General features: G+C 39.6%; 1 protein-coding gene across 1 annotated transcript; it reads right to left on the bottom strand.

Annotated features, from left to right (window-relative positions):
• Positions 1–28,347: 28,347 nt before the first annotated feature.
• LOC134851384 (uncharacterized) lies at positions 28,348–59,259 on the bottom strand. Its single transcript, XM_063867441.1, has 3 exons — positions 57,576–59,259; positions 28,778–28,906; positions 28,348–28,505 (listed from the first exon to the last, which is right to left on the bottom strand). The coding sequence occupies exons 1-3, from the start codon at positions 58,999–59,001 to the stop codon at positions 28,348–28,350; spliced, it is 1,713 nt and encodes a 570-aa protein (XP_063723511.1). The 5' UTR covers positions 59,002–59,259.
• Positions 59,260–72,089: the final 12,830 nt, after the last annotated feature.

Here is a 72,089-nt window from a genome sequence, read left to right as displayed (position 1 = left end):
CCTATTCCGGCTGTGAGGAGGAACCAGCGGACACTGACTAGAGGGGTGGATAGTTAGTTGAAACTTTGAAACTTGTACCTTTGTCTACTCTTGCTTATTCCGGCTGTGAGGAGGAACCAGCGGAGACTGACTAGGGGGGTGAACAATTAGTTGAAACTTGGAAACTTGTACTTTTTTCTACTCTTGCCTATTTCGGCTGTGAGGAGGAACCAGCGGAGACTGATTAGGGGGTGGATAGTTGGTTGCAACTTGGAAACTTGTACCTTTGTCTACTCTTGCTTATTCCGGCTGTGAGGAATAACCAGCGGAATCTGACTAGGGGGTTGGACAGTTAGTTGAAACCTGGGAACTTGTATCTTTTTCTACTCTTGCCTGTTCCGGCTGTGAGGAATAACCAGCGGAGTCTGACTAGGGGGGTGGACAGTTAGTTGAAACCTGGGAACTTGTACCTTTTTCTACTCTTGCCTGTTCCGGCTGTGAGGAGGAACCAGCGGAGACTCACTAAGGGGGTGGATAGTTAGTTGAAACTTGGAAACTTGTACCTTTTTCTACTCTTGCCTATTTCGGCTGTGAGGAGGAACCAGCGGAGACTGACTAGGGGGGTGGACAGTTAGTTGAAACTTGGAAACTTGTACCTTTGTCTACTCTTGTTTATTCCGGCTGTGAGGAGGAACCAGCGGAGACTGACTAGGGGGGTGGACAGTTAGTTGAAACTTGGAAACTTGTACCTTTTTCTACTCTTGCCTATTTCGGCTGTGAGGAGGAACCAGCGGAGACTGACTAGGGGGGTGGACAGTTAATTGAAACTTGGAAACTTGTACCTTTTTCTACTCTTGCCTATTTCGGCTGTGAGGAGGAACCATCAGAGACTGATTAGGGGGTGGATAGTTGGTTGCAACTTGGAAACTTGTACCTTTGTCTACTCTTGCTTATTCCGGCTGTGAGGAATAACCAGCGGAGTCTGACTAGGGGGGTGGACAGTTAACTGAAACCTGGGAACTTGTACCTTTTTCTACTCTTGCCTGTTCCGGCTGTGAGGAGGAACCAGCGGAGACTGACTAGGGGGGTGGATAGTTAGTTGCAACTTGGAAACTTGTACCTTTTTCTACTCTTGCCTATTCCGGCTGTGAGGAGGAACCATCGGACACTGACTAGAGGGGTGGATAGTTAGTTGAAACTTGGAAACTTGTACCTTCGTCTACTCTTGCTTATTCCGGCTGTGAGGACGAACCAGCGGAGACTGACTAGGGGGGTGAACAATTAGTTGAAACTTGGAAACTTGTACCTTCGTCTACTCTTGCTTATTCCGGCTGTGAGGACGAACCAGCGGAGACTGACTAGGGGGGTGAACAGTTAGTTGAAACTTGGAAACTTGTACCTTTGTCTACTATTGCTTATTCCGGCTGTGAGGAATAACCAGCGGAGTCTGACTAGGGGGGTGGACAGTTAGTTGAAACCTGGGAACTTGTACCTTTTTCTACTCTTGCCTGTTCCGGCTGTGAGGAGGAACCAGCGGAGACTGACTAGGGGGGTGGATAGTTAGTTGCAACTTGGAAACTTGTACCTTTTTCTACTCTTGCCTATTCCGGCTGTGAGGAGGAACCACCGAACACTGACTAGAGGGGTGGATAGTTAGTTAAAACTTGGAAACTTGTACCTTTGTCTACTCTTGCTTATTCCGGCTGTGAGGAGGAACCAGCGGAGACTGACTAGGGGGGTGGACAGTTAGTTGAAACTTGGAAACTTGTACCTTTTTCTACTCTTGCCTATTTCGGCTGTGAGGAGGAACCAGCGGAGACTGACTAGGGGGTGGATAGTTAGTTGCAACTTGGAAACTTGTACTTTTTTCTACTTTTGCCTATTCCGGCTGTGAGGAGAAACCGGCGGAGACTCACTAAGGGGGTGGATAGTTAGTTGAAACTTGGAAACTTGTACCTTTTTCTACTCTTGCCTATTCCGGCTGTGAGGAGGAACCAGCGGACACTGACTAGAGGGGTGGATAGTTAGTTGAAACTTGGAAACTTGTACTTTCGTCTACTCTTGCTTATTCCGGCTGTGAGGACGAACCAGCGGAGACTGACTAGGGAGGTGAACAGTTAGTTGAAACTTGGAAACTTGTACTTTTTTCTACTCTTGCCTATTTCAACTGTGAGGAGGAACCAGCGGAGACTGATTAGGGGGTGAATAGTTGGTTGCAACTTGGAAACTTGTACCTTTTTCTACTCTTGCCTATTCCGGCTGTGAGGAGGAACCAGCGGACACTGACTAGAGGGGTGGATAGTTAGTTGAAACTTGGAAACTTGTACCTTCGTCTACTCTTGCTTATTCCGGCTGTGAGGACGAACCAGCGGAGACTGACTAGGGGGGGTGAACAGTTAGTTGAAACTTGGTAACTTGTACTTTTTTCTACTCTTGCCTATTTCGTCTGTGAGGAGGAACCAGCGGAGACTGATTAGGGGGTGAATAGTTGGTTGCAACTTGGAAACTTGTACCTTTGTCTACTCTTGCTTATTCCGGCTGTGAGGAGGAACCAGCGGAGACTGACTAGGGGGGTGGACAGTTAGTTGCAACTTGGAAACTTGTACTTTTTTCTACTTTTGCCTATTCCGGCTGTGAGGAGAAACCAGCGGAGACTCACTAAGGGGGTGGATAGTTAGTTGAAACTTGGAAACTTGTACCTTTTTCTACTCTTGCCTATTCCGGCTGTGAGGAGGAACCAGCGGACACTGACTAGAGGGGTGGATAGTTAGTTGAAACTTGGAAACTTGTACTTTCGTCTACTCTTGCTTATTCCGGCTGTGAGGACGAACCAGCGGAGACTGACTAGGGAGGTGAACAGTTAGTTGAAACTTGGAAACTTGTACTTTTTTCTACTCTTGCCTATTTCGGCTGTGAGGAGGAACCAGCGGAGACTGATTAGGGGGTGGGTAGTTAGTTGCAACTTGGAAACTTGTACCTTTTTCTGCTCTTGCCTATTCCGGCTGTAAGGAGGAACCAGCGGACACTGACTAGAGGGGTGGATAGTTAGTTGAAACTTGGAAACTTGTACCTTCGTCTACTCTTGCTTATTCCGGCTGTGAGGACGAACCAGCGGAGACTGACTAGGGGGGTGAACAGTTAGTTGAAACTTGGTAACTTGTACTTTTTTCTACTCTTGCCTATTTCGTCTGTGAGGAGGAACCAGCGGAGACTGATTAGGGGGTGAATAGTTGGTTGCAACTTGGAAACTTGTACCTTTGTCTACTCTTGCTTATTCCGGCTGTGAGGAGGAACCAGCGGAGACTGACTAGGGGGGTGGACAGTTAGTTGAAACTTGGAAACTTGTACCTTTTTCTACTCTTGCCTATTTCGGCTGTGAGGAGGAACCAGCGGAGACTGACTAGGGGGTGGATAGTTAGTTGCAACTTGGAAACTTGTACTTTTTTCTACTTTTGCCTATTCCGGCTGTGAGGAGGAACCAGCGGAGACTCACTAAGGGGGTGGATAGTTAGTTGAAACTTGGAAACTTGTACTTTTTTCTACTCTTGCCTATTTCGGCTGTGAGTAGGAACCAGCGGAAACTGATTAAGGGGTGGATAGTTGGTTGCAACTTGGAAACTTGTACCTTTGTCTACTCTTGCTTATTCCGGCTGTGAGGAATAACCAGCGGAGTCTGACTAGGGGGGTGGACAGTTAGTTGAAACCTGGGAACTTGTACCTTTTTCTACTCTTGCCTGTTCCGGCTGTGAGGAGGAACCAGCGGAGACTGACTAAGGGGGTGGGTAGTTAGTTGCAACTTGGAAACTTGTACCTTTTTCTGCTCTTGCCTATTCCGGCTGTAAGGAGGAACCAGCGGACACTGACTAGAGGGGTGGATAGTTAGTTGAAACTTGGAAACTTGTACCTTCGCCTACTCTTGCTTATTCCGGCTGTGAGGACGAACCAGCGGAGACTGACTAGGGGGGTGAACAGTTAGTTGAAACTTGGATACTTGTACTTTTTTCTACTCTTGCCTATTTCGGCTGTGAGGAGGAACCAGCGGAGACTGATTAGGGGTGAATAGTTGGTTGCAACTTGGAAACTTGTACCTTTGTCTACTCTTGCTTATTCCGGCTGTGAGGAGGAACCAGCGGAGACTGACTAGGGGGGTGGACAGTTAGTTGAAACTTGGAAACTTGTACCTTTTTCTACTCTTGCCTATTTCGGCTGTGAGGAGGAACCAGCGGAGACTGACTAGGGGGCTGGACGGTTAGTTGAAACTTGGAAACTTGTACCTTTTTCTACTCTTGCCTATTTTGGCTGTGAGGAGGAACCAGCGGAGACTGATTAGGGGGTGGATAGTTGGTTGCAACTTGGAAACTTGTACCTTTGTCTACTCTTGCTTATTCCGGCTGTGAGGAATAACCAGCGGAGTCTGACTAGGGGGGTGGACAGTTAGTTGAAACCTGGGAACTTGTACCTTTTTCTACTCTTGCCTGTTCCGGCTGTGAGGAGGAACCAGCGGAGACTGACTAGGGGGGTGGATAGTTAGTTGCAACTTGGAAACTTGTACCTTTTTCTACTCTTGCCTATTCCGGCTGTGAGGAGGAACCAGCGGACACTGACTAGAGGGGTGGATAGTTAGTTGAAACTTGGAAACTTGTACCTTCGTCTACTCTTGCTTATTCCGGCTGTGAGGACGAACCAGCGGAGACTGACTAGGGGGGTGGACAGTTAGTTGAAACTTGGAAACTTGTACCTTTTTCTACTCTTGCCTATTTCGGCTGTGAGGAGGAACCAGCGGAGACTGACTAGGGGGTGGATAGTTAGTTGCAACTTGGAAACTTGTACTTTTTTCTACTTTTGCCTATTCCGGCTGTGAGGAGAAACCAGCGGAGACTCACTAAGGGGGTGGATAGTTAGTTGAAACTTGGAAACTTGTACCTTTTTCTACTCTTGCCTATTCCGGCTGTGAGGAGGAACCAGCGGACACTGACTAGAGGGGTGGATAGTTAGTTGAAACTTGGAAACTTGTACTTTCGTCTACTCTTGCTTATTCCGGCTGTGAGGACGAACCAGCGGAGACTGACTAGGGAGGTGAACAGTTAGTTGAAACTTGGAAACTTGTACTTTTTTCTACTCTTGCCTATTTCGGCTGTGAGGAGGAACCAGCGGAGACTGATTAGGGGGTGAATAGTTGGTTGCAACTTGGAAACTTGTACCTTTTTCTACTCTTGCCTATTCCGGCTGTGAGGAGGAACCAGCGGACACTGACTAGAGGGGTGGATAGTTAGTTGAAACTTGGAAACTTGTACCTTCGTCTACTCTTGCTTATTCCGGCTGTGAGGACGAACCAGCGGATACTGACTAGGGGGGTGAACAGTTAGTTGAAACTTGGTAACTTGTACTTTTTTCTACTCTTGCCTATTTCGTCTGTGAGGAGGAACCAGCGGAGACTGATTAGGGGGTGAATAGTTGGTTGCAACTTGGAAACTTGTACCTTTGTCTACTCTTGCTTATTCCGGCTGTGAGGAGGAACCAGCGGAGACTGACTAGGGGGGTGGACAGTTAGTTGAAACTTGGAAACTTGTACCTTTTTCTACTCTTGCCTATTTCGGCTGTGAGGAGGAACCAGCGGAGACTGACTAGGGGGTGGATAGTTAGTTGCAACTTGGAAACTTGTACTTTTTTCTACTTTTGCCTATTCCGGCTGTGAGGAGGAACCAGCGGAGACTCACTAAGGGGGTGGATAGTTAGTTGAAACTTGGAAACTTGTACTATTTTCTACTCTTGCCTATTTCGGCTGTGAGGAGGAACCAGCGGAGACTGATTAGGGGGTGGATAGTTGGTTGCAACTTGGAAACTTGTACCTTTGTCTACTCTTGCTTATTCCGGCTGTGAGGAATAACCAGCGGAGTCTGACTAGGGGGGTGGACAGTTAGTTGAAACCTGGGAACTTGTACCTTTTTCTACTCTTGCCTGTTCCGGCTGTGAGGAGGAACCAGCGGAGACTGACTAAGGGGGTGGGTAGTTAGTTGCAACTTGGAAACTTGTACCTTTTTCTGCTCTTGCCTATTCCGGCTGTAAGGAGGAACCAGCGGACACTGACTAGAGGGGTGGATAGTTAGTTGAAACTTGGAAACTTGTACCTTCGCCTACTCTTGCTTATTCCGGCTGTGAGGACGAACCAGCGGAGACTGACTAGGGGGGTGAACAGTTAGTTGAAACTTGGATACTTGTACTTTTTTCTACTCTTGCCTATTTCGGCTGTGAGGAGGAACCAGCGGAGACTGATTAGGGGGTGAATAGTTGGTTGCAACTTGGAAACTTGTACCTTTGTCTACTCTTGCTTATTCCGGCTGTGAGGAGGAACCAGCGGAGACTGACTAGGGGGGTGGACAGTTAGTTGAAACTTGGAAACTTGTACCTTTTTCTACTCTTGCCTATTTCGGCTGTGAGGAGGAACCAGCGGAGACTGACTAGGGGTCTGGACAGTTAGTTGAAACTTGGAAACTTGTACTTTTTTCTACTCTTGCCTATTTCGGCTGTGAGGAGGAACCAGCGGAGACTGATTAGGGGGTGGATAGTTGGTTGCAACTTGGAAACTTGTACCTTTGTCTACTCTTGCTTATTCCGGCTGTGAGGAATAACCAGCGGAGTCTGACTAGGGGGGTGGACAGTTAGTTGAAACCTGGGAACTTGTACCTTTTTCTACTCTTGCCTGTTCCGGCTGTGAGGAGGAACCAGCGGAGACTGACTAGGGGGGTGGATAGTTAGTTGCAACTTGGAAACTTGTACCTTTTTCTACTCTTGCCTATTCCGGCTGTGAGGAGGAACCAGCGGACACTGACTAGAGGGGTGGATAGTTAGTTGAAACTTGGAAACTTGTACCTTCGCCTACTCTTGCTTATTCCGGCTGTGAGGACGAACCAGCGGAGACTGACTAGGGGGGTGAACAGTTAGTTGAAACTTGGATACTTGTACTTTTTTCTACTCTTGCCTATTTCGGCTGTGAGGAGGAACCAGCGGAGACTGATTAGGGGGTGAATAGTTGGTTGCAACTTGGAAACTTGTACCTTTGTCTACTCTTGCTTATTCCGGCTGTGAGGAGGAACCAGCGGAGACTGACTAGGGGGGTGGACAGTTAGTTGAAACTTGGAAACTTGTACCTTTTTCTACTCTTGCCTATTTCGGCTGTGAGGAGGAACCAGCGGAGACTGACTAGGGGGCTGGACAGTTAGTTGAAACTTGGAAACTTGTACCTTTTTCTACTCTTGCCTATTTCGGCTGTGAGGAGGAACCAGCGGAGACTGATTAGGGGGTGGATAGTTGGTTGCAACTTGGAAACTTGTACCTTTGTCTACTCTTGCTTATTCCGGCTGTGAGGAATAACCAGCGGAGTCTGACTAGGGGGGTGGACAGTTAGTTGAAACCTGGGAACTTGTACCTTTTTCTACTCTTGCCTGTTCCGGCTGTGAGGAGGAACCAGCGGAGACTGACTAGGGGGGTGGATAGTTAGTTGCAACTTGGAAACTTGTACCTTTTTCTACTCTTGCCTATTCCGGCTGTGAGGAGGAACCAGCGGACACTGACTAGAGGGGTGGATAGTTAGTTGAAACTTGGAAACTTATACCTTCGTCTACTCTTGCTTATTCCGGCTGTGAGGACGAACCAGCGGAGACTGACTAGGGGGGTGAACAGTTAGTTGAAACTTGGAAACTTGTACCTTCGTCTACTCTTGCTTATTCCGGCTGTGAGGACGAACCAGCGGAGACTGACTAGGGGGGTGAACAGTTAGTCGAAACTTGGAAACTTGTATCTTTGTCTACTCTTGCTTATTCCGGCTGTGAGGAGGAACCAGCGGAGACTGACTAGGGGGTGAATAGTTGGTTGCAACTTGGAAACTTGTACCTTCGTCTACTTTTGCTTATTCCGGCTGTGAGGACGAACCAGCGGAGACTGACTAGGGGGGTGAACAGTTAGTTGAAACTTGGAAACTTGTACCTTCGTCTACTCTTGCTTATTCCGGCTGTGAGGACGAACCAGCGGAGACTGACTAGGGGGGTGAACAGTTAGTTGAAACTTGGAAACTTGTACCTTTGTCTACTCTTGCCTATTTCGGCTGTGAGGAGGAACCAGCGGAGACTGATTAGGGGGTGAATAGTTGGTTGCAACTTGGAAACTTGTACCTTTGTCTACTCTTGCTTATTCCGGCTGTGAGGAGGAACCAGCGGAGACTGACTAGGGGGGTGGACAGTTAGTTGAAACTTGGAAACTTGTACCTTTTTCTACTCTTGCCTATTTCGGCTGTGAGGAGGAACCAGCGGAGACTGACTAGGGGGGTGGACAGTTAGTTGAAACCTGGGAACTTGTACCTTTTTCTACTCTTGCCTGTTCCGGCTGTGAGGAGGAACCAGCGGAGACTGACTAGGGGGGTGGATAGTTAGTTGCAACTTGGAAACTTGTACCTTTTTCTACTCTTGCCTATTCCGGCTGTGAGGAGGAACCAGCGGACACTGACTAGAGGGGTGGATAGTTAGTTGAAACTTGGAAACTTGTACCTTCGTCTACTCTTGCTTATTCCGGCTGTGAGGACGAACCAGCGGAGACTGACTAGGGGGGTGAACAGTTGGTTGCAACTTGGAAACTTGTACCTTTGTCTACTCTTGCTTATTCCGGCTGTGAGGAATAACCAGCGGAGTCTGACTAGGGGGGTGGACAGTTAGTTGAAACCTGGGAACTTGTACTTTTTTCTACTCTTGCCTATTTCGGCTGTGAGGAGGAACCAGCGGAGACTGATTAGGGGGTGAATAGTTGGTTGCAACTTGGAAACTTGTACCTTTGTCTACTCTTGCTTATTCCGGCTGTGAGGAGGAACCAGCGGAGACTGACTAGGGGTTGGACAGTTAGTTGAAACTTGGAAACTTGTACCTTTTTCTACTCTTGCCTATTTCGGCTGTGAGGAGGAACCAGCGGAGACTGACTAGGGGGGTGGACAGTTAGTTGAAACTTTGAAACTTGTACCTTTTTCTACTCTTGCCTATTTCGGCTGTGAGGAGGAACCAGCGGAGACTGATTAGGGGGTGGATAGTTGGTTGCAACTTGGAAAATTGTACCTTTGTCTACTCTTGCTTATTCCGGCTGTGAGAAATAACCAGCGGAGTCTGACTAGGGGGTGGACAGTTAGTTGAAACCTGGGAACTTGTACCTTTTTCTACTCTTGCCTGTTCCGGCTGTGAGGAGGAACCAGCGGAGACTGACTAGGGGGGTGGATAGTTAGTTGCAACTTGGAAACGTGTACCTTTTTCTACTCTTGCCTATTCCGGCTGTGAGGAGGAACCAGTGGACACTGACTAGAGGGGTGGATAGTTAGTTGAAACTTGGAAACTTGTACCTTCGTCTACTCTTGCTTATTCCGGCTGTGAGGACGAACCAGCGTAGACTGACTAGGGGGGTGAACAGTTAGTTTAAACTTGGAAACTTGTACCTTCGTCTACTCTTGCCTATTCCGGCTGTGAGGACGAACCAGCGGAGACTGACTAGGGGGGTGGACAGTTAGTTGAAACTTGGAAACTTGTACCTTTTTCTACTCTTGCCTATTTCGGCTGTGAGGAGGAATCAGCGGAGACTGACTAGGGGGTGGATAGTTAGTTGAAACCTGGGAACTTGAATCTTTTTCTACTCTTGCCTGTTCCGGCTGTGAGGAGGAACCAGCGGAGACTGACTAGGGGGGTGGATAGTTAGTTGCAACTTGGAAACATGTACCTTTTTCTACTCTTGCCTATTTCGGCTGTGAGGAGGAATCAGCGGAGACTGACTAGGGGGTGGATAGTTAGTTGAAACCTGGGAACTTGTACCTTTTTCTACTCTTGCCTATTTCGGCTGTGAGGAGGAACCAGCGGAGACTGACTAGGGGGTGGATAGTTAGTTGCAACTTGGAAACTTGTACTTTTTTCTACTTTTGCCTATTCCGGCTGTGAGGAGGAACCAGCGGAGACTCACTAAGGGGGTGGATAATTAGTTGAAACTTGGAAACTTGTACCTTTTTCTACTCTTGCCTATTCCGGCTGTGAGGAGGAACCAGCGGACACTGACTAGAGGGGTGGATAGTTAGTTGAAACTTGGAAACTTGTACATTCGTCTACTTTTGCTTATTCCGGCTGTGAGGACGAACCAGCGGAGACTGACTAGGGGGGTGAACAGTTAGTTGAAACTTGGAAACTTGTACTTTTTTCTACTCTTGCCTATTTCGGCTGTGAGGAGGAACCAGCGGAGACTGATTAGGGGGTGAATAGTTGGTTGCAACTTGGAAACTTGTACCTTTTTCTACTCTTGCCTATTCCGGCTGTGAGGAGGAACCAGCGGACACTGACTTGAGGGGTGGATAGTTAGTTGAAACTTGGAAACTTGTACCTTCGTCTACTCTTGCTTATTCCGGGTGTTAGGACGAACCAGCGGAGACTGACTAGGGGGGTGAACAGTTAGTTGAAACTTGGAAACTTGTACTTTTTTCTACTCTTGCCTATTTCGGCTGTGAGGAGGAACCAGCGGAGACTGATTAGGGGGTGAATAGTTGGTTGCAACTTGGAAACTTGTACCTTTGTCTACTCTTGCTTATTCCGGCTGTGAGGAGGAACCAGCGGAGACTGACTTGGGGGATGGACAGTTAGTTGAAACTTGGAAACTTGTACTTTTTTCTACTCTTGCCTATTTCGGCTGTGAGGAGGAACCAGCGGAGACTGATTAGGGGGTGAATAGTTGGTTGCAACTTGGAAACTTGTACCTTTTTCTACTCTTGCCTATTCCGGCTGTGAGGAGGAACCAGCGGACACTGACTTGAGGGGTGGATAGTTACTTGAAACTTGGAAACTTGTACCTTCGTCTACTCTTGCTTATTCCGGCTGTGAGGACGAACCAGCGGAGACTGACTAGGGGGGTGAACAGTTAGTTGAAACTTGGAAACTTGTACTTTTTTTCTACTCTTGCCTATTTCGGCTGTGAGGAGGAACCAGCGGAGACTGATTAGGGGGTGAACAGTTGGTTGCAACTTGGAAACTTGTACCTTTGTCTACTCTTGCTTATTCCGGCTGTGAGGAGGAACCAGCGGAGACTGACTAGGGGGGTGGACAGTTAGTTGAAACTTGGAAACTTGTACCTTTTTCTACTCTTGCCTATTTCGGCTGTGAGGAGGAACGAGCGGAGACTCACTAAGGGGGTGGATAGTTAGTTGAAACTTGGAAACTTGTACTTTTTTCTACTCTTGCCTATTTCGGCTGTGAGGAGGAACCAGCGGAGACTGATTAGAGGGTGGATAGTTGGTTGCAACTTGGAAACTTGTACCTTTGTCTACTCTTGCTTATTCCGGCTGTGAGGAGGAACCAGCGGAGACTGACTAGGGGGGTGGACAGTTAGTTGAGACTTGGAAACTTGTACCTTTTTCTACTCTTGCCTATTCCGGCTGTGAGGAGGAACCAGCGGACACTGACTAGAGGGGTGGATAGTTAGTTGAAACTTTGAAACTTGTACCTTTGTCTACTCTTGCTTATTCCGGCTGTGAGGAGGAACCAGCGGAGACTGACTAGGGAGGTGAACAATTAGTTGAAACTTGAAAACTTGTACTTTTTTCTACTCTTGCCTATTTCGGCTGTGAAGAGGAACCAGCGGAGACTGATTAGGGGGTGGATAGTTGGTTGCAACTTGGAAACTTGTTCCTTTGTCTACTCTTGCTTATTCCGGCTGTGAGGAATAACCAGCGGAGTCTGACTAGGGGGGTGGACAGTTAGTTGAAACCTGGGAACTTGTACCTTTTTCTACTCTTGCCTGTTCCGGCTGTGAGGAGGAACCAGCGGAGACTGACTAGGGGGGTGGATAGTTAGTTGCAACTTGGAAACTTGTACCTTTTTCTACTTTTGCCTATTCCGGCTGTGAGGAGGAACCAGCGGACACTGACTAGAGGGGTCGATAGTTAGTTGAAACTTGGAAACTTGTACCTTCGTCTACTCTTGCTTATTCCGGATGTGAGGACGAACCAGCGGAGACTGTCTAGGGGGGTGAACAGTTAGTTGAAACTTGGAAACTTGTACCTTTGTCTACTCTTGCTTATTCCGGCTGTGAGGAATAACCAGCGGAGTCTGACTAGGGGGGTGGACAGTTAGTTGAAACCTGGGAACTTATACCTTTGTCTACTCTTGCTTATTCCGGCTGTGAGGGGCAACCAGCGGAGTCTGACTAGGGGGGTGGACAGTTAGTTGAAACCTGGGAACTTTTACCTTTTTCTACTCTTGCCTGTTCCGGCTGTGAGGAGGAACCAGCGGAGACTGACTAGGAGGGTGGATAGTTAGTTTCAACTTGGAAACTTGTACCTTTTTCTACTTTTGCCTATTCCGGCTGTGAGGAGGAACCAGCGGACACTCACTAGAGGGGTGGATAGTTAGTTGAAACTTGGAAACTTGTACCTTTTTCTACTCTTGCCTATTCCGGCTGTGAGGAGGAACCAGCGGACACTGACTAGAAGGGTGGATAGTTAGTTGAAACTTGGAAACTTGTACCTTCGTCTACTCTTTCTTATTCCTGCTGTGAGGACGAACCAGCGGAGACTGACTAGGGGGTGAACAGTTAGTTGAAACTTGGAAACTTGTACCTTTGTCTACTCTTGCTTATTCCGGCTGTGAGGAATAACCAGCGGAGTCTGATTAGGGGGATGGACAGTTAGTTGAAACCTGGGAACTTTTACCTTTTTCTACTCTTGCCTGTTCCGCCTGTGAGGAGGAACCAGCGGAGACTGACTAGGGGGGTGGATAGTTAGTTGCAACTTGGAAACTTGTACCTTTTTCTACTCTTGCCTATTCCGGCTGTGAGGAGGAACCAGCGGACACTGACTAGAGGGGTGGATAGTTAGTTGAAACTTGGAAACTTGTACCTTCGTCTACTCTTGCTTATTCCGGCTGTGAGGACGAACCAGCGGAGACTGACTAGGGGGGTGAACAGTTAGTTGAAACTTGGAAACTTGTACTTTTTTCTACTCTTGCCTATTTCGGCTGTGAGGAGGAACCAGCAGAGACTGATTAGGGGGTGAATAGTTGGTTGCAACTTGGAAACTTGTACCTTTGTCTACTCTTGCTTATTCCGGCTGTGAGGAGGAACCAGCGGACACTGACTAGAGGGGTGGATAGTTAGTTGAAACTTGGAAACTTGTACCTTCGTCTACTCTTGCTTATTCCGGCTGTGAGGACGAACCAGCGGAGACTGACTAGGGGGGTGAACAGTTAGTTGAAACTTGGAAACTTGTACTTTTTTCTACTCTTGCCTATTTCGGCTGTGAGGAGGAACCAGCAGAGACTGATTAGGGGGATGGACAGTTAGTTGAAACCTGGGAACTTTTACCTTTTTCTACTCTTGCCTGTTCCGGCTGTGAGGAGGAACCAGCGGAGACTGACTAGGGGGGTGGATAGTTAGTTGCAACTTGGAAACTTGTACCTTTTTCTACTCTTGCCTATTCCGGCTGTGAGGAGGAACCAGCGGACACTGACTAGAGGGGTGGATAGTTAGTTGAAACTTGGAAACTTGTACCTTCGTCTACTCTTGCTTATTCCGGCTGTGAGGACGAACCAGCGGAGACTGACTAGGGGGGTGAACAGTTAGTTGAAACTTGGAAACTTGTACTTTTTTCTACTCTTGCCTATTTCGGCTGTGAGGAGGAACCAGCAGAGACTGATTAGGGGGTGAATAGTTGGTTGAAACTTGGAAACTTGTACCTTTTTCTACTCTTGCCTATTTCGGCTGTGAGGAGGAACCAGCGGAGACTGACTAGGGGGTGGATAGTTAGCTGCAACTTGGAAACTTGTACTTTTTTCTACTTTTGCCTATTCCGGCTGTGAGGAGGAACCAGCGGAGACTCACTAAGGGGGTGGATAGTTAGTTGAAACTTGGAAACTTGTACTTTTTTGTACTCTTGCCTATTTCGGCTGTGAGGAGGAACCAGCGGAGACTGATTAGAGGGTGGATAGTTGGTTGCAACTTGGAAACTTGTACCTTTGTCTACTCTTGCTTATTCCGGCTGTGAGGAGGAACCAGCGGAGACTGACTAGGGGGGTGGACAGTTAGTTGAAACTTGGAAACTTGTACCTTTTTCTACTCTTGCCTATTCCGGCTGTGAGGAGGAACCAGCGGACACTGACTAGAGGGGTGGATAGTTAGTTGAAACTTTTAAAACTTGTACCTTTGTCTACTCTTGCTTATTCCGGCTGTGAGGAGGAACCAGCGGAGACTGACTAGGGGGGTGAACAATTAGTTGAAACTTGGAAACTTGTACTTTTTTCTACTCTTGCCTATTTCGGCTGTGAGGAGGAACCAGCGGAGACTGATTAGGGGGTGGATAGTTGGTTGCAACTTGGAAACTTGTACCTTTGTCTACTCTTGCTTATTCCGGCTGTGAGGAATAACCAGCGGAGTCTGACTAGGGGGGTGGACAGTTAGTTGAAACCTGGGAACTTGTACCTTTTTCTACTCTTGCCTGTTCCGGCTGTGAGGAATAACCAGCGGAGTCTGACTAGGGGGGTGGACAGTTAGTTGAAGTCTGGGAACTTGTACCTTTTTCTACTCTTGCCTGTTCCGGCTGTGAGGAGGAACCAGCGGAGACTCACTAAGGGGGTGGATAGTTAGTTGAAACTTGGAAACTTGTACCTTTTTCTACTCTTGCCTATTTCGGCTGTGAGGAGGAACCAGCGGAGACTGACTAGGGGGGTGGACAGTTAGTTGAAACTTGGAAACTTGTACCTTTGTCTACTCTTGCTTATTCCGGCTGTGAGGAGGAACCAGCGGAGACTGACTAGGGGGGTGGACAGTTAGTTGAAACTTGGAAACTTGTACCTTTTTCTACTCTTGCCTATTTCGGCTGTGAGGAGGAACCAGCGGAGACTGACTAGGGGGGTGGACAGTTAGTTGAAACTTGGAAACTTGTACCTTTTTCTACTCTTGCCTATTTCGGCTGTGAGGAGGAACCAGCGGAGACTGATTAGGGGGTGGATAGTTGGTTGCAACTTGGAAACTTGTACCTTTGTCTACTCTTGCTTATTCCGGCTGTGAGGAATAACCAGCGGAGTCTGACTAGGGGGGTGGACAGTTAGTTGAAACCTGGGAACTTGTACCTTTTTCTACTCTTGCCTGTTCCGGCTGTGAGGAGGAACCAGCGGAGACTGACTAGGGGGGTGGATAGTTAGTTGCAACTTGGAAACTTGTACTTTTTTCTACTCTTGCCTATAACGGCTGTGAGGAGGAACCAGCGGACACTGACTAGAGGGGTGGATAGTTAGTTGAAACTTGGAAACTTGTACCTTTGTCTACTCTTGCTTATTCCGGCTGTGAGGAGGAACCAGCGGAGACTGACTAGGGGGGTGGACAGTTAGTTGAAACTTGGAAACTTGTACCTTTTTCTACTCTTGCCTATTTCGGCTGTGAGGAGGAACCAGCGGAGACTGACTAGGGGTGGATAGTTAGTTGCAACTTGGAAACTTGTACTTTTTTCTACTTTTGCCTATTCCGGCTGTGAGGAGGAACCAGCGGAGACTCACTAAGGGGGTGGATAGTTAGTTGAAACTTGGAAACTTGTACCTTTGTCTACTCTTGCTTATTCCGGCTGTGAGGAATAACCAGCGGAGTCTGACTAGGGGGGCGGACAGTTAGTTGAAACCTGGGAACTTGTACCTTTGTCTACTCTTGCTTATTCCGGCTGTGAGGGGCAACCAGCGGAGACTGATTAGGGGGTGAATAGTTGGTTGCAACTTGGAAACTTGTACCTTTGTCTACTCTTGCTTATTCCGGCTGTGAGGAGGAACCAGCGGAGACTGACTAGGGGGGTGGACAGTTAGTTGAAACTTGGAAACTTGTACCTTTTTCTACTCTTGCCTATTTCGGCTGTGAGGAGGAACCAGCGGAGACTGACTAGGGGGTGGATAGTTAGTTGCAACTTGGAAACTTGTACTTTTTTCTACTTTTGCCTATTCCGGCTGTGAGGAGGAACCAGCGGAGACTCACTAAGGGGGTGGATAGTTAGTTGAAACTTGGAAACTTGTACTTTTTTCTACTCTTGCCTATTTCGGCTGTGAGGAGGAACCAGCGGAGACTGATTAGGGGGTGGATAGTTGGTTGCAACTTGGAAACTTGTACCTTTGTCTCTTCTTGCTTATTCCGGCTGTGAGGAGGAACCAGCGGAGACTGACTAGGGGGGTGGACAGTTAGTTGAAACTTGGAAACTTGTACCTTTTTCTACTCTTGCCTATTTCGGCTGTGAGGAGGAACCAGCGGAGACTGACTAGGGGGTGGATTGTTAGTTGCAACTTGGAAACTTGTACTTTTTTCTACTTTTGCCTATTCCGGCTGTGAGGAGGAACCAGCGGAGACTGACTAGGGGGGTGGACAGTTAGTTGAAACTTGGAAACTTGTACCTTTTTCTACTCTTGCCTATTTCGGCTGTGAGGAGGAACCAGCGGAGACTGACTAGGGGGTGGATAGTTAGTTGCAACTTGGAAACTTGTACTTTTTTCTACTTTTGCCTATTCCGGCTGTGAGGAGGAACCAGCGGAGACTCACTAAGGGGGTGGATAGTTAGTTGAAACTTGGAAACTTGTACTTTTTTCTACTCTTGCCTATTTCGGCTGTGAGGAGGAACCAGCGGAGACTGATTAGGGGGTGGATAGTTGGTTGCAACTTGGAAACTTGTACCTTTGTCTCTTCTTGCTTATTCCGGCTGTGAGGAGGAACCAGCGGAGACTGACTAGGGGGGTGGACAGTTAGTTGAAACTTGGAAACTTGTACCTTTTTCTACTCTTGCCTATTTCGGCTGTGAGGAGGAACCAGCGGAGACTGACTAGGGGGTGGATTGTTAGTTGCAACTTGGAAACTTGTACTTTTTTCTACTTTTGCCTATTCCGGCTGTGAGGAGGAACCAGCGGAGACTCACTAAGGGGGTGGATAGTTAGTTGAAACTTGGAAACTTGTACTTTTTTCTACTCTTGCCTATTTCGGCTGTGAGGAGGAACCAGCGGAGACTGATTAGGGGGTGGATAGTTGGTTGCAACTTGGAAACTTGTACCTTTGTCTACTCTTGCTTATTCCGGCTGTGAGGAGGAACCAGCGGAGACTGACTAGGGGGGTGGACAGTTAGTTGAAACTTGGAAACTTGTACCTTTTTCTACTCTTGCCTATTTCGGCTGTGAGGAGGAACCAGCGGAGACTGACTAGGGGGGTGGACAGTTAGTTGAAACTTGGAAACTTGTACCTTTTTCTACTCTTGACTATTTCGGCTGTGAGGAGGAACCAGCGGAGACTGACTAGGGGGTGGATAGTTAGTTGCAACTTGGAAACTTGTACTTTTTTCTACTTTTGCCTATTCCGGCTGTGAGGAGGAACCAGCGGAGACTCACTAAGGGGGTGGATAGTTAGTTGAAACTTGGAAACTTATACTTTTTTCTACTCTTGCCTATTTCGGCTGTGAGGAGGAACCAGCGGAGACTGATTAGGGGGTGGATAGTTGGTTGCAACTTGGAAACTTGTACCTTTGTCTACTCTTGCTTATTCCGGCTGTGAGGGGCAACCAGCGGAGACTGATTAGAGGGTGGATAGTTAGTTGAAACTTGGAAACTTATACTTTTTTCTACTCTTGCTATTCCGGCTGTGAGGAGGAACCAGCGGAGACTGACTAGGGGGTGGATAGTTAGTTGAAACTTGGAAACTTGTACTTTTTTCTACTCTTGCCTATTGCGGCTGTGAGGAGGAACCAGCGGAGACTGACTATGGGGGTGGATAGTTAGTTGAAACTTGGAAATTTGTACCTTTTTCTACTCTTGCCTATTCCGGCTGCAGGGGGAACCAGCGGAGACTGACTAGGGGGGTGGATAGTTAGTTTCGACTCGATAAAATGTACCTTTTTCTACTCTTGCCTATTCAGGATGTTAAGAGGAACCAGCGGAGACTGACTAGGGGGATGGATAAGTAGTTGCAACGTGGAAACTTGTACCTTTTTCTACTCTTGCCTATTCCGGAGGAACCAGCGGAGACTGACTAGGGGGGTGATTAGTTAGTTGAAACTCGGAAACTTGTGCCTTTTTCTACTCTTGCCTATTCCGGCTGTGAGGAGGAACCAGCGGAGACTGACTAGGGCGGTGGTTAGTTAGTTGCAATTTGATAAAATGTACCTTTTTCTACACTTGCCTATTCCGGCTGTGAGGAGGAACCAGCGGAGACTGACTAGGGGGGTAGACAGATAGTTGCAACTTGATAAAATGTACTTTTTTACACTTTTGCCTATTCCGGCTGTGAGGAGGAACCAGCGGATACTGACTAGGGGGTGGATAGTTAGTTGAAACTTGGAAACTTGTACCTTTTTCTATTCTTGCCTATTCCGGCTCTGTGGAGGAACCAGCGGATACTGACTCGGAGGGTGGATAGTTAGTTGCAACTTGGAAACTTGTACTTTTTTCTACTTTTGCCTATTCCAGCTGTGAGGAGGAACCAGCGGAAACTGACTATGAGGGTGGATAGTTAGTTGCAACTTGGAAACTTGTACCTTTTTGCACTCTTGCCTATTCCGGCTTTGAGGAGGAACCAGCGGAGACTGACTAGGGGGTGGATAGTTAGTTGAAACTTGGAAACGTGTACTTTTTTCTACTCTTGCCTATTCCGGCTGTGAAGAGGAACCAGCGGAGACTGACTAGGGGGAGGATAGTTAGTTGCAATTTGGAAACTTGTACCTTTTTCTACTCTTGCCTATTCCGGCTGTGAGGAGGAACCAGCGGAGACTGACTAGGGGGGTGGATAGTTAGTTGAAACTTGGAAACTTGTACCTTTTTCAACTCTTGCTATTCCGGCTGTGAGGAGGAACCAGCGGAGACTGACTAGGGGGTGGATAGTTAGTTGAAACTTGATAAAATGTACCTTTTTCTACACTTGCCTATTCCGGCTGTGAGGAGGAACCAGCGGAGACTGACTAGAGGGGTAGACAGATAGTTGCAACTTGATAAAATGTACTTTTTTCTACTTTTACTTATTCCGGCTGTGAGGAGGAACCAGCGGATACTGACTAGGGGGGTGGATAGTTAGTTGAAACTTGGAAACTTGTACCTTTTTCTATTCTTGCCTATTCCGGCTCTGAGGAGGAACCAGCGGATACTGACTCGGAGGGTGGATAGTTAGTTGCAACTTGGAAACTTGTACTTTTTTCTACTTTTGCCTATTCCAGCTGTGAGGAGGAACCAGCGGAAACTGACTATGAGGGTGGATAATTAGTTGCAACTTGGAAACTTGTACCTTTTTGCACTCTTGCCTATTCCGGCTTTGAGGAGGAACCAGCGGAGACTGACTAGGGGGTGGATACTTAGTTGAAACTTGTAAACTTGTACCTTTTTCTACTCTTTCTATTCCGGCTGTGAGGAGGAACCAGCGGAGACTGACTAGGGGGTGGATAGTTAGTTGAAACTTGGAAACGTGTACTTTTTTCTACTCTTGCCTATTCCGGCTGTGAAGAGGAACCAGCGGAGACTGACTAGGGGGAGGATAGTTAGTTGCAATTTGGAAACTTGTACCTTTTTCTACTCTTGCCTATTCCGGCTGTGAGGAGGAACCAGCGGAGACTGACTAGGGGGGTGGATAGTTAGTTGAAACTTGGAAACTTGTACCTTTTTCAACTCTTGCTATTCCGGCTGTGAGGAGGAACCAGCGGAGACTGACTAGGGGGTGGATAGTTAGTTGAAACTTTGAAACTTGTACCTTTTTCTACTCTTGCCTATTCCGGCTGTGAGGAGGAACCAGCGGAGACTGACTAGGGGGGTGGATAGTTAGTTGCAACTTTATAAAATGTACCTTTTTCTACACTTGCCTATTCCGGCTGTGAGGAGGAACCAGCGGAGACTGACTAGGGGGGTGGATAGTTAGTTGCAACTTGATAAAATGTACCTTTTTCTACACTTGCCTATTCCGGCTGTGAGGAGGAACCAGCGGAGACTGACTAGAGGGGTAGACAGATAGTTGCAACTTGATAAAATGTACTTTTTTCTACTTTTACTTATTCCGGCTGTGAGGAGGAACCAGCGGATACTGACTAGGGGGGTGGATAGTTAGTTGAAACTTGGAAACTTGTACCTTTTTCTATTCTTGCCTATTCCGGCTCTGAGGAGGAACCAGCGGATACTGACTAGGACAGTTAATTGCAACTTGGAAACTTGTACTTTTTTCTACTTTTGCCTATTCCAGCTGTGAGGAGGAACCAGCGGAAACTGACTATGAGGGTGGATAGTTAGTTGCAACTTGGAAACTTGTACCTTTTTGCACTCTTGCCTATTCCGGCTGTGAGGAGGAACCAGCGGAGACTGACTAGGGGGGTTGATACTTAGTTGAAACTTGGAAACTTGTACTTTTTTCTACTCTTGCTATTCCGGCCGTGAGGAGGAACCAGCGGAGACTGACTAAGGGGTGGATAGTTAGTTGAAACTTGGAAACGTGTACTTTATTCTACTCTTGCCTATTCCGGCTGTGAGGAGGAACCATAGGAGACTGACTAGGGGGAGGATAGTTAGTTGCAATTTGGAAACTTGTACCTTTTTCTACTCTTGCCTATTCTGGCTGTGAGGAGGAACCAGCGGAGACTGACTAGGGGGGTGGATAGTTAGTTGAAACTTGGAAAATTGTACCTTTTACTACTTTTGCCTATTCCGGCTGTGAGGAGGAACCAGCGGAGACTGACTAGGGGGGTTGATAGTTAGTTGAAACTTGGAAACTTGTACCTTTTTCTACTCTTGCCTAATCCGGCTGTGAGGAGGAACCAGCGGAGACTCACTAGGGGGTGGATAGTTAGTTGCAACTTGATAAAGTATACCTTTTTCTATTTTTGCCTATTCCGGCTGTGAGGATGAACCAGTGGAGACTGACTAGGGGGGTAGATAGTTAGTTTCAACTTGATAAAATGTAATTTTTTCTACTCTTGCCTATTCATGATGTGAGGAGGAACCAGTGGAGACTGACTAGGGGGATGGATAGTTAGTTGCATCTTGGAAGATTGTACATTTTTCTACTCTTGCCTATTCCGGCTGTGAGGAGGAACCAGCGGAGACTGACTAGGGGGGTTGATAGTTAGTTGAAACTTGGAAACTTGTACCTTTTTCTACTCTTGCCTAATCCGGCTGTGAGGAGGAACCAGCGGAGACTGACTAGGGGGGTGGATAGTTAGTTGCAACTTGATAAAATATACTTTTTTCTACTTTTGCCTATTCCGGCTGTGAGGATGAACCAGCGGAGACTGATTAGGGGGGTGGATAGTTAGTTGCATCTTGGAAACTTGTACCTTTTTCTACTCTTGCCTGTTCCGGCTGTGAGGAGGAACCAGCGGAGACTGACTAGGGGGATGGATAGTTAGTTGAAACTTGGAAAGTTGTACCTTTTTAAACTCTTGCCTAATCCGGCTGTGAGGAGGAACCAGCGGAGACTGACTAGGGGGGTGGATAGTTAGTTGCAACTTGATAAAATATACCTTTTTCTACTTTTGCCTTTTCCGGCTGTGAGGATGAACCAGCGGAGACTGACTAGGGGGGTGGATAGTTAGTTGCATCTTGGAAACTTGTACCTTTTTCTACTCTTGCCTATTCCTGCTGTGAGGAGGAACCAGCGGAGACTGACTAGGGGGATGGATAGTTTGTTGAAACTTGGAAAGTTGTACCTTTTTATACTCTTGCCTAATCCGGCTGTGAGGAGGAACCAACGGAGACTGACTAGGGGGGTGGATAGTTAATTGCAACTTGATAAAAAGTACCTTTTTCTATTTTTGCCTATTCCGGCTGTGAGGATGAACCAGTGGAGACTGACTAGGGGGGTAGATAGTTAGTTTCAACTTGATAAAATGTAATTTTTTCTACTCTTGCCTATTCATGATGTGAGGAGGAACCAGTGGAGACTGACTAGGGGGATGGATAGTTAGTTGCATCTTGGAAGATTGTACATTTTTCTACTCTTGCCTATTCCGGCTGTGAGGAGGAACCAGCGGAAACTGACTAGGGGGGTTGATAGTTAGTTGAAACTTGGAAACTTGTACCTTTTTCTACTCTTGCCTAATCCGGCTGTGAGGAGGAACCAGCGGAGACTGACTAGGGGGGTGGATAGTTAGTTGCAACTTGATAAAATATACTTTTTTCTACTTTTGCCTATTCCGGCTGTGAGGATGAACCAGCGGAGACTGACTAGGGGGGTGGATAGTTAGTTGCATCTTGGAAACTTGTACCTTTTTCTACTCTTGCCTGTTCCGGCTGTGAGGAGGAACCAGCGGAGACTGACTAGGGGGATGGATAGTTAGTTGAAACTTGGAAAGTTGTACCTTTTTAAACTCTTGCCTAATCCGGCTGTGAGGAGGAACCAGCGGAGACTGACTAGGGGGGTGGATAGTTAGTTGCAACTTGATAAAATATACCTTTTTCTACTTTTGCCTTTTCCGGCTGTGAGGATGAACCAGCGGAGACTGACTAGGGGGGTGGATAGTTAATTGCAACTTGATAAAAAGTACCTTTTTCTATTTTTGCCTATTCCGGCTGTGAGGATGAACCAGTGGAGACTGACTAGGGGGGTAGATAGTTAGTTTCAACTTGATAAAATGTAATTTTTTCTACTCTTGCCTATTCATGATGTGAGGAGGAACCAGTGGAGACTGACTAGGGGGATGGATAGTTAGTTGCATCTTGGAAGATTGTACATTTTTCTACTCTTGCCTATTCCGGCTGTGAGGAGGAACCAGCGGAGACTGACTAGGGGGGTTGATAGTTAGTTGAAACTTGGAAACTTGTACCTTTTTCTACTCTTGCCTAATCCGGCTGTGAGGAGGAACCAGCGGAGACTGACTAGGGGGGTGGATAGTTAGTTGCAACTTGATAAAATATACTTTTTTCTACTTTTGCCTATTCCGGCTGTGAGGATGAACCAGCGGAGACTGATTAGGGGGGTGGATAGTTAGTTGCATCTTGGAAACTTGTACCTTTTTCTACTCTTGCCTGTTCCGGCTGTGAGGAGGAACCAGCGGAGACTGACTAGGGGGATGGATAGTTAGTTGAAACTTGGAAAGTTGTACCTTTTTAAACTCTTGCCTAATCCGGCTGTGAGGAGGAACCAGCGGAGACTGACTAGGGGGGTGGATAGTTAGTTGCAACTTGATAAAATATACCTTTTTCTACTTTTGCCTTTTCCGGCTGTGAGGATGAACCAGCGGAAACTGACTAGGGGGGTGGATAGTTAGTTGCATCTTGGAAACTTGTACCTTTTTCTACTCTTGCCTATTCCTGCTGTGAGGAGGAACCAGCGGAGACTGACTAGGGGGATGGATAGTTAGTTGAAACTTGGAAAGTTGTACCTTTTTAAACTCTTGCCTAATCCGGCTGTGAGGAGGAACCAGCGGAGACTGACTAGGGGGGTGGATAGTTAGTTGCAACTTGATAAAATATACCTTTTTCTACTTTTGCCTTTTCCGGCTGTGAGGATGAACCAGCGGAGACTGACTAGGGGGGTGGATAGTTAATTGCAACTTGATAAAAAGTACCTTTTTCTATTTTTGCCTATTCCGGCTGTGAGGATGAACCAGTGGAGACTGACTAGGGGGGTAGATAGTTAGTTTCAACTTGATAAAATGTAATTTTTTCTACTCTTGCCTATTCATGATGTGAGGAGGAACCAGTGGAGACTGACTAGGGGGATGGATAGTTAGTTGCATCTTGGAAGATTGTACATTTTTCTACTCTTGCCTATTCCGGCTGTGAGGAGGAACCAGCGGAGACTGACTAGGGGGGTTGATAGTTAGTTGAAACTTGGAAACTTGTACCTTTTTCTACTCTTGCCTAATCCGGCTGTGAGGAGGAACCAGCGGAGACTGACTAGGGGGGTGGATAGTTAGTTGCAACTTGATAAAATACACTTTTTTCTACTTTTGCCTATTCCGGCTGTGAGGATGAACCAGCGGAGACTGATTAGGGGGGTGGATAGTTAGTTGCATCTTGGAAACTTGTACCTTTTTCTACTCTTGCCTGTTCCGGCTGTGAGGAGGAACCAGCGGAGACTGACTAGGGGGATGGATAGTTAGTTGAAACTTGGAAAGTTGTACCTTTTTAAACTCTTGCCTAATCCGGCTGTGAGGAGGAACCAGCGGAGACTGACTAGGGGGGTGGATAGTTAGTTGCAACTTGATAAAATATACCTTTTTCTACTTTTGCCTTTTCCGGCTGTGAGGATGAACCAGCGGAAACTGACTAGGGGGGTGGATAGTTAGTTGCATCTTGGAAACTTGTACCTTTTTCTACTCTTGCCTATTCCTGCTGTGAGGAGGAACCAGCGGAGACTGACTAGGGGGATGGATAGTTTGTTGAAACTTGGAAAGTTGTACCTTTTTATACCCTTGCCTAATCCGGCTGTGAGGAGGAACCAACGGAGACTGACTAGGGGGGTGGATAGTTAATTGCAACTTGATAAAAAGTACCTTTTTCTATTTTTGCCTATTCCGGCTGTGAGGATGAACCAGTGGAGACTGACTAGGGGGGTAGATAGTTAGTTTCAACTTGATAAAATGTAATTTTTTCTACTCTTGCCTATTCATGATGTGAGGAGGAACCAGTGGAGACTGACTAGGGGGATGGATAGTTAGTTGCATCTTGGAAGATTGTACATTTTTCTACTCTTGCCTATTCCGGCTGTGAGGAGGAACCAGCGGAGACTGACTAGGGGGGTTGATAGTTAGTTGAAACTTGGAAACTTGTACCTTTTTCTACTCTTGCCTAATCCGGCTGTGAGGAGGAACCAGCGGAGACTGACTAGGGGGGTGGATAGTTAGTTGCAACTTGATAAAATATACTTTTTTCTACTTTTGCCTATTCCGGCTGTGAGGATGAACCAGCGGAGACTGACTAGGGGGGTGGATAGTTAGTTGCATCTTGGAAACTTGTACCTTTTTCTACTCTTGCCTGTTCCGGCTGTGAGGAGGAACCAGCGGAGACTGACTAGGGGGATGGATAGTTAGTTGAAACTTGGAAAGTTGTACCTTTTTATACTCTTGCCTAATCCGGCTGTGAGGAGGAACCAGCGGAGATTGACTAGGGGGGTGGATAGTTAGTTGCAACTTGATAAAATATACCTTTTTCTACTTTTGCCTATTCCGGCTGTGAGGATGAACCATCGGAGACTGACTAGGGGGGTGGATAGTTAGTTGCATCTTGGAAACTTGTACCTTTTTCTACTCTTGCCTATTCCTGCTGTGAGGAGGAACCAGCGGAGACTGACTAGGGGGATGGATAGTTTGTTGAAACTTGGAAAGTTGTACCTTTTTATACTCTTGCCGAATCCGGCTGTGAGGAGGAACCAACGGAGACTGACTAGGGGGGTGGATAGTTAGTTGCAACTTGATAAAAAGTACCTTTTTCTACACTTGCCTATTCCGGCTGTGAGGAGGAACCAGCGGAGACTGACTAGGGGGGTGGATAGTTAGTTGCAACTTTATAAAATGTACCTTTTTCTACACTTGCCTATTCCGGCTGTGAGGAGGAACCAGCGGAGACTGACTAGGGGGGTGGATAGTTAGTTGCAACTTGATAAAATGTACCTTTTTCTACACTTGCCTATTCCGGCTGTGAGGAGGAACCAGAGGAGACTGACTAGGGGGGTAGATAGTTAGTTTCAACTTGATAAAATGTACCTTTTTCTACTCTTGCCTATTCAGGATGTGAGGAGGAAGCAGCGGAGACTGACTAGGGGGGTGGATAGTTAGTTGCATCTTGGAAACTTGTACCTTTTTCTACTCTTGCCTATTCCGGCTGTGAGGAGGAACCAGCGGAGACTGACCAGGGGGGGGGGGGTTGGAAAATTAGTTGCAACTTAGAAACTTGTACCTTTTCTACTCTTGCCTATTCCGGCTGTGAGGAGGAACCAGTGGAGACTGACTAGGGGGTAGATAGTTAGTTGCAACTTTATAAAATGTACCTTTTTCTACACTTGCCTATTCCGGCTGTGAGGAGGAACCAGCGGAGACTGACTAGGGGGGTTGGATAGTTAGTTGCATCTTGGAAACTTGTACTTTTTTCTACTCTTGCCTATTCCGGCTGTGAGGAGGAACCAGCGGAGACTGACCAGGGGGTGGGGTTGGAAAGTTAGTTGCAACTTAGAAACTTGTACCTTTTTCTACACTTGCCTATTCCGGCTGTGAGGAGGAAACAGCGGAGACTGACTAGGGGGGTGGATAGTTAGTTGCAACTTGATAAAAAGTACCTTTTTCTATTTTTGCCTATTCCGGCTGTGAGGATGAACCAGTGGAGACTGACTAGGGGGGTAGATAGTTAGTTTCAACTTGATAAAATGTAATTTTTTCTACTCTTGCCTATTCATGATGTGAGGAGGAACCAGTGGAGACTGACTAGGGGGATGGATAGTTAGTTGCATCTTGGAAGATTGTACATTTTTCTACTCTTGCCTATTCCGGCTGTGAGGAGGAACCAGCGGAGACTGACTAGGGGGGTTGATAGTTAGTTGAAACTTGGAAACTTGTACCTTTTTCTACTCTTGCCTAATCCGGCTGTGAGGAGGAACCAGCGGAGACTGACTAGGGGGGTGGATAGTTAGTTGCAACTTGATAAAATATACTTTTTCTACTTTTGCCTATTCCGGCTGTGAGGATGAACCAGCGGAGACTGACTAGGGGGGTGGATAGTTAGTTGCATCTTGGAAACTTGTACCTTTTTCTACTCTTGCCTGTTCCGGCTGTGAGGAGGAACCAGCGGAGACTGACTAGGGGGATGGATAGTTAGTTGAAACTTGGAAAGTTGTACCTTTTTATACTCTTGCCTAATCCGGCTGTGAGGAGGAACCAGCGGAGACTGACTAGGGGGGTGGATAGTTAGTTGCAACTTGATAAAATATACCTTTTTCTACTTTTGCCTATTCCGGCTGTGAGGATGAACCAGCGGAGACTGACTAGGGGGGTGGATAGTTAGTTGCATCTTGGAAACTTGTACCTTTTTCTACTCTTGCCTATTCCTGCTGTGAGGAGGAACCAGCGGAGACTGACTAGGGGGATGTATAGTTTGTTGAAACTTGGAAAGTTGTACCTTTTTATACTCTTGCCTAATCCGGCTGTGAGGAGGAACCAACGGAGACTGACTAGGGGGGTGGATAGTTAGTTGCAAAAAAAAAATACCTTTTTCTACACTTGCCTATTCCGGCTGTGAGGAGGAACCAGCGGAGACTGACTAGGGGGGTGGATAGTTAGTTGCAACTTTATAAAATGAACCTTTTTCTACACTTGCCTATTCCGGCTGTGAGGAGGAACCAGCGGAGACTGACTAGGGGGGTGGATAGTTAGTTGCAACTTGATAAAATGTACCTTTTTCTACACTTGCCTATTCCGGCTGTGAGGAGGAACCAGAGGAGACTGACTAGAGGGGTAGATAGTTAGTTTCAACTTGATAAAATGTACCTTTTTCTACTCTTGCCTATTCAGGATGTGAGGAGGAAGCAGCGGAGACTGACTAGGGGGGTGGATAGTTAGTTGCATCTTGGAAACTTGTACCTTTTTCTACTCTTGCCTATTCCGGCTGTGAGGAGGAACCAGCGGAGACTGACCAGGGGGGGGGGGTTGGAAAGTTAGTTGCAACTTAGAAACTTGTACCTTTTTCTACTCTTGCCTATTCCGGCTGTGAGGAGGAACCAGTGGAGACTGACTAGGGGGTACATAGTTAGTTGCAACTTTATAAAATGTACCTTTTTCTACACTTGCCTATTCCGGCTGTGAGGAGGAACCAGCGGAGACTGACTAGGGGGGTTGGATAGTTAGTTGCATCTTGGAAACTTGTACTTTTTTCTACTCTTGCCTATTCCGGCTGTGAGGAGGAACCAGCGGAGACTGACCAGGGGGTGGGGTTGGAAAGTTAGTTGCAACTTAGAAACTTGTACCTTTTTCTACACTTGCCTATTCCGGCTGTGAGGAGGAACCAGCGGAGACTGACTAGGGGGGTGGATAGTTAGTTGCAACTTTATAAAATGTACCTTTTTCTACACTTGCCTATTCCGGCTGTGAGGAGGAACCAGCGGAGACTGACTAGGGGGGTGGATAGTTAGTTGCAACTTGATAAAATGTACTTTTTTCTACTCTTGCCTATTCCGGCTGTGAGGATTAACCAGCGGAGACTGACTAGGGGGGTGGATAGTTAGTTCCAACTTGATAAAATGTACCTTTTTCTACTCTTGCCTATTCCGGCTGTGAGGATGAACCAGCGGAGACTGACTAGGGGGTGGATAGTTAGTTCCAACTTGATAAAATGTACCTTTTTCTACACTTGCCTATTCCGGCTGTGAGGAGGAACCAGCGGAGACTGACTAGGGGGTGGATAGTTAGTTGCAACTTGATAAAATATACCTTTTTCTACTCTTGCCTATTCCGGCTGTGAGGAGGAACCAGCGGAGACTGACTATGGGGGTGGATAATTCGTGGAGCAACTGGATCGAACTGGCATATGGGATCTGACCGGAGAGGGTGATGTACAGGGTGCCTGGAAAGAAACAGGTCGTATTTAGATGAGTAAAACCAAGTTCAAAATATGAAAATCCCACTATTGAGATTTCTTCATTAAATGAACTTGCGCTAGTGCCGTATAAAAGCCGAAGCTGACTCCCAAGAGGACAAGCAAAATATCCTTTTCCCTGGCCTAATTAATGTGCTTCATCTTAAATTACTTTGGGGAAAAGCATGGCAAAATTATTAGGTAATCTATAAACTTTTTCGAATTATTTTCGTGATCTAACATGATTGGATGGATGGTACCTGTGAGAGAGACTAGATGGTGTGCCATTTCGGACCTTCTGCCGAATGCGTGCCAGTGTCTCATCATCTCCACCAGGTCATGCAGGAAGTAGCCACAGGACATCGCAAAGGTCACACGCACACCCACTCCTGCCATTGCAGAAAACATTCAGGAACATAAGCTTCCAAAAAGGTTATTGTCATTTAGGAAGAACATTGGATTCGGGTAAGTTTTATTTTTTTTAAGTTTTTTTTTTTAAATTGTAAATAATCATTGAAATGGGTCGAGTGATATATCATTTTCAAACTTTTTCAGTCGTGACTCCAACATCAAAAAGTTTCAAATAGTTGTCCAGTATCGAGAAAAAGCTGTTTAAAATTTTTGAGTTTCAGTCTGTTTTTGAGCCAATAAAGCGATTGAGTAACGTTTTCTGGAAATTTTAGACTAAGAAAGTTTAGACTTACTAAAACAAAAAGTATTCAACTCTTCCTAGGCAAAACAAATAGCTGAAATTAACACTGCCTAACCAAAAATACTTCCAAACATAATTTAAAATTTTTGTGAAAAAAAAAACAATTGAAAGTTGCATGATTTTTTTTCCATATTTCATTTGGTATTCATTGTTTTGGACAATTGATGTCGATTCTGCATAACGCACTAACTTTTTACCCGTCTGTGTAGTTTTTTTTATCGACCCGCGTACACACAAAGATTCAATTTAAAAAAAAAGAAAACCTAGAATATTGTCGGAATATTCCGAGGTAGTGGCACAGCCACCGGCTATTCTTGTTCTGAAAAGTTATTACTGATAAACTTAAACTTAATATTTTTTTAAATCAATATCTCTCAGTTTTTTAAGTTTTGCTGAACTTATTGTACGCTAAGACATATTAAAGCAACTATGTCATTTAAATTTTATTATTTTTTCGTGTCCTTTTTTTCAGCTAATCACTGATTGAAAAAAAAAGCATTGGACTTGGATGTTTCTAGGAGGACTTGGATGTTTTTTACTCGCGCTGAGGTACCAAAAATAAAATTACATATGACCGAGTGCTTAATTATTTTGGAGCTCTTTTTAGCCCTTTCAAAAAGCTCAGTGTCTAAAAAAAACGTTATGAAACTTTTTAGCAACAAACTTACAGGGAGTGAAATCAGCGAATAGAGTTCATAAATAAACTATGAAATTGTAAGTTTTCAGCTGTGAAGAATGAATTTGATCCTCTCTGTTGTGGCAAAAGATCTACCCGTTTTCGTTTTAGTTATTCATTTAAAATAATTTTTACTCATTTAGGGCTGGCTGCTCACAATGTTTTCAAACTTACTTTTTGATTTTTTTTCACACTAAAAAAATTTAAAGCTGTTTTTCATCAGTTATAGTGGTTGGCGGATTCTTCTGTGCTTATTGTACAAAAACTACACCAATTCGTTTTTTTCCATGAGTTTGATGCCGCAGTTATAATCATGTATCTTAATTCGAAAAATTTTAGTTGAAAGATTGCACACATAATCCAATAACAGATGTCTTGGCACAAAAAAACGTTGAAGCGTTGAAAAGTTAAATTCTGAAAAACAATTTTTTTAAAAAATTTTTTCTTTGTGTTTGTCTTTTTATCATTTCTGTATAAAAAAAAACACTTACAGACAGAGAAACAACTCAATTTAGTGTTCAATTTATGATGTTTCTAGTTTAAAAAATGTTGCTTAAACAGGTTTATTTTCTACCAATTGTCCAAACGCTATAAAATAATTTGTTGAAAAACGCGGAAAAAAGATCAGTGTTCAGACCAGTGAAAATGAGGAGGAAGTTTGTATTCGGGTGTGTCTAATTTTTTCTTTTTTTTTGTTATTTCCACGCAAAATCAGCTTCCACAAATAATCATTGGAGTGAATTGAGTAATAAATCAAATTAAAGCGCTGATCAAATTTTCCCAGTGTCGAGAAAAACTGGAGTAAAATTATTTAATAGAGCGGTTTTGTCGCCATTTTTGGAATCAAAATTTTCAATTGTTTTTGATACTTTTTTGTTTTTTGTTTGTTTTTCTAATCATTTTTTTCCGTTTTTTTCTAAGACTATAATCCAAACATTTTGGGATATTTGCCCAGTAACCGGCTATCCTTGTTGTTTTTTATAGTGTTATGTAGTTTTATTTTTATGTTTTATGTAGCCAAGCAGCTCAAAACAAATAAAAATTGAAAACCTCAAAAGTTCGGAGGATTAGACTATATTAGTGAAACTAAATATGGACATGCCCACAAATAATGACAACAAATAAGTTATATAAATTGATAAGGCATGTAAAGTTCTTACAGTAGAAAAAAATTTTACGAGCTAGAGCCATTTGAAAGAAAATATCCTCCAAAAACTAATTAACCAAAACTTTATAGAGAAAACAAACAAAAGGATAAAGAAAGTTTTACAAAAAAATTATACAAACCTGACGGCCCGAATGGGTTTTCCTTCGTTTTTTCATCGAAGAACACAAAATAAGCGCCGCAAACAGTAGCTACAGTTGCATGGATAGACGACAACACGTAAGTATTCCAATGCCTTTTTAAGGGTGCCTCTAAACTGTCGTACTTGGGGTAAAATTTCCTGGAAATGGGGGCACAGACAAGTTTGGAAACAATTTTGAAAACAATGGCAAAAGCTATTAAAACAGCAACATAGAACATATACGATTCCTCCATTGCAGATAATGAGATATTGTATTTGGGATACGTTTCGGTAAGTATAATTTACCGTGTGTCAATTTTGAGAAAAGTTACAGGTCAGTCAAATGAAGATACTGTGTTCGTTTGTTTCAGTTATAAGACAGTCATAGTTTAACTTCGGATTATCATGGTATAGACACGTCAAATGTTATGACCGACTATTATTTGTGTTATCATACCCAATATGGTTACAAATATAGTTTATTTATATCATTTAATCACACCAAAATGACAAGATTCGGTCAATATGCAGATAAATATTCAGATCAAAACTAAATGTAAGATAAGCAAAATTTAAAAACAATGTTATTTTACGTGTACAAAACAGCAGAATTTGTCCGCTCTAATGTTGATTGTTTGATGAAAAATGTTTATCTCATTGAAGTTTATCTTCTGTCAAGGGCGGATGTAGGATTTTCTCACAGGTTTTTTTTCAAGCTTTTTTGTTCTTTCGTCTTTTTGTTCCGTGTATATTGGCGCCACAATCTTCGTCTTTCTCCAGTGTGAAACATTAGCGCTGCTTCTTACTGTCAATGCTCCAATTGCACAATGACTCGAAACGAAAAACTCAAATTTGATTGAATGAAGCCAATGAACCGATTCTTTAAAAAATGATAAAATCTTACTCCAGAGCGAGCACGTCGAAACATATTCTAAAGGAGGGATCAAAAAAATTCCAGTTAGGAGAGGTTCAAGAATATTTTTTTCTTGACCGTGGGTTAGATTGATCAACTTTTGCATATTCTATTCAGTCAAGAATGTCGAAATTTCCAAAAATTTCTCAAAACGGTTGTAACCAGTGGATAGATAGCGAGACGAACAGACGGTATACTTTATCTGCAATTACCCCCAAAAATGGAAGTCTTTAAACAGCAAAGTAGGTCAAATCCCTGTGGGAAGGGGCGTCCAAAACATATTCTAAAGGAGGGATCAAAAAAATTCCAGTTAGGAGAGGTTCAAGAATATTTTTTTCTTGACCGTGGGTTAGATTGATCAACTTTTGCATATTCTATTCAGTCAAGAATGTCGAAATTTCCAAAAATTTCTCAAAACGGTTGTAACCAGTGGATAGATAGCGAGACGAACAGACGGTATACTTTATCTGCAATTACCCCCAAAAATGGAAGTCTTTAAACAGCAAAGTAGGTCAAATCCCTGTGGGAAGGGGCGTCCAAAACATATTCTAAAGGAGGGATCAAAAAAATTCCAGTTAGGAGAGGTTCAAGAATATTTTTTTCTTGACCGTGGGTTAGATTGATCAACTTTTGCATATTCTATTCAGTCAAGAATGTCGAAACGTTCCAAAAATTTCTCAAGACGGTTGTAACCAGTGGCGGATCTATAATTTTCTCAACTGGCTGACGGATCTTCAATTTTTTTTTGAAAATTACAATCTGTTTTATAGGTTGACCGAATTGGTTTTCCGAGCTCTCTTGAGACACTATGCAGACCTACTTGAAAGAACTTTCTGCGACAATGGATAATTTTGGAAAAACAGGCCAAAAAAGCGTGCTCCCTCCCCTCAAATTGATTGAATGTTGGCGCCAATTCGCCAATGGAAGTCTTTAAACAGCAAAATAGGTCAAATCCCTGTGGGAAGGGGCGTCCAAAACATAATATTTTGAGTTTTTGTCCGGGGTAGCTCACTCGTAGAGTAATTCCAGATAAAGTATACCGTCAGTTCGTCTCGCTATCTTGATCTTACTCTTATATCTCCGAGTCTCAATAGTGTATACTGGTACTTGCGAGTTAAGTCTGAAGGAGAACGACTGTCTTCTAAATTAGTTTTATTTTGTTCTGTTGCTGAAACTATGAATAGTTTCAGCGTTACAAATAATTGTAAGTGTTAGTTATGAATCATGGTTGGTAAGAAAAAAATGTTTTATAGAAATAATTTAATCAATAATATAATTGGATATAAATACTACTTTTAAACTGGTTTCATCCATCTGGGGCTTAGAGAGTTTTAAGTTTAAATGTTTATTGCGGTGTAGGATGGATGGAGAGGTTTCTTATTTCTTGGAATAATTTCCTTTTGAAGTATTGAGTGCATGAAGGAAGAGAGAGAAACAGTTGTACGTGTTTCTGAGTAGATGTCTTCGTAGAGAGAAGGGGGACAGTTGCTCGTTCTCCAGAAAGCGATTTCGAATATCCAAGATCGTCTTGAGTGATCGTGTCAAGATTTCAGATTTGTGCAATGATATGTTGATTTCGTTAAGCTAGTAAGTAGAGCGAGACTACGGGCAAGGTGGAGTTTGACTTCTCTGTGTGAAGTGCCAAGTGACTAGGATTCGTATGTGAGATCAACATCGAGATGGCCATGGCTTTGTTTCAATGGGTTTTCTTTGCTGCGATGTTGAGTCCATACTTTAAATCCTTTGAGGGTAGTGACTACGGCAATAAACCAAATAGATTTGCCATTTCAGAGTTGGAAAGTAATTGAGTTTTCATCTCCCTTTGCTGCTCGTTCCTTTTGCTCTAAAAAGGTTTTTCGCTGCATAGTTAAATCTACATCATGTTAGTGCGATCAGTTTTACTAATGATAACTATTAGTTGTTTTTGCAAAAGCGTTTTTATTTAGTTTCGGTTATTTCAAAGAGTCGCTCACCCTTGAGTACGTAGTGTGCGTATAGTGTGCGAAAACATAGTGTGCGTCACAACCGTGGTTGTAGCGCGTTGCGTTAGGCCGGCTATGAAGAATGCTCAGGACGTCCCTCTGGTTGATGAGGTCGGGAGTATACTTTGCCGTATCTTTGGGCAGAGTCTCTTTTTGTGTTCAACCTTTTGTTTCATTTTATCAGGTGTTTTTCTCTTTCTTGTTTTGGCTGTGTCCTTTTCTCAAAAGTAGATTTTTGTGTTTTCGGTTTTTCTTTTGACTTTTTAGTAATACTTTTAGTTTCAATTAAACTTGAAAGTGGGTTTCAAAAGAACAAGTTATACAGTTTTAATCTGGGTTTAATCCAGTTTTGGTGCCGTGGGACTTTCTTTTTACTCATTCTGATCGTGGTTTATTGGCGTTAATAAGCTGCGTTAGTTAGCTTAAGCTTACTCTTATACTTCCTTCCAACCGGGTTGAAGGAGAATTTGAAACAAATTAGAGCTGTTATCAGCTAGATTTGAAACTTGAAACTCATTTTTTAAACGGTGGCGAAATATTCGATTTGGCGGAAAGAGAGCGTAAAATGTGTGTGTGTGTGTGTGGGGGGGGGGGGTAAATGAGAAATATTTGTTCATAAAAGAAGTACACATAAAAAAAGTTAGTTTACTGTATTTTATTTGCATTATTAATTTATCACTTCGTTTTTGAATTTTTCTACAAAATTATCAATTTGTTGCATTTGTTTTAAATTTATTTCACTAGGATAACTCAGTAACATTATTAGATTAAAAATTTAAAGGTAAAATCGAGTTTTTGTTTTTATTATTTAGTTGAGTGACTTTTGAAATCTGAAAAATTCTGAAAAACACGTGTAGAAATGGTGAGTGTCTTTTTCATTGTGTTAGTGATAATAGTAAAATTTATAACTACGAGGTTTCAATTTCAGGGAAATTTTCAAAGGAAGCTAGTTTTGATAGTGAATGATGTTTTTAAAACTTAAGCAAGCATGCGTATTACGCTTTGACTGCAAAGCAGTTGCCAAAAAAATTCAATCGCACTGATGATGTTAACTTCCTCTGCAACAGCTGAAAACTCGTGATTTGTATTCTGGACTAGGCTATGAAGCTTGTGGTTAAATTTGATTTCGTGGATGTTTTCAAGTAGAGCTACTTCAAGGTGCTGTATATGATGAATGATGATGGGAAGGGCGTCTTCTAGTGGGAAGATGTTAGCCAATGGGCAAAATATACTCATCTGTCGAACAGGGTCGTAATTACCTAGGGTGCCTGCATGTTGGTAGATTTGATGCAGTGTGTGAAGTTTAAGAAGTAGGGTGATGTGTATTTTTAGTTAATAAATAGAGGGCGATGGTGTGGGTTACGGGATGGTGAACTGTGTACATAGTGTCTTATTATGAACTCATAATAAGGGGACGTGTGGGTTAGTTTTGTATTTAACATAACTTCGTGTGAGCGGAGAATATCTATTTCTTTTGGTAAGGACTTCTTGAAGTTGTTGGGTTCTGTGATGTTGTATGTCGGATTTAGGGTAATTACCTATTGATTGAAAGTCTATGCTTGGGTTACGAGCAATTGCGCGTATACTTTCGTGTGTTAATTTCTTCAGAGGTTGTATTAATTTAGGGTATGGATGGAATAAGAAGATAATGCAAATCATGGAAAAACACGAGCTATACGTCTAACAGGATATAACTTTACACCAAAACACTCAGAAAAGAAAAAGCATTTTTCAAAGTTTCAAACAGCAATAAACACAGACTCAATCATGAATCCTTTCACCAATGTAAAATCGAACGAATCATGGAAATTTTCATCAACATTTCAAATTGATTTCTGAACTGATTTATGACAACATAGATATCCTCTAGGACAGAAAAGTAGTAGCAAAGCTTATACAGAAGGTAAAAAAGAGAAAATTTGCAAACTTGCTGAGTTCAATTTGATGACTTGTACGTAACAGTTTTCAAATGATCAATTTTGACAATTTTTCCGAGTAATCACAAGTTTCAGCTGCGTTTCAGTTGGGTCTCAGCATAGTTTCAGGTAGATAGAGTTCTGTTTTAAAAAGCAAGATCATCTAATGATGTAGTTAAGTGGTCAAATTAATATCAAATCTCATTGAGTTTTCGATTTTTTTTTTCAAAATATTTCAATTTTTTTGATAAAAAGTCTCAGTTTTTGCGCAAAAACTCTTTCTATTGACTGGCCATGAACCAAAAAAACTATTTTATTACCTTCATTCACCATCTATAAGTAATCTTTCAAGATGTTTACCCATTAGATCACACGCTCCAATTTTTTTTTCAAAGAAACTAGAGAGAAACCAAAAAAATGCCGTTTTTCTCACCGTTCTCTTACCATCACACAAACATGAAATCTTCTCAATTCTATCCTCTATCTTGATATATTTTAAACTCTAAATCCGACGGTAAAAGATAGCCTGCAGGCCGGAGGCTCTATTCCTCATCTTAAAACATGGGGGTCTGCAGGGATCACCTGATCACCTCACACCTATACTACTAATAGCATTTCCAAAAACTTTCTTCTTGTAATTCAATTATTTAAAAATTTTTAACAATTGCACAGTTTTTAATTCACTTTAACCCATCAGATTCCATTAGATGGATACAAATGTACTATGATCTAATCAATTCTTTGAAATAAAGAACGGGTTAAAGAGAATTTAAAATCAAATTCGATGTCTTAGGGTAATAATTGGTTATATTGGGGTTATTTTTGCTATGTGAGCTACTATAATAATTTATTTTTCATACTAGTTCGATGCAAGTTCTGTTAACTACAATGAGATTTTCGACTATAAAACCAGAGACAAGAAACTGTGAAACCAACTAATAATTTTTTATCCATGTGATTTTTTCAAGTCGCATAGTTCGCATTGATTTCGAGTTTCTTTAAGTGTTTATGGTTGAAATGCGACAATTTTAATCAAGTGATTATAAAATGAAGAATAAAGAACATCGTCATCCAATAAGACGCATCCTACTTCTTCACTTACTTCGTCGTTAATATCTTCTCTGACTTGGTCGCTTATTTCATTTCTGGGTTTCCCGCTTTCATCGTTGATTTCTGAACCGTCGTTTTGAACCAAACGACTATTTTGGCAAAACGTGTCTTCCCTTATTTGAGTCACAAGTGTTCTGAAAACTGGATCAGAAAACTTAATCAACATAAAGACAAGTAACAAGTCATTGAAATCTCCGTCGTCAACTTTGTCATTTACTTCATCTTTTTTTCGCCGCTCACTTTTTTGCTTAATTCTTTGCCTAATTTGTCGCTCATTTTCCCACTTACGTTTTCTCTTAATTTTTTGGTTGATCCGTCGATTACTTCGTTGTTTTTTTCGTCCTTTAATTTTGTGAATGATTTGCTTGTCTGGGCAGAGTACAGACACTAAAAAGTCACGTTTAATTTTTTTATAGTGAAGCAAAAGTTCAAAAAAAAATTGTCTTGTGGTTTCGTTGTTGCACGTTTTACCGTCCCATTCTTCGCCCCTTTCTTCGTTGTTTTCCGCACTGTCGATTTGAGTACTTCTATCATATTTGCAATCATTCTTCTCTCTCGTTTGAATATCAAAAAAGCTGTTAAATTCTGAATGATTGATAAAATTAAAGGCCATTAAGAAGTGGTTGATTTCTAATTTATCGAATTCTCTGTAATTTATCTCACTGCTTTTTTGTCGTTCACTTCGTCGCTTCATTTTTTGACTAATTCGTCGCTCGATTCGTCGCTGAGATTTTTTATTCATTCTCTGATTGCTTCGTTGCTTAATTCGTCGCTTAAATTTTTGGTTGACTCGTTGATGTGAGAAGCGTTGAGTCGCAAAAAAATTACGTGTCATAAACTTATAGAGGAAGAATAACTCGTCAAGGAAATCATTTTTAGTGTCCACTTCGTTCTGTATATCATCCCATACTTCACTGCGTTCTCCGTCGATTTCTGAACTGTCGCTTTGGATGATCCTATCAATTCTGCAATTTTGTTCTTCTCTCATTTGAGGTGCAACAATTCTTTTAAATTCTAAAAATTTAACCAACATATAGAAGAGTGAAAACCGGTTAGTTTCTTCACGGTCGACGATTTTGTCAATTTCCTCATTACTTTTTCGTCGCTCACTTCGTCGCCTCATTCGTTGCGTAGTTCGTTGCTTAATTCGTCGCTTAATTCGTCGCTTAATTCTTTGCCAAAATCTTCGCCTAATTCGTCGCTCACCTCGTTGCTTTTTTTTTCGCTTAATGTTACGATTGATTCGCCTGTCTGATCTGCGTTGAGCCGCAATAAAATTACTTTTAACAGTTCTATTGAGAAGGAGAAAATTGGAAACGAATTTTCTTTTGGTGTCCACGTCGTCATTCATTTTTTCCCATAGGTCAATATCAATTGTTTTTCTATAATTAGCAAATGATGAAGTTTTCTTGATACCACTGCCACAATGAGATCCAGCGTCTGGACTAAAGGCTGTAATGGGGCTTCGAAGAGACATTAAGTGATTAGAAAAAAAATTTTCTTTGCCAATTTTTTTTGCGATAATTTCAAGTTTGTCTGCTAGAAAAATAAATAGCCTCGATGACTTTTTAAACACTTTTTTGGCCTTTTCATGATCTGGATTCCATTCCAATGCTTCCAGTGCACAGCAAATAGAATATTTTCCGATATCTTCGAGGAATGAAATTAAAACAGACCAATATATATTAAGATCAGATGTATCAATTTCAAACTTTAAGGTCAACGTTTCGTGCGCTACATCAGAGAGACTGTCTGCCAATATCTTGCGATATTCTATCATTTCATCATTCCGGTGCTTCGCGGTCTTAATTTTTTGTGTGTATTCAATCCGTTTTTGTACGATTGCCTGCATTTCTTTCGAATCACCATAAGCGCCCGAAAACTTACCAGGTTGTAGGATTTCGTCAGATTTGCTTGATCGTAATCCCCGTTTTATTTCTCCTTTTTTGACATCCTCTTCTGTCAGTTGATCGAGCAATTTCTTACGTTCATCGTCTAGTGGGAGTTTCATATCTTTTTCAATTGCAGAACTTATACACTTGAGCAAAACCACCGCAACATCTATCAGCCTGTAACCCCCCTTCAAATACGGGTTGAGATAGAGAGCAGTTGTAGCTTGGGAAATTGTGGATAAAACTATGCCATTTAGAAAACATCGTCCCGAGTAAGATGAAGATTCTGCTACAACTGTTAATAAAAACTGTAGCTTCCAAAACTTGCTGAAAACGTCGAAGACTACTGAACCATGAATTGTGTATAAGTAATAGTTCAAATTTAATTTACCAATGATGATCGTTATCTTAGCAATATCTTTTTCGTCTTCTATCGCTGATGTGAACTTTCTCTGTTTTAAGTGCGTAACTCGTTGTCGTGTCAGAAACTTTAATCCAATTTGATAACTAATATTGCCGACAGTTGACTCTGTAATTTGACCTGGACGTGTTAGGATATCTGCCTTCTGTTTCCAGTTCTGCCACCTACTGACTGGCCCTGAAGTTGGCCATTCTTCTGCTTCTTCTGTTTTTTTTCTCCAAAAAGTTTCTGTCGCAGATACTCGCTCCAGCTGTTGTTGTTTTGAACTTGCGCTTGTTTGAATTTGCTCGTGTAAAAACCGGTTCCAACCAAGAAAAGAACGAATTTTGAAGTCAAAAAGATCATGGAAGCCATAAACAAAACATCTACTCCCGAAATTAGAGATCAGAATCGAACTTGTTTCTTGAAAATATTTCACTGAGAAATCATTGAAGTTCTCAACATCACCAAGAATGATCATTCTCTTAATTCCAAATTTGATTAGTTCCTCAATGTCTTCTATTCTGTAGATGTCGTCAATCTGGAAAACGTTCACACCCCCTGGTGTCCTGAGAATTCGAAGGCCTTCTACTTTTGGAAAGTGTATAAAGTTGCAAGAGTAAGTGTCTTCAAAATATTGAGTGGAAATATCTTCGAATTGCATGTAATCGTGAATAACTCCAACTAAAATTTTGTTTTCGTTTGAATCGCAGTTGAGAATTATTCTTTCGATATGCTCCGTAACTTTCAGCTCGTACACGTTCGCCCTAGTTTTCTTGTCGTCCATGATATTACACGAGTCGTGAACGATAACTAACTTGGTACTTGCTCTAGTGATGATAGACAACCAAGAGGAACCTTGATAGTGTAATTATGGATAATTTGAGCCTCTCTAGATCACTATATTTAAGAAATGGAAGTAATTCTTTAAGTATGTTCAGACACGTCGGGGCTGGTCTTCTCAAGAAATTTTTTCTTATGAATGCAACGTTTTACACGTCAAGTTCTTAGTCAATTATTGAGCCCTATTCCCTATTTCATTATTCCGAATCTCATTAAAAGTGACGGAGTATTTTTGCTCGGATGGGTTTTTCTCTAGACAAGTTCGAATTTTTAATCAGCTTTTTTGAAAAAACTATCAATCAAAATAATCGTTGTCTTGAGCTCACATCAAAAAAAAAATATTTCAACTGTGATCATTTTTGAAGTGTTATGGTGGCTGTAAAGATTGCCAATTTCGCAAGTTTGAGGAAAAACTGCACTCAAATAAGTCGTGCAATTAAATAGCATTTTAAGGTGCTATCAAATAGCATGCCTCGGCATGTCAACTAAGTAGTTTGCTCTATGCAAATTATACATCAATTGTATCTTAAAGCGTGAGTGGGAGGATGCTTATCAATTTTTTTCTTCAAAAAATCGATTTTGTTTTCATATCAGCAAACACTTTTTCTAAGCAAACATTCATCCATTGGAGTTCTGTCGGAGCAAGCAGGGATTCACACTGTTACGAGTAGTTTTGTTTTCAAAATATTTATCTAAAATACTGTTGTTGTTAAGATAATTTCAACACTTTCCAATCAGAGAGCAAGTCTGTAAATGGTGAGTAGTTTTGTATTGTGTCCCTGATCCTAAAGGGGGAGGGGTCTTTCCTGAGGTGGGGTGGGGGGGTTAGGTTGTTCAGCACGTAAAGGAAAATACTTAATACCTGGGAAAGGATGTCCTCATTTTATTGAGGACCCCTATCCTAGGATTTTGCAAATCGTTGTAAATTGGCATCCCTAAAGAAAAAGATCCAGTCCTTAGGATCTTGTTACGCTGACCTTAACAACCGGGTCCTAATACAAAAATTACTTCTAATTTCCCAAAAACGGTCCATTCTCCCGCATTTGTTAAAGTCATTCCTCTTAACTCCTGAAATTTTGCTTTTTTCTTCTAGTTTCTTGTGGATATCTTTTATGTCTTTATGTCTTTTCGTCCAGCATTTATCATGTTAATAAAGTTTTTCTATTAAATTTGAACCAAAGGATTTCTCGTATTGGTTTGAAGTAACACTTGGCTTGCGTCAACTCGTTTATTTAGCCGAAGCTACTTATGCTAAAACAGTGATTGAGCCCGAAACGAATTTTTTATTTCTGTGAAACAGGTAAAAACCAAAACAAGTTTAAGCCGAAATATAAAAAGGAAGAACAGTAAAACTCATCTAAAAATATATGTTTTGGAACTTAATGTTTTCGGCTGGTTTTCTATAGGCTGTTTTTGGATGGTCTTTCTTCCGCAGCTTCCAATAAACAAATAGGTTGTCTATAGGGGGAATTTCACTGATTGAGCTATTAAAGCTTCTTTTTCTCTTAGCTATGTTTTTGAGTAGCGCCGTTGTAAGAATTCTCGATCCGGAAAAAAAAATTCGGGTGAACTGTTATCAGCTTCTTTGTATGAGATGGCCCACCAGGTGTCCATATAACTGTCTTTTAGAAATGCCTTTTTTGGCGCCTTTATAGGCAAAGGGAATTGTCAAAATCCAGTCGAAAAGAAGAAAAGGTTTTGAGTCGAAAGGTGATAAAGCAAGCTTGTTTTCGCTTCACTGCCATATTAATGTGATCTTTCGAATCTATATTATAGATATACACTCTCAGTATTCTCCCAGTAAATATTTCATTTATGAGACTATGGTGCACCAATTCTTGCTGGGCAGTCCGTTTTATCTCTTTGGGAGTCAATTTTTGCGGAACTTTTGTTCTTTTCTACAAGGCACGGGATACTTTCCTTTCACTTTAGCAACTCGATTTAAACTAAACAAAATGTTTTTCATTTTAGCAAAGATCAGAAGGCTCTAAATTCCGATTAAAAAAGAGGAAAAGTGAAAAAAAACTGTTTTCAGATAAATCAAAATTTAGGCATATTTGTATAAGGTTGCTTAAAGTAGCTAAAAGCCAGTAGTTTACTGCAGCAAATTAAAGATGGAAGGAAGGGGTTGGTTTGTTGGTGGTGGTTAATTTGTTTGTAAAAATGGAGTAATGTTGGGATTTCTACTCACCATTAGGACCACTACAAACAGTTTCGGTTTTAGAGCATTGATCTCTCTGATCTACTTCCCACAAGTCAAAGTCTCCCCTTTAAATTTGAACACAACTTTCTTGTTGGTATCTTCGAACAGGAAATGGTCCTCAATATAAACTGAGAAGTTGAAGTCAGCTTTTATTTTCGCTAAGTCTTGGTATACATCGTCAGATTTTATGGCACAAATTGAGTGAAATCGACCGATGAAATGCTTGGCGAATCCTAAGTTGGTCTCACCAACTATCTTAGGTTTGTGCCGTAGTTTTTTTGTGATTAAAAAGCTGATTGTGGCTAATTGCTCGTCAATGATTTGGAGCCTCTTCATCGTGCTCGGAGCTATTTTTTGACGAAGTTTTCTCTAATTCCTTACTATCTCGAGTTCTTTCTTTCCTAATTTAGACTCCATTGTTTTACCGAATGCTGAATTAAGAAAAAAATTAAAGTTTCTCCTGGAATTCACTTGCAGCGGTTTTTTGTAGTTGATTGATGAGGTCGACAAATGGTGCCATCCCTTGACTTTGGCGGAATTGAAGACTTTTTCCGAGGTGAATTATTTTCATTTTCAGCTCGTGGTAAAATTCTAGGGTACAATACTGCAAAACATAACTTTCTTTAGGATGCAAGGTCTGCAGAAGCTTTGGCACCTTTGCAAATGTGGTGATTCCCAACTTCCCAACATGAAGACTTGGTCGTTGCTCTTTGCACCGACGACCACTACTTCAGGAGAGGGAGGAGGAGGGTAATCAGCGCCATGAAGCACTTTGGTTATGGTCAAAACAATGTCAAATATAAAACTTTACTCGGAGGTTTCGCTGGTGAGCAATATGTCTTCCAATCTTCTTTCAACTATTGAAAAACTGTTTAGTGGCAAATGGCATGTTTCCATATCCCCCTAAAAAAGTTTTTGCTTCAATTTTGAGGATGTAGCTTGATGCTTCTGACGGCGTAAAATTGTCGCGCTATTTATTGCTTGCTTTGTAAAAGAGTGTGACTTCGGGCTTAAAAATTTTAGAAAAGCAATCCACTATTTGTTTGGCAATTTATTGACATTTTTTGCAAGCGGTGCTTGCATAAATCGAACCGAATTTCAGAGTTTTTTGTTCTTCCACGTTTTTGCCCGTGTAAGTTTTTTTTATAATGAGACTGTCAAGGATATATATTCTTTGTCAGATGCAGGTACTATAGAAAAAATTTTTTCGGAATTGTTTTTTGCCAGTGCTTTGATTATAAAGTTTATTTCTTAAATCGACTTATTATGAGCTACCACTTGAACTAAATTTGATATTTTTCTTTTAATATTACACACATTATGTGACTAAACCAGAAATTTGTTGGTGTAATGGCAATGATCAAGTCCCATTTGATCATTGTCGGAAAAGTTTTTCGCGCATGCCCAAGAAACCGTAGCATCCAACCGTTGCTGGCCTTTTATACCGGTGAAAGTCTAAAATTTCTTTTTTTTTTCTACGTATATTGGTCTCGCTAACGATTCAAGGAATCTAATGAGTTCTTCTATCACATATCATATTCGGTTGGCTTTTATGATCAATCTTCGAAAAGTATTTTTTCCCAACTTTGATTACTTCTAAGTTCCCCCCAACTTTGAATACTTCAGGCTTGGGTATTGTGATGATGGAATCTTTGTCTTGATAGCAGAGTTCTTGATGTCTTCTCAGAGTTTCGAAGGAAGAACATTTGCGGCAATTCTCAAATTGGAATTGGTGCGAATTGTGCAGCACATATTCCTTAGTTTCTTGAGATTGAATATCAACACATAAAGATAATTTGACCCATCTTTCAGCAGCAACAGTTCGACCATCAGATTATTTATGAATCTGCACGTCAATCTTAAGCGCAACAATCTACCATCGTTCAACCTGAACATGAAATTAAAATTTGTATCTTGTTTTGCTGTGAAATATAAAAAAGGAGGATTGAATAGGCGAAGAGTGTTAATGAGGAGGTACTGAGATTTTTCTTTAAATAAGAAGAACTTGCTAACCGAAAAACGTTGATTTGAGAATAGTTCAGCTTTTCAAATCTGTCCATAATCATCAGACCCATTGGCATTACGTTTTACCCCTTGTTTTCCCTCTTTCTTTGTCAAAACCTTAGGTTGATACTTAATTTTTCTCCAGCCACCGTTTAGATGTGGGGCAGAGAGCCGGCTTATTCAAGCTGCAACAAAGCCGCAACAAAGCCGTGTACAAATCAACGTTCATCAACTCTACTGTTGATATTTGTGAGCAGAGTAGAAACAGAACTGAGTGCATCAGGTAGCTCTAGTTAGGATCCTGTTCTTTTTGGTGAGAAGGACGCGAAACTGATTTGCAGTTTTTCAATTCGGTCGATATTCCATCAGCTGCAATGGGAAGAGAAAAAAATGACCTGACTGACTATTTGTTCAATAATTTCCATTTTTTGATCTCCAGCTATTCCCTCAAAATACGCTGTGAACGAAATTTGTTTAGAAATAGCTTGGTGCTGTCGTATTTTCCAGTGTCCCAGTCTTGCATAGTGGGAATTTTGATCAACCCTTCTGACCCTTTCCAGTAGGAGAGCGTCTATTTACTCCTTTTTTGCATCATGACTTGAAGCAAATCCATTATTTATTCATCAATGTTTAGATAGTATCGAAGCAATGAGTGGTTCTTCAGCAGATGTTGTTAAAAGCTCTCCGCAGTGAGAAATATTGAATGGCAATAGATACATTGACTATGTGCCCTTTCAACGTGCCCGTTCAACGTGCCCGTGTATGTCATAAGCCCCCATGTTGTTCAACGTGCCCGTATGTCATGTGCCCGATCAAAGTGCTCCCGTCTCGGTCTTCTAAAAAACTACGGATTTATTTGTGACACTCATAATAAACAGTTTGAGGAGGAGGTGGAGTGAGGATCTTGTGGACTTTTTGCCAATGTCTTCTCAAATTTCTTCTAGAGCGCAGTGTTTTTTCCCACTGCCGGCAAGCAATAGGTGTCGCGATAGAAGTAGAGCTCAGCATTGTTTTTTGAAGTTACTTCGAAAGTAAATCAAGAAAATTTCAAGATTGAAATGAAACTGGTTTCAAAGAATCTACTACGATAATTCACTAGGATTAATAATATAAATTGTTACAAACAAAGACAAGAAAGAAGACATTATTGAAAGTTACATTTCACCGTGCACTTGATAAAAATACCTTCTTTTCCCCCAAATAGGCTTTTATTACAGCTTTAAGATATCTATGTCTCTTCGCCTGGTTCAATTGCAAAGTTTTTGTTTATTAAAAAACTGTTTCAATTACAGCCTTATTTTTTTCTGTTGTTTTTGGGGGCTAGCGATAATTTGTGTAAGGTCAGACAATTTTTAGGGGTCTTGTTTAGACTTTTAATTAACTTTTGAGCACTAAATTACATGCTTTATTGCTTAGAATGATTCAGATGGAGCCTAAAATTTGTCTCATGTTTTTAAAAAGGAAACCATCTTTAATAAAATTTTTAAGCCCACTTCTTGGTTTTTAACTGGGAATCATAAAAACTGGAAACATGAACACTAAAAGTGTTCAGAAAATAAAGCCCTTAATTATATAAATTAGTTGAATTATGAGACAATTATTTTGAAAAATGTTAATAATAGTAAACATAGATAGTAACTTGAATATGATGATAAGATAAAGTTCCACTCATGTGATTCAGTGTTCCGATAACCATTTCATATTATTTCCTTCGAAGTATCAAAGCCTGGCCGTTCGTTTAAGCCGGAAAAAGCTAACCCGGTGCTGCGCGTTGCTACGCTCCTCAGCAACGCCTCCTGTTCGATAAAATTAGGTGGAAAAAAAAATTTCTTACCAAAATATTGGAAAACAACAAATGTTTTGTATTGTTTAAATTAGAAGAGTTGGTTTTTGAAAATTTTCTGGAGGGTTAATTAAATACAAGTCACTAAAATTTACATGAGCTCGAGCTCAGTTCTAATGGTCGTGTTCAAAAAAAAACTTAGTACTTGAAGTTTTTTCCGTCATTTTTAAAGTAAAGTGTTCATTCTCGTTTTAATTTCTTGTAAAAGTATGTTGTTACTTTTTCCGAGCTATCTCAGGCCTAGTTAGTGTAAACACAGAAATAAGAAAAAATTCCGATCATTGAGAGTAGACTTCCGATCTTTTGAGAAAATCTGTTTTTTTTAAACCCAAAAAAAGCGAGAAAAAAGTTTTTTTCTTCAAATCCAATGAAACTACCCTCAATAAATCTATCAAAATTTTCTGAGCAGGATAAAGGGTCATATTCATTTTTTAAAAAAAAAATTCGGTTTTCGTTTTTTATGTTTTTTTACTAGAAAAATTGTCAGTTATACATGTAAAACAATATATAAACGTAACGTAATGGAAAAATATGGCTTAAGCCTTTCTCCGTAACTTTGCCTAAGACCTAGCTTACCCCGAAAAAAGCCAAAAATAAGGTTGGAATATCAATCTGGAAAAGCTGAATCATTCCATACTCATCCCTATTTTAAACAGAAAGCAATAACCTCAAAAAGATATTCCAAATGTTGTTCACTAGTGATCAAATGCGTTTATCTGAATCTCTCCCTCAATTTCTCAAACTACATATAGCAAAAAAAATTCTCGACTGGAGGATTTTTTGTAGTTTTCTTTCAAGTTTTTTTCTAACACTTTGCCTAAAATATTACAGAGCAAACTTTAAGTGATCTATTTTTTCAGATAAACTCTCAGACAATTTTTACACGTACGGTCACCTTGAAGCAATTTAAAAATCACTCAAACAAAAATGAAAACTTGAAACTTGAGGAATAAGAATTGAAATCAGAAAAAAAGTTTTAGGTAATTAAAAGTCTAGAAATGTAGCTTTAGTTTCTTGGTGCTTAGAAAGCTGCGTTTGAAGGGGTTCTTTGGATGAGACTCGGAAATTTTAGGTCAATTGTCCCCGCACTCCGTGTCGATGAAATCCGAGCATTCGAATAGGAACTTAAATGTTCTGGAGTTGAAACTGCTTTCCTAACAAATTAAACGGGAGACATTGCTGTCTGAATAACCCAGTAGGATTCCCGCTCTGCATAATCACGATTGCAGCACTCTTATATTTCATACAATGAGATTGACTCGCAGTCATACGCAGTCATACGCACAAGCAAGGTCTTAAAGTTTATCTCAGTCTTTTCTAATGCCGGATAGCTTTCGTTGTTGTTTTAACTCTCGTACATCCGCTTATGTTTCTGTCGAAGTAGATCGAAATGATCCAGTAGGTTTTGCGTTAGCAATGTGAATTTTTGAAATCCATTCCTCGTTCTTATTGTTTTTTCGGGGAGCCATGTCCTTGAAATTATTGCTCTAGACGGAGAGGCTTTCTCTCTCTGTCGATGGATGACTGCAATCGATTCTAACGTGTGTATTTGGTAAATGATTGTTCTTTCTCGATCAAACACTGGTAATATTTGATAAAATTACTGATAAAATGACTGAATTACTGCAGTGAAATTAAAAAACTGAAAACTATTAACTTATCTCTCTTTACTATTGAGAATGAGATCATGAAAGTTGAACTGAAAACTATTAACTTATCTCCCTTTACTATTGAGAATGAGATCATGAAAGGGGTGGTTTGACTCAATTAGGCTAAAACTAATAAATTCCTAGGATATACTATCAGTTTTTTTTATTCTTTTACGCATGACATCTGAACAAATTACGCATGTTCGAAAAAATGTCTTGCGGCCCAAAATATTGAATATCACGTTATTTGTTTATCAGAAGATAAGATTAGACAAAAATAAACATAAATTTATTTGAGGATCAACAGTGTTTATTATTCAAAGTGCTGCTTCGAAATCAGTTTTTAGTCCTGCTTTAGAACAAACAGACAAAGGTTATAATGAGTGGAAAAAGACCACATTATGCACGACATTATAATCTTACAAGAAAACTTTCATTGATGATCTATAGGGATAGATAAGAATTTGAAAAAGTTGGTGATTCAAAAACTTCTTTAGTTCGTTGTATTCTTTCCATTAACAAAGTTGAAAATCTACAGAACAGTACATCATTTATCAGTTCTTTATGAATCTACAATTTAAAATTTTTAAAAAAATTCTTTCAGTGGCATAAAACTAAATATAAGAGATACTACACACAAAAAATTCCTTAAGTGTTTGTATGAACTACGTGATTTCTTGTCTTGTTATGTGAGATTTCCGATAAATAGTTTTTTGACTTTCATCATACGAAACAGCTGCTTAAAACTCAGTTTGTTTTCAGTTTTTTTGTGGACATTCAAAACAGCGTCGAAGAAGTTTTGGTGCTCTCGCACAAACTCTTGGGAGAGCAGCAATCCCTTTAAGAAAATAATCAAAGCCCCAGCTGCAAAAAGAATCAGAGCAGATTTATTTGAAATCGCAGCTCCAAAGATTAGAAAAGTTGTTAGTGGACAAAAAAAACTCAATGAAATTGCAAGAGATGTTGGAACAGAAGCAGTTCGAAAACAATTAGGACGTGGAAAGAAGAAACCTACGCGTAAAACTAGAGGAACAATTTCTCTAAAAAGAAGGACGAAAAAGGGTAGAATTTGTGAAAACAATTTTTGAGAAAGAAATGAGTATAAGTCAAAGTAGCCATTTTTGGTACGAAGCTTTCCAAACTCTTCTGTGGAGATTTTTGATAAATTCCTATTTTTGGAAACAATTATTTCATCTTACACACAAAAAAGTTTTTCGCAGTACTTCCGTAGGTGAAAGTAGTTCTTAGTTTGAATTTGAGACGGACCGTAATATCTATTTGGATATGGGTGATGAACACCTCAGTCTAAAACTTCAATTAGTCGAAGAAAGAACGTTCGATGCTTTCAAGAGAAAAAAAGCTGAACTTAAAGAAAATCAGAGGAAGACTCACATGAGGAACCGGAACCGGAACCTTACTTAACTTATCTAAGCAATATATTACACTCTCTATTCTCAATTGTGAAGTTTAATTTAAAAATACAATTGCTTAGAACGCCAATGGATTACATCCTCATAAAGCACAATCATCGAACGAGTTCAACTCGTCGGCGGTGAGTAACAAAGGAATACTTGCGTGTCAGGGATATGTTTTTGAAGTTTTTCTGGAAGCAGTTGATGTGCATCCTTTCACTGATAGATCAAACTCCTTGGGAACAGGGATTTTTTTTCACTCTATGGGAGGCTTGCCATTGATTTATTAAAAAGAGAAAAATTATTACTACCAAAAACCAAAGTTCGAATCAATTCAAAAATTCCTTTATTGTTTTCAATGTTTTTCCAGCTTCCCTTAAAGCAAGAAACGGAAGTGATGGTGTTGGGAGAATGACAATTAAATGTTCAATTGACAAACTCGTAAAATTGATAAAAGGTACGTTTTTTTGTCAATTTATAGGTTCCTTAAAACATTTGTAAGGTTTGTGGATTTTTTCATCGTTATTGTTTCTGTACTATATTTATATTTTTAGTATTAGTAGACAACGAAAGCTGTATAATTGAAAACCCAAGAAGCTTCTACAACTTAGACTGTAAAACAGTGTTCAATAGCTTTTGTCCAATAGATAAAACATGTATGTGGGCATTAGTGATTCAGTACCTAAATACATTCATTAAATGTAATTCATTAACCTCACTTTTTATCCTATATTGCACTATCAAACGATTAGTTTCTTTGCTGTTAGATAAAATTGAATAAAAGGGATATAAATTAATTGAAATAAGCATTTAATGGACTTTTCGAAAAAGAAATTCTTTCTATGATATTTTAATTCACATTCACATATTTCTAAACCGAAACTTATTTTAGTGGAAATTTACCAGCGGAAATTATAATTCATTTACTAAGTTGTTTTGGATAAAACCGTATTTTCAAGATGAAAATGTATACGCAAGTAAAGTTATCAAAACTTTTCTGAAACTTACCATCCAAAACTCAAGATGCTAGATTTTTGTAAGAAAAAAATCTTTTCATATCTCGTAGGAGTTACATCGGCAGACTCGAGCGCAAAAAAATTTCGGACGCCAAAAACTTTCTGAAGCCTACCATCCCACTATCTGAAACCTGTCCTAATACATTAGAAAACTTATTCCTTATCTTAAGACATTAAATGTCCATTGTTTATCCTAATGCATGGGGAAATCTATACACTATCTTAATACATGGATAATTCGGGCACAAACAATTTCGTGAAGCTTACCATCTGAAACTTGGGTTAACACATCTTAAAACAATGAGAAACCTATTCCCTATCTTATTACATAGCCTACTGACAGGATGTTTTTTCTCTTTCTTAATACATGGAGGTCAGCAGGAACAACACCCCCTCCCCACCTCTGCTCAATCTTCTAATACTAAAATATCAAATAATGATGCCGAAGACAGCTACTTTTCTTATTCAAATTTTGTTCTGTTTTTTTTTTGAGTTTTTCATTTAATGAACAAGAAATCGCATTGTGTTACTTATCAGTTACTTCACTTGTTGTGGGTATTGAGAACCCACTCTCTACGTCAAGACTGGTTGATACAAGCCAGCCAGGATGAGGTGGGGTTTGTGTGGTAAATGCATTAGTAACTTATGCTTCATTGAAACCACATTTTTAACTTTTAGTTATGAAACTTTAAATATAATTATCATTTTAAGTAGCAATAGTAAAAATTTCACCATTTTAAGGCCAACTTTATCAATTGTGATTTAAAAACTTAAAACTTTGAAAGTTTGCTCCTTCTCGTACCAAATTAATGCTCAACCACAGCAAGTGGTCTATCAAATCCTTTTAACATTTATAAGCAAAAACCTTTGAAAGATCAGAAATTTTCAGAAGTTAAATGTTGAAAAAAGGTTGAACTAATTAACAAAGAACAGTTTAGAGGGGCTCACATTATCTATAAGTAAAAACAAACTTGTGTGTTCTAAATTTTCCAAATTCCAATTAGACGTCAAAACAACTACCGTGGCAAACTCAGCTCCTTCGATTTCATCCATTTGGAAGAAACAAACTGACGGTAAGTCACGACCTTCGCTCAACCCAGGTTGACCAAATATACTAGTCATAAACTTTTCAGTTATAGAAAAATTCTGCACTCATATTTTTCACGCAATTCCATAAATTTACAAAAATGCATTAGAGTCATCGCTTTGTTATTTTTCAAAAGCGGAAATTGTATATCTAGAATTTTTTTGTTTTTAAGATATTGTCAAAATTTTTGGGTTGTGTTCGTAAACATATACAAGTGAAAAACATCTTGGTTCAATCAAAGCCTCAGGTTTGACGCTCTTGCAATAACAATTTATGGGAAACTTCATGAACTGTCTTAGACTTCTCTTATACAAATGATGTAGCGAGAGTATAAATTTTTAATTTTTGATGAAAGCTTTCAAACTTTGAATTTTTAATTAATCAGGCATTGCTTGAGACATACAAAAAAAGTCCAAACAAAAAATAGGCGTTCTGAAAGTTCTTGAAAATTTTTCAGCGAAAAAAAATCTAACTTTTGTGTATCCATGACCACATTATGCACACAAAAGATAATTTTTGCATGCAACAAAAAGTTTTTTGAAAAACATTTTTTGAGTACAAAAGTTGTTTTGCGGTTGATTAAAAAGATACATTTTTTGGCCAGTTTCGCAGCTACCTTAAAACATTATTGTTATCACCAACAAACAAAATGTTAGACAAACATTAAGCGCTTTTTTATGCAATAAACATTTTTCCTTATTATACATGGCGATACAACTACTTTTATGTCAAACAACTTTAAAATTTTTTGATAATTCGACGACATTAATTTACCAAAAATATTAAAACTTGTATAATAGACTTAGCATGTGGAAAAGTATAGTTTGAATATGGAGGTCAACCCGCGAAGTGTGTAGCACTAGAAGCAAGAAAAGCTCTTTGGGTACAAAAGTTTTTTGAAAAGAGGATAGCTTCCAACAGATCTAATGACTCTTTTGGGATATCTATCACTACTGGTAAAATATTGGAATCAACTGACTTGTAGATATATTCTTCTATAGTATACGCGCATTGCTCAACGAAAGCTGTACCAACATCAGAATAGCTACTGTTTTCTTGAGACACAATAAAAATTTCTGGTTTTTCACCATATAAGTTATGCCCTGGTTTTATCTCTAAATCTTGCAAAAGATTTAATTCGAGGGCACGCTTCCGCCAATTATTTGCGAAACATGAAATTTCATAAGTGGACCTTAAAGATGCTGATAGGGTAAGAACATTGGAAAAATTAGAACATCAAATGAATTGAATGCTTTTGGACCAGATACGAATAGAACAACGTGCCGCTTCTGAGTGGATGAAAATTGATCTTTTAAGTACAGACTCTCCACAAGTGTCAAAGTGTCCTTGCTACAAATATGGGTAAAATTTTCCAGTTGAAAAAGAAACAGGTTATTTTATAGTTTTAAAAATCCAATTGGCGCGAAGAACGTGTGTTTTTATACCTACTTTCAGGGGCGGATTTAGGGGGCGGGGGGTTGGGCTGACGCCCCTCTCCCCTCAGGGATTCGAATTCGACCCATGCCATGCCGACCCAAAGGGTCCCCCTCTTTGTACTATTTTGACCCTTTTCAGCTGACTGACCATAAATTTTTTCTAAAAGCGCCTTCGGAGCCAAAGTATTCTAATTTTGAGGGGGGAGCGCACGCCGAAAAAACGCGATTTTTTGGCCAAAATTTTCCAAAACTGCCTAAAAACGCTTTTTTCGGCATTTTTTTCAAAAAATTGCCTGTTGCCTGCGGCGCAGAAAATTTGGTCAAAATGAGGTCTCAGAGTGATTCAGAAGAGCTCAGAAAACCACTTTAGTTCATGTGAAAAAAAAGGTCGACAACATTTTCGGAAAATTTTTCGAAAATCCCTCCCTCGAGAAAATCCTAGATCCACCCCTGCCTACTTTATACAATAAGTTAAATCTATTTTTTTCTAAGACCTATTTTTTTGGTACAGTTGAACACGAGGTCAGGGCAAAAAATCAAACTTTGCATAAAAACCTATCGAGTATAAAAGAATAGTTCTTTGCAAACAGTGACAAAAAAATAAAACTTTTAGAAATCTCGCAAAAAACTCGTATCTCGTAGAAAAAATAGAATAAGTATAGGAAAATGTGAGCCAAAAATGATTGCCTAGGCTGAGAGGCTATTGTACAAATAAAAATTGGCCCGGCACAAGCTGGTGGTGAAAAATTGGTTAATCACGACAATTTAGTGAGATATGATAAATGTTCACAAATGAAGTCGAGACTTTGTGTTTTATGTTTTGACCATTCTAGGCCAAATAAATGTCCCAGTTGGACAAAAAATCAATAGTCGACAAAAGGCTTTATAGTCATGCTCAATCAATAAATTGAGTCAATAGATTAAAGATTGACAATTGAACAGAGACAAAACGAATCAGTTTCAAGCATATTGTCAATCTCTGATAGATTCACTTGACGCGAAAAACTTTAGTTGACGAATCTTTTAAAATCTCTAAGAAAAGTTCGTGTAGGTTTTTGTTTCACTTGATTATTTATTTACACTTGATTTTCAATGAAAGCCGTCAATTTCAACAAGCAAGGTGAAGAGCGGCAAAATTCTAGGAAACTTTTTTATAGTTCTGTATCTATATTTTTTTTTATAAACAACGCCCGGATATTTGGAGACAGTCACACAAAAACTTAATCTTTTCTACAATAAAAAAAATCGAATCAAGACGTTTCGATAGAAAATCCTAATTTCTTACATTCTATGGGTTTATACATAGTTAATTGCATAAAGATTGAGTTCAAACTCCATTTAAATCTTTTTCCGTTTTGAAAAAGTGGTAATTGTAATTTTTCAAATTGGTTTAGAGCAAATTAACCGTCTTTTTAACCTAGAATCAAGTCTTTCTTAACCTAGAGTCGATCATAGCATTTTTCTGTGTTTTTTCTTTGTTTTTTCAAGCTGGTTTTTAAATAGATGTCGTTCTGCTTATTTCATTTAAATATCATCTTAATCATGTTAGGATTCGATCTGGGAATCTAGATCTAAACAGTCTCTTTTCCTTACTTTCAAAATTGGCGGACGAATATCATCGTAGAAATAACGGTGTGTGTCATTACTCGAAGTTTTTAAGTTGTACTCAATTTTTCGTGAAAAAAAAATAAAAATCACCCGGCTGCAAACTTCCACCCTATTTTCAATGGTCGGAACAAAAGTTTCTGATCAAAAGAACCACTGGCGACAGAAAATGGAATTTCAGAACTGCGAAAAGTTTAACAATAGAAGAAAATGTTTCAGATCGCCCTTAAAGAATTTACTCTCAGGACAGTTACTAAACTTTACAGTCAAACTCAAAATCGAAACTTAATATCGAGTCTCTCGAATCACCAGGTCAAACACAAAGTCAAGACATAAAATCGAACACAATTTTGAAATATGAAACCTATAGAAATTTTTCAAACCGTTTTTTCATAAATGGTTCAATTAAATTTTAAGCAAAAATCATGGAAAAGTTCTACCTCTTTGCAATAATTGAATCGAAAAAAGCGGAAAAACGATTGTTCAAAGGACAGCTTGAAAAATATTTTACTATCATTTTTTTTTAAATCTATCTGTCTAAAAAAATCTAGTTCATTGACATAATAGCCGTATTAGAACCCGAATCTGGGACAAAAAAAAAAACAAACAATTATTAAGCAAATTGGTTTTTGAGGTTTTTTAAAAAAATACAAAAAAAATGCTCCAAGCCCATAGGCTTTATTGGACCAGCAAATAAAATTCTACAATTCGACACAGCAGTTTTTTTTGAAAAGACGGATTTTCTAAAGAAAATTTCACGGTTTTCGAAATCTCACTATAGAAAGAGTGCTTCAAAGCTGTAAATAAAAATTATTTCCATCAAGCTAATATGAGTAAATTAGATTTTCAAAACTGTAAAATTAGTAGCTTAACGTTGCTTATGTAAATTCCATATTTGTAGCTATACTCTTTAGTTGATCCGATATCCTCGTCACATAGTACTAACTTTGTGTTCCGCAGAAACCCACGAAGGCCCGCATAAGACTTGGAAACAAGTTTTCTTGGCGTCTGCTGCCCAACATTGTCACAGATAGGGGCTGCTGAAAGCATTGTTAAACAGACATTACTGAGTGAACTGTTTGAATTAAGGTTTTTTAAATTGTGTTATCTGATATTTTTCATTTGTTAGTTATTTCAGATGTGAAAATTTCTTCAATTCCGATGCATTTTTTTCGCAATTTAGGTCCTTCTTAATTTTTAAAAGTGTATAAAATGTTAGAAAATACTGTTTTTGTCGCTATTTGGAAGTTTCTACCACCAATGGATCAGAGTAAAATTGCTTAAAAAAGAAAAATGTTAACCTAATTTTTGGCTCGAATTGCATGGTTTTTTGAGAATGGTTTATCTCAGATTTAAATGCAGATCTGAAATTTAGTTTTCATGGTTATTTCGAACTCTAAAAGTCTACTAACGGTAGAGGATAGTAATAGTTTGGGATCATCCATTTGATTATAACTCACTTTGGTCCAATACTTTTAAGTAGAAAATCAATTGAAATCCTTTAAAATCAATAAAAATTTCCGATTAATTGCCAAAACCCGCTACATATAAATCCTTTTCCGCGTTACTCACACCCTACTCATTTTTTTCAAATTTGCCTAATTTTGTGAATTAAGGTACCATAAACGTCTAACAGCAATTTCGTATTTTTAACAACCAAATTGAACGCCTCATGCTTGCCCAGTCCCCCCACACTTATCCCCACTTGCTTTCCACAACGCCTAACAACCAAAAGCCCCCAAACCCCAACTTAACCTCATTCCCTCAGACACCTTTTTAACAGTCACCCTCCCACTAAGCTACCCAACCTATTACGCTCCCCGCCAAAAGTAACAACCCTGTAAGTTTAGGGGTTTAATTACGGGTAGAGGGCGTACTTTCGTGTCTTGTGGTAAATATGGGGTTGTTTGGTGGGGTGAGGGTTTGTAGTAAAGGATCAAAGAGAAAATGGTCGGAGTAAGGTTGTGGTTAGTAATTCAAAAACAATGAAAAAAATGGCAAACAAGACAAGCAGACAGCGAATCTTTTCTCCTAAGTTAAAGGTAAGAATCAGTTAACAATTACGTTCAAATTTGAAATGAACATGGAAACATTTTGAAAACTACAGGTTATTTCTTCGCAAAAATGAAATTTAGAGTTTTTACATAACAGTGCGTCGGTTATTTATACTTTTGAATTGATTTTATTAGAATTATAAGGAAATCGACCATTAAAATTTATTATAATTGATTATAATTTATGGAACCTCATTGCGCGTGAGCACGAGCAAAAAAGCTGATACATTCTGATTATTGAAGATTTTTGTAAAAATGGCATGCTGAAGTTTTGATTTAAGTTGATTTAAAAAGTTAGGTAATGTGGTTTTTGGTACAACTGATTGACGTTGTGATCCAATATTTCGATTAATTTTCTCTAGCTTACTTTGTTTGAAGAAACCAACATTTTGTAGCTTTCTTTCGTTGCATCTTAATTGTGTTTCATTAGATGCTTCTTAAAAATGATTGTATGAGAAAATTATACAAGTAAGCAAAGCTTCAAACGTTTGTTGTCCAAGACAAATTTTCAGCTTCATTATGAGGTCAAACTGTGTATTTTGTGGGGTGTGACGGAGGCCATCAACAGGTTAAAACAATTTATCACTCAAAATTGCTCCAAAAACCGCTGAAGTTGCGGAGTCAGCAAAAAAACAATGGCGGAGTACGAAAAAATTTGTGGAATCATGTTTGTATAGTACCAATACGATGTCCTGTTACCCACTTAAATTTGCAGAATCGGTTACTTTTGCGATCTTACAAACTTTGCAGAACACACTTATGTCTGCGAAATTAGCTTTCAATTTGCGGAATACTGAACAATTGGTTATTTTTGCTCGCTGCGTAATTTGTGATAAATCTCGTGTGACATTGCTTTTATTTAGAGATAATTGTGCGCGAATTTCACGGAAACTCCTGGAATCCACTTACTCCCTAGATCATCTTTAAAAACTCTTCACCAGATTCCAGTGATCTACAGACACCAAAATATGCGCCTATACAATGCACAGTATGGTCCCGTAATGTTGTTTAAAGCACACCTGATACTGATGGGTCGTAAACTGGAACGCCATGTTGGTTGAGAAGTTGCTTCAACATTTCTGTCAGCACAGCATGTTCAAGTCTGCCGCTCAATGCACACACATCATTCCGATTAGAACTATCCCCGGAAATTGAGGCAAAAATCTGCTTGGCAATTCTGGCTAAAAAAACCAGCAGCATCGTTTTGCCTGATCCTTTGCAGCCTCTCACAATTAACCTCAAGTATCCTTTTTCCGTCGGGTTTCGTAGATGATCAACCACTTTCGCAATTATATTCAGCTGTTCTTCTGTCCAAATTATGAAACGTTCTCCTCTTTCGCGCTTGACTTCATCTCCATGATTCTTTTTTAACTCCAGTTTGGCAACACGGTTGCTGTCGGAAGTCGAATAATCACTTTTTGTTTTCTCATTGTCAACGTTTTTATTTGATTCTGTTTGAATTCTCATGGTTTCATCTTTTGAGTATTTACCCAGCAAGCCAGCAGAATTGTTTTCACTTTGCCTTCTTTTCAACCTAGAGGCAATTTCGAGAAGTGGTTTTGCATCAGGGTCAAATCTAGGGTCATTAAACTGGCCTTTGTTCTTGTTGGTAGCCTGCATGTAGTTGGTTACCAATTGATCATGGATTAGAGCAGCAGAAGTTTCGAGAGAGTTCAGAGTTACTAACCGCGCAACTGTTATCTCGAAATAAGTCTTTTCTTCTGTGTTTAAATCTGGAAGTTCTTCTCGAAACCACTTTAAAATTCGAAACCACTCTGATGCAAATGTATCTGGATTTAGTTCACTTCTACTAAAAATGAAATTATGACCTTCTGGATTCCTGATTGAATCAAACTTTTTTTTGTTGTCATCATGCAGCCAGCAAATCACAGAGTGTATCGGAATGGAATGTACCAATTTTGCATGGCCATATTGCATCAAACTTCGAACGAACTGGCCGTGACGCTTAATGTCTTTTTGTATTTTCTCTGGCGACGATCCTTTCCCTCCCTGATTCTTTATATTAAACACAAAGAAGCCTTTGGCCGGATGAGCGACAACAATGTCAATTTCAACGTGCGCACTTTCACTCTTGAAAATTTCTCGTGGATTCACATTCGGGAAAACCATCATACCTTTCTGATCAGGATCTGCAGCTTCTAAAAGCAGTCTGTAAATTTTAATTTCGCCCACCTCTCCTGTCTGCAAAGGTTTTAGATCATTCTGCAGCTTTTTGGACATCTGCGTGTTTTGTAGGAACAGCCTAGGAACTCTAGCTACGGGAACTGACGATACTTTTCCGTTTGTTTCCCAGTTTGGGTACTGGCAGCGAAGCATCTTAAGTAGACTTTCATTATCAGCAAATGGAACAATATGTCTTCCCGGCATATGTAATCTAAAGTTATCAAGTTCTCGATAGAAATCACCAGCTGAATTTTCTGCCATTTTGGACGTCGAGATACGTTTTGTTTTTTCAATGTGAAAGGTATGTTAAGACAACAGAAGTAAATATATAATATGATTAAACAGATAAACCGAGCACGTTATTTGGAGATCTAATTTTTCACAGTTGCTGGGTAAAAACTGGTCTCATGATTATCACATAGCTAAAAACATGGTTTACCGTTTTTTCATCATAATGTCATCGTAACATACTGTAAAGTAGACATGTCATAACTTACGTCAATATTTGAGGAAATCTAGCTAATTTGAGCATTAATTTTTGAACGTGTGCTTTTTGTAGTTATATTTTTGTATTACTTTAGTGTGAAGTTATACAAACGAAGCCATTGCTATTAAATTACGTGGCTGAATCTAGAACAAAACACTCGCTAAAAAGAGGTTGAGATTTATAGCATATAGCATAGCAAATATTAGAGTTTTACGTCATTATTTGAAAAAATCTTACTAATTTTAGCATTACTTTTTGGATGTGTGAATTTTGAAGTTATGTTTTTGTATTACTTAAGTGTGAAATTATACAAACGAAGCCATTGTTTTTAAATTACGTGAGTGAATATAGAACAAAAAACTTTCACACAGGATAGCAAAAACAAACTGTGGGAAATACAGGTTTTCTTCGATATGTAGACATGGATCATATTGCCGACTCGTCATGCAGAAAAAGCACATAACACTGGGAGTAAAATTTAAAAAAAACTAAAAAATCAGTTGCTCTTTATATCCTACAACGTAGTTTCTCCGATCAATATCTATTATCTGGAAATTAAATTTCAATTTGTAAACATAATCAAATAAATTGAATATTTATGGTCTATCTCTAAAGTTTTAGAGAATTTATCTTTCTTTTTCTATGCTGCTGTCGTTTTGTAGACTGATTTTAGAAGTTTTTGATTCAATTGTACTATAATTGAATTGAAATTTTTATTTGTAAAATTTACTGCAGTCTCTGTTTTAAGAAAGCAACGCTCAAGGTTTGCATTGCTCTGACTAATTTGAGCGGAAAAAAAATTAACATGTAACTTTTTTGAATGTATTTGGTTATAACGATTTTTAAGGCTGAAAAGCGGTAATTTTATGATCCATTTCAATCAATGTTTTTTGGATTAAAATACCATAAGGTTACTATCCTTCATACCCTTAGATTCCATTACAGTCGATTATAAACGATTAAAATACCTTTTATTCAATATTGGTGGCAACAACTGATTAGGCATGTGCAAATGTTTTCCAGTAAAATCCAAACTTGAGCGTTGTTTTCTCATAACAGACTTTGATTTATCTTGTCATCTTGTTTTCAATATTTTCAATTATCTTTAGTTAGAAAATTGTCATCTTGTTTCAAATTTTTCTTTGTACAGTTTTCTTATGATTCTGTTCATTTTTTCTTTTTCAAAATTCATGATCAGATTCACTTCATTTTTTTCCATGCAACATAGGACCTCCCATTTAATGCATTGTTTGTTAAATCGAAACTTATTGAAAAAAAAGTTTTTTGAAAAATTGACGGATATATTCTTTCGACAGTCCAAAGGTTAGAAAAGACGTAGTTTGATGAACCAGCTATATGGGCAAAAATGAAGCATTGAGATCATGACTGATGTACAAATTCTCAATGAATTTTTGTTACTGCGCTTACCGCACCTACGGCGAGAGGATGGTAAATTTGGGGCTGGTAAATAGTTTTTATCGAAAATTGTTTTCGAATGCATTGTCAGAGCCTGAATTTTTGTGATCATAAGTTTTGATTCATTTTATATAGCCGTTAGTTTTACAAAGAAGAAAAATTTGTCAAGTTTTTACAGTTCTTATTTAAATTTTTAAAAATAATTTCAACAACTCTGTGCCTGATTTGTTTTTCATTAAAAAATAAACATGGTTTCAGTGAGTCATGTTTTTTGTTATCTTGGCATTCTATGGGGTCAATTTTGCGTTTCTTATTGCAAACATAATTTTTCTGTGATTTTTTCAGCTAACTAATGAAGATAACGCAAAAACCCCTCGTAATTTTTTAAGTTTTTTTTTTCAAAAAAATGTTTAAAATGGTTATAAATTATCATTTATAACGGCTAAAAGCTTTTCCCAAAAATTAATCTAATTTATCAGAAAAGTTTTTGAGCGATCAATTTTGGAGCGATCGTTTTGGAGCGATTGAAAAGACTACAATCAATTTTTTTTGAATTAAAATTTTTTTTCTGATTACAAATGATTCATTGAAATTCAAGATCCTTAGATTTTTCAAGGCGATAGAAATTTTTTTCTTCATGATCTTCATGATCCTTCAAAACAACAATACATCAATTATGGTGACTATTTTTCCAAAAACAAAAGAGTTGCACTGAAATCCTTATTGACGTGGAAGCTAAGTTTGGTATTTCAAACAAATATCAAAGAAATGATGATAAAACTTACATACTACGTCCATTACATATCATACGACAAAAAGATACCTTCAATTCAAAAATTGAGGAAAAAAATTCAAAAAAAGTTTCTTGAATAGCAAAAAAATGTGTTAAAGAAACACAAATTACTTCCTCTGCTTCTAAGGGAAAAAACAGATCAAACAGCAAGCAAACACTGATTTACATTTAATAATGATACGAACATCTGAAACCTGTAATAAAAACACTCCAGCTGTTGCTAAAATTGTACGGCCGTGGTTAAGTCTTCCTCGGTAGCACATTTCGCGTATTTTTTTTTTCAAGAATCGCACTGATTATGGACACAACTCTGTGGTCTGCAAAGTCTGGGAACATAAAATTTTGGTCACAGGATTCTCAGCAAAAACCATAAGCTCGGTAGGAGATTTTCCGAAAAAATTCTTCTTTCTCACTGTTTTTTTTTCATTACGAGGCCAAACTGTGCATTCTCTGCATTGTAAGCGGAATCCGCAACAGGCCAAATTTAGTTTTGTCGCGGAATTTGCAACATTGCTACTTTTCTTTGATCTTCTATGCTGTTTTGGATTCCACAAACAGATACCTAAATCATTGTACAGCTCAAAATCGCTCCAAGAATATGCAAATTTGTGGAATCCCCAACAGTATTTGTGGAATCCAGAACAGTTTGTGGAGTCCACAAATAAATGATAAAACATTTGTATCGTTAAATTGAGCTGTTGCGGAATCCGCAACTGTTGTTGGAATCCGCAAATTGTAAGTGGAATCCGCAAAGTAAAAGTGGAATCCGCATTTTGTTTGCGGATTGCATTTACATATTTGTTTATATGTGGTAACGTTTTAATTTATATCTTTTATTTATTACACGTGTTCACCAACAACGGTTCACCAACAATACATGACGTCTACCAGTCTCGATTCGATCTGACGAACTTCGTCACCAACTTCGATCCCAATTCCTGTAACCCGATTTCGATCACAATTTCTGTAACCCAATTTCGATCCCATTTCCTGTAACCCAATTTCGATCCCGATTCCTTTAACCAAGCTTCGATCCCAATTCCTGTCATCAATCTCAATTCCTGCAAAAGGAACAAGCTGAACAAACTTATGAAGTAAACTCGCTTTTAAATTCATCCGGTGTTTTCAAATATAGTTTGATAAGGCAAAATTTTTGGGAACATATTTTAGTTTTTGGAATTAACCATTTTTTTAGCTATAGTTGTTCAAGTTTTGTTAATCTTTTTATCTGAAACGGATTTGCTCAAATTAGTTTTTCTTAATAGATAATTTACTTTCTATGAGCAAATTACACCAAATAGATAGTTTACTCATTATAAGCATTTTGACGGGCCGGCATATATTTCAAACCATAACACATACTGCATACAGTAAAAAGAATACGGCAAACAACGGTTAGTTTAAAGAGATCAAATAACAACAAACAGTCGTAAGAAAACAGTCATGTCAACAAACAGTATAAATAGTTCAAGTTGTTCAATCCATTTCAAAAAAAATCCTGGGCGGACTCGGCCGTATTATGTCTAAATACTTCTCGGTAGTTATCATCGACGGCATATCTACCACGGTATGCATTTATATGGCATCGGGTTGTGCTTATGAGGAAACCTCTGTGTTCGTTGAACTCGAGAGATTTGATCAGAGTGTCTAGCTCACGTTCGTTTCTTGCTGGCAACAAATCCCATTTTCCCCCAGCATAGAAGCCCAAGATTGATGGCATCCAAAAAGTCCTGAGGTTATATTGCCCAAAAATTTAGCAGCACACTATGTGTAAGATAAACCAATGGCCTTTCTGGTTACTGGTGTAGCTAGAACCAATATGAAAGTTTGCCCATTTTTTTTTCCACATCAAGCCAACGCATCTTTTTTTGCCAAAAATGTCGCAAGCGTTTGGCCAATTGGGTGAGTAATATCACTCAGATCGCAGCTAAAATTGTTCTAAAACGAAGCAGAAGAGAATAAAAGAATAAATCATATTTGTTTTTGGAAAAACAATGAAATATAATGATACAGCCACACACCAAAAAATCTTCATCAGCAAGCTCAGCCAATACAGAAGGCATTCTCAGAGTGACATCCGCCTTTTCGAGGGAACTCATTCCAGCAAATGCTCGTTTCTTCGAATAATGGAATTTCAAATAATCAACACGAAATTTTTCTTCGGGGCGCAAGATAGTCAAACCTAGCTAAAAACACAAAATAGAATACGGTGTATAAATAAAAATTGGTAAATTTACCTAGCTAAAATCTCAAAAAAGAATACGGTATACAAATAGAATACGGTAAATTAAATACCGAAAAAAAATAAGAATCAGTTGCATTCGGAAACACAATTTTCAGGATATCAGATGAAATCGAGGATCATACAGAATATAAGGACAGTTGGATGTGATTAATTAGTAGATTAGTTACACATTTGATTAGATACTAGATAATTTCAACTGTATTACACCGTTGATGCATGGAGCCAACTTCAAGAGACTGTCTTTTTCTGGCAACTCAAAATAATCAAGGCGACTCAAAATATGTTCCTTTTAATTTATATGATTCATTTATTACAGATGTTCACCAACAACGTTTCACCAACAATACATGACGTCTACCAGTCTCAATTCGATCTGACCAACTTCGTCACCAACTTCGATCCCAATTCCTGTAACCCAATTTCAATCCCAATTCCTGTAATCCAATTTCGAGCCCAATTCCTGTAACCCAAAATCGATCCTGATTTCTGTAACCAAGCTTCGATCCCAATTCCTGCCATCAATCTCAATTCCTGCAAAAGGAACAAACTGAAGAAACTTATGAAGTAAACTCGCATTTAAATTAATCCGGTGTTTTCAAATATAGTTTGATGAGGCAAAATTTTCGAGAACATATTTTAGTTTTTGCAATTAACAATTTTTTTAGCTGTAGTTGTTCAAGTTTTGTTAATTTTTTTTATCTGAAACGGATTTGCTCAAATTAGTTTTTCTTAAAAGATAACTTACTTTCTATGAGCAAATTACACCAAATAGATAGTTTACTCATTATGAGCACTTTGACGGGCCGGCATATATTTCAGACTATAACACATACTGCTTACAGTAAAAAGATTACGGCAAACTACGGTTATTTTAAAGAGATCAAATAACAACAAACAGTCGTAAGAAAACAGTCATGACAACAAAGAGTATAAACAGTTCAAGTAGTTCAATCCAAATAAAAAAAAATCCTGGGCGGCCGTATTATGTCTAAATACTTCTCGGTAGTTATCCTCGACGGCATATCTACCACGGCATGCATTTATATGGCATCGGGTTGTGCTTATCTTATGAGGAAACCTCTGTGTTCGTTGAACTTGAGAGATTTGATCAGAGTGTCTAGCTCACGTTCGTTTCTTGCTGGCAACAAATCCCATTTTCCCCCAGCATAGAATCCCAAGATTGATGGCATCCAAAAAGTCCTGAGGTTATACTGCCCAAATGTTAGCAGCACACTATGTGTAAGATAAACCAATGGCCTTTCTGGTTACTGGTGTAGCTAGAACCAATATGAAAGTTTGCCCTGTTTTTTTCCACATCAAGCCAACGCATCTTTTTTTGCCAAAAATGTCGCAAGCGTTTGGCCAATTGGGTGAGTAATATCACTCAGATCGCAGCTAAAATTGTTCTAAAACGAAGCAGAAGAGAATAAAAGAATAAATCATGTTTGTTTTTGGAAAAACAATGAAATATAATGATACAGCCACACACCAAAAAATCTTCATCAGCAAGCTCAGCCAATACAGAAGGCATTCTCAGAGTGACATCCGCCTTTTCGAGGGAACTCGTTCCAGCAAATGCTCGTTTCTTCGAATAATGGAACTTCAAATAATCAACACGAAATTTTTCTCCGGGGCGCAAGATAGTCAAACCTAGCTAAAATCACAAAAAAGAATACGGTATACAAATCGAATACGGTAAATTGAATACCGAAAAAAGTAGGAATCAGTTGCATCCGAAAATACAATTTTCAGGATATCAGATGAAATCGATGATCATACAGAATATAAGGACAGTTGGATGTGATTAATTAGTAAATTAGTTATACATTTGATTAGTTACTAGATAATTTCACTTGTAGTACACCGTTGATGCATGGATAAAACTTCAAGAGACTGTCACTTTCTGGCAACTCAAAATAATCAAGGCGACACAAAATATCCTCCTTTTAACTTATATCTTTTATTTATTACAGGTGTTCACCAACAACGGTTCACCAACAATACATGACATCTACCAGTCTCAATTCGATCTGACCAACTTCGTCACCAACTCTGATCCCAATTCCTGTAACCCAATTTCGATCCCAATTCCTGTAACCCAATTTCAAGCCCAATTCCTGTAACCCAAATTCGATCCCGATTCCTGTAACCAAGCTTCGATCCCAATTCCTGATATCAATCTCAATTCCTGCAAAAAGAACAAACTGAACAAACTTATGAAGTAAACTCGCTTTTAAATTAATCCGGTGTTTTCAAATATAGTTTGATAAGGCAAAATTTTCGAGAACATATTTTAGTTTTTGCAATTAACCATTTTTTTTAGCTGTAGTTGTTCAAGTTTTGTTAATTTTTTTATCTGAAACGGATTTGCTCAAATTAGTTTTTTTTAATAGATAATTTACTTTCTATGAGCAAACTACACCAAATAGATAGTTTACTCATTATGAGCATTTTGACGGGCCGGCATATATTTCAGACCATAACACATACTGCATACAGTAAAAATAATACGGCAAACTACGGTTAATTTAAAGAGATCAAATAACAACAAACAGCCGTAAGAAAACAGTCATGACAACAAACAGTATAAACAGTTCAAGTTGTTCAATCCAAATCAAAAAAAAATCCTGGGCGGATCGGCCGTATTATGTCTAAATACTTCTCGGTAGTTATCCTCGACGGCATATCTACCACGGCATGCATTTATATGGCATTGGGTTGTGCTTATAAAGAAACTTCTGTGTTCGTTGAACTTGAGAGATTTGATCAGAGTGTCTAGCTCACGTTCGTTTCTTGCTGGCAACAAATCCCATTTTCCCCCAGCATAGAATCCCAAGATTGATGGCATCCAAAAAGTCCTGAGGTTATACTGCCCAAATGTTAGCAGCACACTATGTGTAAGATAAACCAATGGCCTTTCTGGTTACTGGTGTAGCTAGAACCAATATGAAAGTTTGCCCTGTTTTTTTCCACATCAAGCCAACGCATCTTTTTTTGCCAAAAATGTCGCAAGCGTTTGGCCAATTGGGTGAGTAATATCACTCAGATCGCAGCTAAAATTGTTCTAAAACGAAGCAGAAGAGAATAAAAGAATAAATCATGTTTGTTTTTGGAAAAACAATGAAATATAATGATACAGCCACACACCAAAAAATCTTCATCAGCAAGCTCAGCCAATACAGAAGGCATTCTCAGAGTGACATCCGCCTTTTCGAGGGAACTCGTTCCAGCAAATGCTCGTTTCTTCGAATAATGGAACTTCAAATAATCAACACGAAATTTTTCTCCGGGGCGCAAGATAGTCAAACCTAGCTAAAATCACAAAAAAGAATACGGTATACAAATCGAATACGGTAAATTGAATACCGAAAAAAGTAGGAATCAGTTGCATCCGAAAATACAATTTTCAGGATATCAGATGAAATCGATGATCATACAGAATATAAGGACAGTTGGATGTGATTAATTAGTAAATTAGTTATACATTTGATTAGTTACTAGATAATTTCACTTGTAGTACACCGTTGATGCATGGATAAAACTTCAAGAGACTGTCACTTTCTGGCAACTCAAAATAATCAAGGCGACACAAAATATCCTCCTTTTAACTTATATCTTTTATTTATTACAGGTGTTCACCAACAACGGTTCACCAACAATACATGACATCTACCAGTCTCAATTCGATCTGACCAACTTCGTCACCAACTCTGATCCCAATTCCTGTAACCCAATTTCGATCCCAATTCCTGTAACCCAATTTCAAGCCCAATTCCTGTAACCCAAATTCGATCCCGATTCCTGTAACCAAGCTTCGATCCCAATTCCTGATATCAATCTCAATTCCTGCAAAAGGAAAAAACTGAACAAACTTATGAAGTAAACTCGCTTTTAAATTAATCCGGTGTTTTCAAATATAGTTTGATAAGGCAAAATTTTCGAGAACATATTTTAGTTTTTGCAATTAACCATTTTTTTTAGCTGTAGTTGTTCAAGTTTTGTTAATTTTTTTATCTGAAACGGATTTGCTCAAATTAGTTTTTTTTAATAGATAATTTACTTTCTATGAGCAAACTACACCAAATAGATAGTTTACTCATTATGAGCATTTTGACGGGCCGGCATATATTTCAGACCATAACACATACTGCATACAGTAAAAATAATACGGCAAACTACGGTTAATTTAAAGAGATCAAATAACAACAAACAGCCGTAAGAAAACAGTCATGACAACAAACAGTATAAACAGTTCAAATTGTTCAATCCAAATAAAAAAAAAATCCTGGGCGGATCGGCCGTATTATGTCTAAATACTTCTCGGTAGTTATCCTCGACGGCATATCTACCACGGCATGCATTTATATGGCATTGGGTTGTGCTTATAAAGAAACCTCTGTGTTCGTTGAACTTGAGAGATTTGATCAGAGTGTCTAGCTCACGTTCGTTTCTTGCTGGCAACAAATCCCATTTTCCCCCAGCATAGAATCCCAAGATTAATGACATCCAAAAAGTCCTGAGGTTATACTGCCCAAAAATTTAGCAGCACACTATGTGTAAGATAAACCAATGGCCTTTCTGGTTACTGGTGTAGCTAGAACAAATATGAAAGTTTGCCCTGTTTTTTTCCCACATCAAGCCAACGCATCTTTTTATTGCCAAAAATGTCGCAAAAGTTTGGTATATTGGGTGAGTAATATCACTCAGATCGCAACTAGAATCGTTCTAAAATGAAGCACAAGAGAATAAAAGAATAAATAATATTCGTTTTTGGAAAAACAATGAAATTGAATGATACAGCCACACACCAAAAAATCTTCATCAGCAAGCTCCGCCTATACAGAAGGCATTCTCAGAGTAACATCCGCCTTTTCGATGGAACTCATTCCAGCAAAAGCTCGTTTCTTCGAATAATGGAACTTCAAATAATCAACAGAAAAATTTTCTCCGGCGCGCAAGATAGTCAAACCTAGCTAAAATTACAAATTAGAATACGGTGTATAAATAGAAATTGGTAAAATTACCTAGCTAAAATCACAAAAAAGAATACGGTATACAAATAGAATACGGTACATTAAACACCGAAAAATATCTTCCTTTCAATATATATCTTTTATTTATTACAGGTGTTCACCAAAAACGGTTCACCAACAATACATGACGTCTACCAGTCTCAATTCGATCTGAGCAACTTCGTCACCAACTTTGATCCGAATTCCTAGAACCCAATTTCGATCCCAATTCCTGTAACCCAATTTCGATCCCGGTTCCTGTAACCAAGCTTCGATCCCAATTCCTGCCATCAATGTCATTTCCTGCAAAAGGAACAAACTGAAGAAACTTATGAAGTAAACTCGCTTTTAAATTAATCCGGTGTTTTCAAATATAGTTTGATAAGGCAAAATTTTCGGGAACATATTTTAGTTTTTGCAATTAACAATTTTTTTAGCTGTAGTTGTTCAAGTTTTGTTAATCTTTTTATCTGAAACGGATTTGCTCAAATTAGTTTTTCTTAATAGATAATTTACTTTCTATGAGCAAATTACACCAAATAGATAGTTTACTCATTATGAGCATTTTGACGGGACAGCATTTATTTCAGACCAAAACACATACTGCATACAGTAAAAAGAATACGGCAAACTATGGTTAATTTAAAGAAATCAAATAACAACAAACAGTCGTAAGAAAACACTCATGACAACAAACAGTATAAACAGTTCAAGTTGTTCAATCCAAATTTAAAAAACTCCTGAGCGGACTCGGCCGTATTATGTCTAAATACTCCTCCGGTAGTTATCCTCGACGGCATATCTACCACGGCATGCATTTATATGGCATTGGGTTGTGCTTATGAGGAAACCTCTGTGTTCGTTGAACTTGAGAGATTTGATCAGAGTGTCTAGCTCACGTTCGTTTCTTTCTGGCAACAAATCCGATTTTCCCCCAGCATAGAATTCCAAAATTGATGGCATCCAAAAAGTCCTGAGGTTATACTGCCCAAAAATTTAGCAGCACACTATGTGTAAGATAAACCAATGGCCTTTCTGGTTACTGGTGTAGCTAAAACCAATATGAAAGTTTGCCCTGTTTTTTTTCCACATCAAGCCAACGCATCTTTTTATTGCCGAAAATGTCGCAAAAGTTTGGCATATTGGGTGAGTAATATCACTCAGATCGCAGCTAAAATCGTTCTAAAACGAAGCACAAGAGAATAAAAGAATAAATCATATTCGTTTTTGGAAAAACAATGAAATTGAATGATACAGCCACACACCAAAAAATTTTCATCAGCAAGCTCCGCCTATACAGAAGGCATTCTCAGAGTGACATCCGCCTTTTCGATGGAACTCATTCCAGCAAATTCTCGTTTCTTCGAATAATGGAACTTCAAAAAATCATCACAAAATTTTCTCCGGCGCGCAAGATAGTCAAACCTAGCTAAAATCACAAACTAGAATACGGTGTATAAATAGAAATTGGTAAAATTACCTAGCTAAAATCACAAAAAAGAATACGGTATACAAAGAGAATACGGTACTTTAAATACCGAAAAAAAAAGAATCAAATGCATCCGGAAATACAATTTTCAGGATATCAGATGAAATCGATGATCATACAGATTATAAGGACAGTTGGATGTGATTAATTAGTAGATTAGTTACACATTCGATTAGTTACTAGATAATTTCACCTGTATTACACCGTTGATGCATGGAAAAAACTTCAAGAGACCGTCACTTTCTGGCAACTCAAAATAATCAAGGCGACTCAAAATATCTTCCTTTTATTGATATCTTTTATTTATTACAGGTGTTCGCCAACAACGGTTAACCAACAATACATGACGTCTACCAGTCTCAATTCGATCTGACCAACTTCGTCACCAACTTCGATCCCAATTCCTGTAACCCAATTTCGATCCCAATTCCTGTAACCCAATTTCGATCCCAATTCCTGTAACCCAATTTTGATCCCAATTCCTGTCACCCAATTTTGATCCCGATTCCTGTAACCAAGCTTCGATCCCAATTCCTGCCATCAATCTCAATTCCTACAAAAGGAACAAACTGAACAAACTTATGAAATAAACTCGCATTTAAATTCATCCGGTGTTTTCAAATATAGTTTGAAAAGGCAAAATTTTTGGGAACATATTTTAACTTTTGCAATTAACCAATTTTTAGCTGTAGTTGTTCAAGTTTTGTTAATCTTTTTATCCGAAACGGATTTGCTCAAATTAGTTTTTTTAATAGATAATTTACTTTCTATGAGCAAATTACACCAAATAGATAGTTTACTCATTATGAGCATTTTGACGGGCCGGCATATATTTCAGACCATAACACATACTGCGTAAAGTAAAAAGAATACGGCAAACTACGGTTAATTTAAAGAGATCAAACAACAACAAACAGTCGTAAGAAAACAGTCATGACAACAAACAGTATAAACAGTTCAAGTTGTTCAATCCAAGTCAAAAAAAATCCTGGACGGACTCGGCAGTATTATATCTAAATACTTCTCGGTAGTTATCTTCGACGGCATATCTACCACGGCATGTATTTATATGGCATTGGGTTGTAACACTGCCCAAAATTTAGCAGCACACTATGTGTAAGATAAACCAATGGCCTTTCTGGTTACTTGTGTAGCTAGAACCAATATGAATGTTTGCCCTGTTTTTTTTTCACATCAAGTCAACGCATCTTTTTATTGCCGAAAATGTCGCAAAAGTTTGGCATATTGGGTGAGTAATATCACTCAGATTGCAGCTAAAATCTTTCTAAAACGAAGCACAAGAGAATAAAAGAATAAATCATATTTGTTTTTGGAAAAACAATGAAATTGAATGATACAGCCACACGCCAAAAAATCTTCATCAGCAAGCTCAGCCAATACAAAAGGCATTCTCAGAGTGACATCCGCCTTTTCGATGGAACTCATTCCAACAAATGCTCGTTTCTTCCAATAATGGAATTTCAAATAATCAACACGAAATCAAAACGAAAATTTTCTCCGGCGCGCAAGGTAGTCAAACCTAGCTAAAATCACAAAATAGAATACGGTGTATAAATAGAAATTGGTAAAACTACCTAGCTAAAATCACAAAAAAGAATACGGTATACAAATCGAATACGGTAAATTGAATACCGAAAAAAGTAGGAATCAGTTGCATCCAAAAATACAATTTTCAGGATATCAGATGAAATCGATGATCATACAGAATATAAGGACAGTTGGATGTGATTAATTAGTAAATTAGTTATACATTCGATTAGTTACTAGATAATTTCACTTGTAGTACACCGTTGATGCATGGATCAAACTTCAAGAGACTGTCACACTCTGGCAACTCAAAATAATCAAGGCGACTCAAAATATCTTCCTGCGGTTTTTCCTCCTTG

Source organism: Symsagittifera roscoffensis, chromosome 7 (genome assembly GCF_963678635.1).
Source record: "Symsagittifera roscoffensis chromosome 7, txSymRosc1.1, whole genome shotgun sequence".
Taxonomy (NCBI): domain Eukaryota; kingdom Metazoa; phylum Xenacoelomorpha; order Acoela; family Convolutidae; genus Symsagittifera; species Symsagittifera roscoffensis.
This window is presented reverse-complemented; position numbering and strand designations above follow the sequence as displayed.

Excerpts from the sequence above, each read along its gene's own strand:
- LOC134851384 (XM_063867441.1), bottom strand. The coding sequence starts at position 59,001 with ATGGCAGAAAATTCAGCTGGTGATTTCTATCGAGAACTTGATAACTTT. Across the intron at positions 28,907-57,575 it reads TTACGACCCATCAGTATCAG|GAGTGGGTGTGCGTGTGACC; the intron begins GTGTGCTTTAAA and ends CTGCAATGGCAG. Across the intron at positions 28,506-28,777 it reads CCATCTAGTCTCTCTCACAG|GCACCCTGTACATCACCCTC; the intron begins GTACCATCCATC and ends GTTTCTTTCCAG.